Here is a 72,089-nt window from a genome sequence, read left to right on the forward strand (position 1 = left end):
TTTGAATTATTCTTTTTATGATATTCTTTTTATGATGAACCAGCACAAACTTATCTTTACATGTGGTGGGTAGCTGACTGTGACCTCTTAAGTATCTAGTCCAACAACTTCAAAAAGGAGTGACAAATGTTCAATTGCATCTACAGTAGGTCAAAAGAAAGGTGATCAGTAAATATTCAAACACCTTTTAATGAGGGATTGAGATGACCTTTCCTATCACTAGTTCAAATTTTTTGTTGCAATAGCATTTTTGGAAGGAAGGGGTAATAAGGAGACAGGATTGGTTTTATGGGTGGTATTTTGCTGAATTTTTTCATCATCTCACACAGCATTGTTCCAGTTGAGTATGGCTTTTTTGAAGAATTGCTTTATATGTATAAAATGAGTTAACTGAGTTTGTGTCTCCTCCTTTTGTGTCTAGAGGTCTAGTCATGTTTTTCACATTTATAGTGGTTTCCCATTGTTTCTGATCCACAGTCCCTGTTGGGGGGGGGAGGGTCATGGCTCTAGTGAGGACTTTTCAGGGAATATTTTTCATGGTAAATCTGGAAATTGCTTCCTATAAGAGGTGTGTCCCTGTGAATGACCCCATGATCTTAACTCCAGAAATTTCTGATAGGTAAGCTCATCCATCAGATGGATCAGAGAGACTAATACTGCAGACATAAACTTCCTACACATGCTTTAACACTTAATGGGCTCATAGCCTGGACAGACGAGGATTTTATTTTTTTTTTTAAATTTCTCTTTGTCCCAGGTATGCACAGTATTGTCATTAATATGTATATGCGCTTCTATAAAAGGACATTCCTGTGTGCAAATTACACCTTTATTGATATAAACGCAAAAGGCTGATAGAGGATATTTTTTCCCTCATTGAAGTGCTAATGAAAAATTTACAAAGTGTTTCTGTAAAAAGAGGTGTTTTGGAATTTGGAGTGGTGCTTCATGCCCTTCTGTCCCCTAAAGGGACTTCAGTTAAAGGACATCTTTTTAATTGCAGTTTGAGATAACACTCTCCAAGTGCTAGGTACAGGGCAGCCGGGCTAACACAGAGCTATTAGCAGGTGGCTGGACCAGCTGGAGTAGAATTGCCACCTGCTACAACATCCACCATTAATTAACTAACTCATCATTAATTGCATGGCCTTCTAACTAAGATCATGTGCAATATCTGTATACTATCTAACAAAATCTTTGCCTCTGAATGATAAATCTGAACTCTTGGGGAGACTGGTTGTGGCCTAATGTTGCAAGATGTTGGATGCATGTTCAGAAAGAAGCAAACATCCCAGAAATGCTGAGTTCATAGAGCCAGATCTCAAGCTGTTTTTTTGGGGCGCAGCACCAAGTCAACTGCCCTTTGGAGTCAGTGGGCCAACATCAGTTTTTACTTGCTGAGAATCCCAATCTGGAGGTCTGTGTTGAATGCGGCTTCATCACACCACGTATGATCTACTTCTCTTGAGACAGAAGGTGATTATCAACGAGAGAAGGACCTCTGTGCTCTGTAGTTCTGCACTGTAAATACTAATCAAAAGCAGCTTTGTTGTTAGCAGCCCAGGAGCTTCTGCTCTTTTGGCTTCTGTCAGATGGTCAGGTTTTTATGTTTGTTTTTTCTCCTGTGACCCATAGGCCAGATACTTAGGGTTGTCCTCCTTTTGTAAAGAGTGTCAGTCATTTTGCAAAGCAACACGACTCAAAGAAGAAAGGGTTGAAGTATGAACAACAGGCATGGCTTTGAACCCGCAAAATAACTTTTGTAAGTTGGTTTGGGAGATCTTACTGATTTCTAATACAGCCGCCTAAATTCCATCTGAAAAATAGGCTGGCTACTTCTTAAATATTTGTTGGTGGAAGGACTGGGGAGATCTTCAGAAATCCAGCTGCTGAAGCAGTACTGGTAGTGTTTGAAGATAGAATGTGTAATGCTTTTATGTTGCCAGAGAGGAACATTTTTTGCACGTCAGCCCCGATGAGAAAGTCCAGTCAGTGCTCAGCTACCGTACGAGTAGCTGAAACTGCTTCTGTGCAGCGCCCCTGAAAGAGAAAACCAGGGGAAAGGAATTTTGTCCTTTGTGCCTATTTACGTATTGAAATCTTTACTCCAGATAGTGCTAAAGGTGCGAATCTCTGCTAAAGTGAACCATTGGTGTAGCCCAGTATGTTTGGATGTTTTAAGATTATTTTTTTTTATTATTTATTTTTTTACATTGGGCCTGTGTGATGTTAAGTCAGCATTTTCAGGTCCAGTTCCACTGCCTATGTAAATCAAGTTCAACTGCAAGTGGGAAGTTACTGGTGGGGACACTTTATGTGTGTTTCCTGCTTGGCACTTTCTATGACCTTCTTTGGCTCACCATCAGAAGGAGACATTGCTGTTTCACTAGAATAAATAATATAACAATCCTGACAAGCTCTGAGAAATGGTAGGTTCTTGCATCTCAAATTAATCTAAGGCCAGTACTCCATTCTGATTCTTAACTGCTGCTCTTGCTATGATGCCAAATATCAGTTCTTAAGCTGATATACTCAAATTTCTAATTTTCCAGTAGTTAGTGTCCTCCTGAAAACAGGTTCTTTTTTCTTTTTTTTCAATCACAATATTAAATTAAAATTCAGAAGGCAAACGCTACATGTTATTTATGGATTGGAGAGTATGTGATTGCCAATTATTATGATTTTAAAATATTTCTTAGTTAGAAATAAAAAATTTATACATGCTCTGAGTTTGAATGATTTATTCTTTGGTTTTGGAATGGAAACTATTATAGATATGCTAATAATTTGAGAATGCAATGAACTTAGTTTTCCATTTTTTGTCATAATAAAATGAAACCAAAAACCAGTAAAAAAAAGGAACCACAGACATTAAATAAAATGATTAAAAAAAAAAAAAAAGAAAGTACCAAGCAACTATAAAAAGCACAAGTTGAGTAGGAAACCCTCACAAATCTAGGACAGTGAGAGAAATCCTACATGAAAAAAAGAAACTTTATTTTTATGTTTACTGAAATGGTCTTTAAATCTACAGAGTAAAGGACAGTGTTGCTCATTGCAGGACCACTTTAAAGAGAACAGAAAAACAATTATTTTGACCAGCAGTATTTTAATGTATATTTCTACATCTTTTGGTTCTGATCTCAGTTAAGTTGATAAGCTTTGTCTTGCAAGCTACTGAGGTGATTCAAAGTCCCTGAGCACAGGGGCAAAGGATCAAGATAATTATTCTGATTTGGAATGGGAACAGCTGTTCAGACAAAAAGTGGTGTTTCATAAACATTAGCCCTTTTTCACGAAAAATGAGAGGGTTTTTCTGTCTCAGGGATGTGCAGCTTTCTTTGGAACAGTAGCAGTAGCAATACAGATAACATGTTTAACAGACAAGGAACCCTGGCAGCTGGTGTATTTGTGTGGGTTTGGGGTATTTTTGTTTGTGTTGTTTTAAAATCAGTGCACTTCTCATGAAAGGAAAAAAAAAAAAAGAAAAAAGGTGGAGTGTGTGGAATGGCATTAGGTTGTTTTCTCTGGTCAAGCTTGAATGACATGACTTGGTTGTAAATAGGAGGGTAGTGGAGATATCACCCAGAGAGAGGATTTTTATTTTTATATTACAATGCACTGGTGTTTCCAGAGTGAAATCATAGCAGCTTTGTATTATTTTAAAAATTCATGGAAAAAATAATTTTAATTCCAATTCAGAATTTTTTTCTGAATGTCAGAATAATTACAGAACAGCCAATCCCTTTTGCTAATCAACACTTACAAGTCTGATCTCACCAAGAAATATCTGTTACTCTCAGGAAAAAAAAAAAAGGAGGGGGGAGCTTTAATTATTTGACTTTGTGGATCTTTGACTTCACATGGACTCTGGTTAGGTCCAAGACTGCGTTGCATTCCCACCGTGGCCAAATCTTGCTATTGTGTTATAAGGTTTCCACATATTATGCCTTTTTCCATAGCTGTAATTCATGATCTAGCTATGGATTCCTGCCATGTTATGGCATCTCCCACCTTTTACAGGGAAAGGATTTATTTCACTGAAAATGAAGTATTATTAAGTAGGGCCATGAAAATGATCAGAGGGCTGGTGCACCTCTCCTGTGAAGACAGGCTGAGAGAGCTGGGGTTGTTCACCTGGAGAAGAGAAGACTCCAGGGAGACCTTATAGCAGCCTTCCAGTACCCAAAGGGACCCTACAAGAAAGCTGGAAGAGGGACTTTTTACAAGGGCATGTAGTGACAGAACAAGGGGTAATGGCTTTAAACTGAAAGAGGGTAGATTTAGATTAGATGTAAGGGAGAAGTTCTTCCCTGTGAGGGTGGTGAGGCACTGGAAGAGGTTGCCCAGGGAGGCTGTGGATGCCCCATCCCTGGAAGTGTTCAAGGCCAGGTTGGATGGGGCTTTGAGCAACCTGGTCTGGTGGAAGGTGTCCCTGCCCATGGCAGGGGAGTTGGAACTAGATGATCTTTAAGGTCCCTTCCAACCCAAACCATTCTGTTCTGTTCCATGATTTTCAGCTTTCCTGGTGATGCAACTTTCACTCTAACACTTTTTTTAAAATTGAGGAGTAAATATTCTAGGAAATGATTTGAAGATCTTTATGGATGAGGTTTCCCCCATCCATAAGAAACCTCCCTCTTCTCTCCCCCAAGATCCACATAGCACCTGGGAGTTAGTACTCTTAGAGCAAATTGTGTTTTATTGTAAAGATATAGCACTGCACCCGTCTGTGCAAAGGGCTTCCTTGTATCATCAGTCAGACTGGATGATTCCTCCTCTCCATTAACACACTTTCAGCTTTTTACTTCTCAGCAAAATGATTAAGCATATAAAATTAGAAGACAAAATATTAATGGAAAAATAAAGGTTGTATAGACAACATAGGACTAATTTATGCCATTAGAGTGATATTTTATGCAGTTATTCAAAATAAGTAGACATGCAAGTTATTCTATCACCTAACAAATTACCATAAAGTCTACCCTAAATCTAATATCTTTCAATTCCTCTAAGATGATGAATATTCTGATATCAATGACTTAATCCTCTAATAACTTCTACACAGCAAACTTCACTTTGACATAAACACAAACAGTAATAGAGTTAATAGGAGGTGTTTTTCTATACCAATTAAATTTCACCTTGAGGACCAGTCAACTGCTATGAGGCAGTGTATACTCTTGTAGGATATTGTATAAGATTAAATCCTATGATGATGTAAATGGAGTCCAAGGAGAAATAACATTTTTATCCTTCTGAAGGCAGGCTGATATATGCTTATTTCCATGAACACTTCCCAAAATTAGTTTAAGAATTTTCATTCAAGACCTTTGTTTTGACAGAAAAGGACATTGCAAGGTACCTTGGTTAGATACTGTTTCTCAAATTATTTTCCACTATTATGGAAATTTCATTTTTAAGTCTTTTCAAAAAATCTTCATTATCACGGTATTTTTCAGAAAAATAAAGAATTTATTTCATTTCCACAGAAATTACTTATTTTGATCTATAAATTAGAAAAAGATATTTCATTTTGTTCTATGTCAGAGCTTCCTTTAATAGTTTTATATACAATAATAGAGGGCTTTGACTATTGTAGTCATTAAACATCTATTACTGTATCATGTCTTGAAATGATATGTCAGTAATATATAAGTTATGGAATAAAGGGAAAAGTAATTCTACATAGGAGGTATTCTAAAATTAATTCCTTTTTGAAACGCCACATTTTAGCAGACAGCTTTTATCAAAACACATTTTCCCTCAGATTCCTGAAAAGTTATTTGCTTTCTTGCCAATTTGGCATGAAAATAAAACTTTGAAACATTGAGATTTTCAGGAGGAGGCAGGCTTTGTTGTTGTTGTTGTTTCAGTTTTTGATCATCTGATCTTTCTGCAAAGCTGTATAACCTCACAAACCCAGTTTGGTGGTCAGTGTGAAAAAAGCATGTAAAGGTCAAATGCAGAGTTTTACGCTGTTTAAATCTTGTGTGTGGGTAGTAGGATGGCTGCTGTTTCTTGTAAGAATGCTCCCTATTTATTTTATGCCCAAAGAGCAAGTCTTGGTTAGCACAGAGGTTGGCCTTATCCAGCCTACAGAAGCAATGAATGAGTGGGTCTTTTCAGGTCCTCCTGCGCTCAGGTTTTCTCAGCATCCTCCCTCTCCTGGATAGCCACAAGCACCAGCCTGAGCTCTGCTGACTGAGTCTGAGATTTGAGCATCTGGCTCAGAAGGAATGGAAAAAAAGTGTTTAATGTTTTACTGAAACATAAATAAATGAACACGTGACTCAACAACACTGTCTGGTGTCAAATGTTGGCCCAGCTATTAAGTAATTCAAAGTACTTCAAACCTTGTCATCTTATTAGTGTCAGCTGATTGCTTTTTTGATTTAAAACCCATAACCATCCAATCAGGCAAGCTAGGACGGCAGCAATGATTGGATTTAAACCCAGATGCTGCAGACTAGACATTATTTTTATGCTGCATGCCTTCATAGCAGTATGAAGATAGTCAGCAATAGTGGTAGTTAATACACGTGCTTCTCAAAGTCCTGAAATACATTTTAATAATCAATAGTATCTCAATATTTTCACACAATATTTTTTGTAATAACAGCATCATCTTTTTTCCTTGCTTGTCAAACTGAGTTGTCCTTATGTGATTTATGAATGTGGCGTCATATTTAAGATGAATAAATATTTAGAAATACTTTCATATAGTACTTTCTCTTGTGCTAGTTTAATCAGGAAAACTGATTCTGACTAAATCTGAGCTCTTCAGAGAAAATAACGTTTCTTGAAAAAATTGGATTCAGCAACTGGTATCACCTGTATCATTATTAATGTTTCACTGGACTAATATTACCTGTAAAATGGTGAGGATTTGTCTGTGAAGCAATACTGAGGACAGGTTTTGAAATCGACTAAACCTGTTAATTTTAAAGTGGATAACTAACCTGATTTAAGACTGAATAACACTATCAAAGGAGGATTAAAGCCATTTTAAGTTGATTTAACGTAATTCACTTTGGAAGTCAATGGAATTAAATTTAGTCGAATTTGGATTTATTTTTTTTTTAACCTGAATGGGCCTGTAAAGACCACGTCTCCAGGCACAATGCCTGATTAGATGCTCTATAATTTAAACGGGCAATATAAATAGAAAGCAAAATGCAGAGGTAGGGCAACCTGTCCTGCCATTCCTAGAACTCAGGGTCCTCTTGTGTCCTCCCTGTCTGCTGACAGAGATATTACCCTCCACTGTGGTACCAGCTATGGAAAACATACAGAGGGAGGAGACCTTCCCAGCAAGACTGTAAAGCTTTCCCTTTGCTGTGAGCTTGGATGACAGCTGTGTACATAACTCTTCCCATAAGTTGTGAAAGCAGTGGATTTAGGTACTCCCCCTAATTCACTTAATAAATCAATGAAACAAGCTTTCTGAGACACGAGCTTCCTTCTCTAAAACCAGGTTGAACACTGGCAGAGCAGTTAAGTGAAGATGCTCTGTATGAAAGGGGAGAAGGGAACAAAATGTATATGACGGGGGAAGATGGCGAGTGGGGTCTGAGTCTGCTATAAGGGTGATGGATAAGGGATAGAGACAGATATACAGCAGAGCTGTGACTGTTCTTCCTGGCCAGGAGAAGTAGCTGGGAGTTGTGTATTGAAGGCAGCCAAAGGAGATTCAGTAATAGGAGTACTGAGTGATATATAGCTGCACCACCACCAACACTGAAATGGCAGTAGAAATTTCACAAGATTTCAGAGCTAAAGCCAAAAAAATTTTTGAGTTTGGTTTTGTTTTTTTTTTCCTTAGGAAGGAGAATTTTTCAAGTCTGTGTGTGTATGTATATATATACATGTGTATGTATATGTATACATGTGTATATATATGTATACATGTAAAAATATATATATGTGTGTGTATATATATATAAAAAAAACCCCATATATTTTCTTCTGGAAATGTGAAGTTGATCTCAAACAGGAATATCATAGCTCAAGTTTTCTTTTTTTCTGTTTTTTGTATTTCCCCTCAGCTTTCCTTCTGCACTTTTTTTTTCCACAGGAAAGGGAGGAGGAAGATACTGAGACTATGAGGGGTGAGGGGAGTCCTTTTTTTCCCAACAAAATTTTTTAAAAACCAAAAAAATGCTAATAGACTTGGAGTTTGATATTTATTCTAGGAGAGAAAAGCCTACAAACTAATAAGAACAGCAGGGAATTGATTCTAGTCCAATTCAAATAAAAATGGAGAAAGAAATAAGTCACAATGACAGAGATTTAGCTATTGGAAGAAACTACGAGACGAAATTATGGATTTTGCAGATTTGTCTGCAGACAAAGTTTGTTAACAGGGTTTTTTATTATCTGTCCTATAAGCCTTTATTGTTTTAAAGTAATTGAATGTTGCATTGTTCTGAAAGTAGAAAGTTTTGGAAAGGAACCTGTTAGGTGCAATCAAAACCACCCTGGCAGTAGGAGGCAAGTGGTCAGGCAGCAAACAGGAATGCTGCTTTTGCAGCCCCTTCCTTACCAGCCCAGGTACTGTCATACCCCAGCCTCCACTCATACATTTCTTGGACAGAAAAGTAAATGGGTGGAGGTGGACGAGGGTAGATGCAGGACAGGGATAGAGGGATGGCGGTTAGGAGTGGCAGGTTGGGCTTATCTGCAGGGCAGGAGGGGTTCAGGGGGAAAAGTTGGTGTGCACGTACCTGCAGAAACTGAGCACGGAAACGGAGCCTGGTGATGATACAGGAGGCCTGGAGCGTTGTGCAGCATGTGCCAAAACTTCATTTTTTGTTGTCCTTTTTTTTTTTTTTTTTTAGCAAAGCTAGTAACCTTCCTTCAAGTAAAGACTAGATGTCTCTTGGTAAAAAATGAGTTTTAGTTAAACATGAGGGTTCTTTTTCTCCTTTTTGGCTCAGCGTAGCATTAAAAGGTAACATTCTCTGGTATGTTGGATGGGAAGGAAAACTTGATTAACTAATGATCCCTCCTAGCCTCAACTTTATGAATCTACTGGCTTGACTTCTCAAGATTAAATGTTTGTTTGTCTTCCTCTTCTCTTGCACAGTGAGAATAGCAAGGGGAATATGCATTGTGTTCAGGCTGCTGGGGAAAAAGTGATATAGAACTGCAATCTTAATTATCTTTTAATTTCCTTTATCCTAGCTTTTCTGGGGCAGTGTCTTACTATTATTACAGTTAATACTGTTCTGTGTAAAAGATGCATAGCTGCAACTAGAATTCAGGAAACTAACAGCAAAAGCTTGCCAAGTGATTAATGCATGTGTGGCATTTAGGCTGGCACATTTTTATAACCTAAGTGGCACTGACACTAGTGGATAGCAAGCTCTCAAAGAGTCATAGAAGATGATTATAGATAGGGTCGCTATTGGTTACGATGATGGAAGTAACTGATTAATGACTTGCAACAGTAGAGAAAGACCAGAGATTAAAGTTGGCAAGGCAGTCAGCCTGTGCTGATGGAAGATGGATGGTTTCAAAAGAGGAGATGATTTTTGTAACCTGAAGAAATATGTGAGTGAATATGTGCAATAGCAAAACAGATAGAATTAGGTTTTCAGTGTTATCAAATGGTCTGTATCACCACTATAGATCTAATGAAAGATCAATGAAGATAATAAAAACAAATGTTTCTTATTTAAGAAATTGCACTTTCTGAAAGTTCAGCTGGTCCCCTGTATGAATCAAATGCTCACTTGGTGGAAATCAGTATAGTTCAGTGGGATAATGTTAGCTCGTAGCACTGCAGAATCTATGTCTGAAACTTCAAGACTTTTTTTTCATTGACATCTTGTTTTGTTACCCTCCAGCTGAAATCAGCATCCACTCAGTAACAGGAGCTGCTCTCTGAGGGAAGTGTAAAACATGAATAATGTAATACCACAGCATCAGTTACTTAGTTTGTGATTTTATCATCAAAGACTGCAATATTCACCATATTTACTTAGCACCTACTGTAAGCAAGTGAACTTCCCTCTGCTTGTTGCTCATTCAAAAAGGCTCAAGTTTTGTCTTCCTGCCAGTAGATGTTTATATGCTTCCCTGGCTAAGACCAAAAAGAGAGTTTCAAGAACTTCCCTGCCCTGAGGAGTTTCTGATCTGTTATGGATAACAACTTTCTTAAACTAATCATGTTTATTATTTCCATTATATCTGGCTGGAAACTTATGCCTGTAGAAAGAAAATGTGCAAATCCTGCTCTGTTTCCAGGCTGCTTATGGTATTCTTTGTTATTGCTACAAATTTAGGGGAGGTGATTGTTAAGCTACATTCATCTTTGGAAAGGTAGCTTTTGTGTGTTTCAGTGGAAGTGCTGCAATGAAATGATTGCTTTTGTTAGGAAAGTAATGCGTCAGGGCCAATGTTGTCAATTATCATACAGTCTTTAGTCTCTCAATATCAAAAGAAATTATTGAGAAAGTGATGAAAGTCAAGCACCCCAGGAGTCCTTTGGCTTCCCTAGATCTGATTTTAGCCAAGGTCAGTTATTGACCATGTGCTAGACTTGCCTTCTGGTAATGGCAGAAAATAAAAGTCAAAACTGTGATTGCCCCTTGTGCCTTCAACCCTTTGCAGTGGTACCAAAGCTCTCTACGTCACTGGGAGATGTAAAACAATTCAGTTTTGTCTATGGATCTTGAAATCCCTAGAAACCCATTTAGTTAGGAAACAAAGATCAGCATGATTAAAAAGTTTTCTGGAATTCAAAACGAGCATGACTTTTGATATATATTTTTTTCTTTCTCTTTTCTAAAATATTACCACTTGCTCTGCAGGATCATTATTATTTTGGTCTGCCTAAGGAGTTTGATATATCAGACTGTAATATTAACTCTGGTCATCTCCTGCTGAATGTGTACATGCTTAATATCTGTTTGTAACCTCTGGTATTTGAATAAGGGTTATTTGGTTTTCATATGACCTAAGAATTTATTGCTTTTCCAAATGCCTTTCACTCATATAGACAGAAATAGTTAACTAATAAAACTTACGTTGGCATTTTAATAACGGAGGTCTTTAGAGGAGGAAAAACAAAACATAGGCCTGATTGTAAAAGCAGTGACAACTCTAAATCCAGGAGTTCACATCTGAAGGATGGTATCAAACCATCTGTTTTCTGTATGCTCCAGAGACTGGAATGCACACCAGTACACGATTTTTCCATTTACCAGAGCCCATGTACCATCTTGACAACAAAACTGTGGCTAAGTGGGTTAAAAGATGGGAGAATAGCTACAAGTACGAAGAGTTTTACTTGTCTCCAAGTGATAGACCCCAAATTACAGTAGGTGCACACCTATGACTGATTTTCTTTTGAGGATCAAGAAGAGGATGCATTGCAGGAGACAGTGGTGAAAGTAATATAATTTTTCAGTGTTAAATTGTGTGGATTCAGCTGATCCAGAGAAGAAGTTGAAGAAGAAATACATTGACCCATGTTAAAAGAAGCAGTTGCATTCTGCTGCTGAAGATGCACTGATTTGCCTGTGCTTTGGAGCAAAACCAGGGATGTGCTTTTAGCACTTCCTGTGAAATTGGTTCACATATGCTCCATAATTCTCTAGGTTTTTAGCAAATAAATCCCACAAAGACACCGTGTTCCAGTCCAAGCAGCACAAGGGCTGCAGCCCTCAGGGATGTTGCAGACCGTGGTGGACGTGGGCTTGGGCACACTGAATGAAGTGCACAGTCTCTCCAGTAGCCTGTGGTGCATGTTTCAGTGGGTGAGGAAACAGGCAGGAGGATTTTGGTGCAGAGGAAGAAGGTAGTGAGATCACGATTTGGGGTTTAGAGGATGGGTTTGAAGAGGGATGTCTGAGGTTCATTATCATCACTGTCTGTTTTCCACTTTGAAGCTTCATCCAAGATTTAGTTTTCCATTTGTCCAAAGTGCCTGCATACCTAGCAATGCGTCATCTGCCTCCAGTACTTCTGTCTGACAATTCATGGAAATGCGGGAGGTTGCCTTCATGTGAACTCTTCTGTTGATTTACATAGGTGTAATCAATCTGGTATTTCCCAAAGGCACTAGCATTATTGTGTTTGTGTATGTGTGTAGATCGTATTTCTATCCAGGAAATTCAGAGAAGGCACCACTTCTGAAGAAGAGAGCATTTCACAGTTCATCTGGTCCTAACCTTTGTAAGAGTGTTCAGGCTCTAACAAACATCTTGCTCAAAAATCCCAACCAATCCGTAGATGACGGTTCTAGCACGCCATAAATCACAAAAGCAATGAAGCCACTAGTTTCTGATGGAGCAGACCTTACATGATCTGCCAGCAGAAAGGATTCTCTGCAGGTATCTGCATGGAATTGTGCTTCAGATAGGAATGATTTATTTGATTCAATTCTGACCTCCTCCTAGTAGGTGATTTTACAGGGCTCTTCCAACCTAAATATGAACTAAAGTTTAAATGAGATGTCAAAGGAGGTGGTTGCATAAAAAGCTGCCCTAAGGCACCAGTTGCTTGAAGTACAGATTATAATGTAAATCAGAACCTGCAGATTTTTGCTTTTAGAGGTTTGCTTGCCCGGAGGTCTGGGGTGGGCTGTATATACTATCCCAGGTCAGGTAGTAGCTTCATCGGCTTTTCATAGTGGTAGCTACTTCATCAGCAGATTTTGTGCTAAAGCTTTTGGGAATCTTTCTTCCTTGTTCAGACTCCTTTCTTTCTTGTCTCTCAGACGAGGGAATGATACATGGGTTTGTTTGGGGTTCAGTTTTTTGTTTTGGTTTGGTTTTGTTTTTTTGGTTTGGTTTGGTGTTTTGGGGGTTTTCGTTTTGTTTTGGTTTGTTTTTCTTTTTTTTTAAAAACAGCCACCTTACGCATCAAGCAGTTACTTATCGAAATAAGAATAATGCCAAACAATTAGTGGATAAAAACAGGTCCAGAGCACTTACAGATATATCCTTTGAAACCTGTCTGCATATTTGTCTCCTTTTAACTCTTCTTTCTCATTTGAATGATTTACAAGATCGTACTGTAAAATATATAACAAAGAAAACAATTTTATTCTGATTAGAATAGCAGGCAGAGGTGAAAGGTACTCTCTGTCTTACCAAGTTACCAAATTGAAAGAATGTGGCCAGTCTAACCCCTCTTTTTTTCTTTTCTAATGATGTCAGTCGATGTCTGCAAGATCACCGTACTCATTGATGCTAGTGCCTACCTCTGAAAATTTCAACAAGCAGAATTTACAGTCATCCAGACAGCGATAAGACCAGCCATCACTGCAATCTTTAGATGTATGGTTTTAGCTGTTACAAACTCAAGGTTGTTGGTCCTTTGCCAGCCAAGATATTAGCACAAACTTTATGCATTAGGTGTTGGTAGCAAAACAATTCAAACTTGAAATGTATAGATCTTCCAAGAGGAAGTTTGTTATTTATGTAACTAACCTTTGCAATTTTGCTTTGTTGTTTGAGAGAGCATAGTCTCCATAAATAACAGAGGTAAAGTTCTAGGCTTGTAATCAGTCAGCTGTTATTTAAAGGAATTGAAAAGTGCTTGTTTCAAATTCAGACCCAAAATAAGTATAGGTGTCTGACAGAGCTTCAAGATCTCCTTCAAAGCAGGATTTACTGTCTTTATTTAAGACAGTAAGTTCTGGAAAACTCTAGGCACAACTGAACTTAAAAGACCACAATGAATTTGTCGATGAGTTGCAATATTCTCAAGGGCCTGTTTCTCTTCTGACTATGAGTCTATCGGGGCATATCTACAGCAACTTTAAAATAACATCATTGACAGGGATTAAGTGCTAATTTGACCTTTTATTTTATTAAGAAGTATTTCTGACATGTGAGGGAAAATTGAATAAGCTTTTTCAGGTTGACACAGGCAGACTCATACAGCTGGGATCCTAGCTGAGGCCGGAGCAAAGCATTTGCGGATAGCTTATCAGAGAAGACCCTAGCATCAGAATCACTTCTGGTGATTAAATCAGACTTGATCAAAGTAACTTTTTCTTCTTTTTTTCCATGAATGAAACAGAAGAAACGATAAACAGAGTTTCTATGGAGGTTTTCTTTTCTTCCTTCCTAAACTAAATGCTTAAGTATGGCCTCAGAAGAGGATTTTCTATATGTAGTAACTGCTGCATCATTCTTATCAGTGGTATTCTTTCCAATCAAAAGAAACTCCTTTTTTGAAGCAGCAAGAGACAGAAACAGATAAATCAGCCAACTAGGTGTCTCTGACACCCTGTCACTCTCTGCTTTCCTTCCTTTGGGTTCTTTCTAGCTACTCTCCCTGCCTCTGGCTCACGCTGTTCTACCAGAGCTTTAGTTAATGTTCCTGAGAGCTAGCTGCAGTGATAGTTCCCCCAAAGCTGGCTGGGTTTGAGCATATTTATCAGGCACCATTCTGACCCTCAGCAGAATGACTGAAGTAAACTCTACTTTTGCCACAAATTTGCCATGGTTCTGGCCAGAAATGCTTTGTCTCTAACTGTCGCTTTTGATCTCAGGTGAACCAGAGAAACATGTTTTCGTGGGGATATGGGGATATGTGGTATGCATCTACTGGGGAACATCCATTATGTTCCTGATAGAACTTTTTTTAAAAAGCAGATTGCTGGAAATTTAGACTTTCTGTCTCCACATTAATAACATTCAGGACAAAACGTAGATGCTCATTTAATTACCATGGAATAATTTAGATAGGGGGGTACCTGTGGAGTTTGTGTTGTTCACCCTGATTCAGCTCAAAGCAGATCCAACTACATCAGGTTGCTCAGGGGTTTGTCCATTCGAGTTTTGAATATATCTCAGAGAATAGAGAGTCTTCAAAATGTGTTTAATGACAGACATTGCGTGTGATTCTCCCTGGCCTTTTACTTCCTGTAATTCTTATCACCTGTGCAAAAGTGGCTATGAAATGCTTCAGGGCTGAAAGGCATTTTGTACTTGTACTTTGCAGAGGCATAAAAAACTGCACTTAATCAAATCCTCAAATCTTCCTTCAGCCTTACAGTTTAGACACATCTACAGCATTTGACCACTGTAAGCTCCTCAGGGGAAGCATGGACTGAGGACTTCCTGTATCCATCTTGAAAAATTTCTCTTCTCTTTTTTTCTAAAATTCTTCTCTGAGGAGTTGGTGGTGGCCTCCTGACCTGAACATATCTTCCACTTCCATTTTAAGACCTATAATCTTTCTTCTAAGAAGCCCAGCTGTAAGGCATCTGCTTTCTCTGACAAAGAATCTGCCATTTATTTTATTACACTGCTTCTCTGTCCTGAAGGTTTCTAATCATCCTGGTGATGTCAATGCAAATTCCCTCTGAAAGTCTCAAATTTTAGAGATTTGTGGTAAGCAGAGACAAGATGAAATAGGGATCACACTAAAACAGGGTATATCGTGCCATGGTTGAAGCTTATTGGAAAGTATTTTTGCAATTTTTAGAGCGATACTGTAAGACAGTGTAGTAGGTTGACCCTGGCTGGGTGCCAGCTGCCCACCAAAGCCGCTCTGTCGCTCCTCTCCTGAGCTGGACAGGGGAGAGAAAATGGAACAAAAGGCTCGTGGGTCGAGATAAGGACAGGGAGAGATCACTCAGCAATTACTGTCATGGGCAAAACAGACTCAACTTGGGGAAAATTAATTTAATTTATTATCAATCAAATCAGAGTAGAATAATGAGAAATAAAATAAAATCTTAAAACACTTTCCCACCACCCCTCCCTTCTTCCTGGGCTTAACTTTACTCCTGATTTTCTCTACCTCCTCCCCACCAGTGGTGCAGGGGGATGGGGAATGGGGGTTGCGGTCGGTTCATCACACGTTGTCTCTGCTGCTCCTTCCTCCTCAGGGGGAGGACTTATCACTCTTCCCCTGCTCCAGCGTGGGTCCCTTCCACAGGGTGCAGTCCTTCAGGCACAGACTGCTCCAGTGTGTGTCCCCCGCGGGGTCACAAGTCCTGCCAGCAAACCTGCTCCAGCGTGGGCTCCTCTCTCCACGGATCCGCAGGTCCTGCCAGGAACCTGCTCCAGCGTGGGCTTCCCACGGGGTGATAGTCTCCTTCAGGCACCCACCTGCTCTGGCGTGGGGTCCTCCCTGGGCTGCAGGTGGATATCTGCTCCACCGTGGACCTCCCTGGGCTGCAGGGGGACAGCCTGCCTCACCATGGTCTTCATCACGGGCTGCAGGGGAATCTCTGCTCCGGCGCCTGGAGCACCTCCTCCCCCTCCTTTTTCACTGACCTTGGTGTCTGCAGGGTTGTTTCTCTCACATATTCTCACTCCTTTCTCCAGCTGAAGTTGCTGTTATGTGGGTTTTTTTCCCCTTTTTAAGCATATTATCCCAGAGGCGTTACCACTGTCGCTGATGGGCTCAGTCTTGGCCAGCGGTGGGTCCGTCTTGGAGCCGGCTGGCATTGGCTCTGTCAGACACAGGGGAAGCTTCTGGCAGCTTCTCACAGAAGCCACCCCTGTAGCCCCCCCGCTACCAAAACCTTGCCACACAAACCCAATACAGATAGTTAATCCATTGGGAAGCTGTTAGTTTTCTCTTTGATACTAATAAGAATTAAAGGTGCTAAGCACCTTCCAGGATGAATTCTTTACAAAATTACCTCTCGGTTTGCTCTTATAACGAGTCACCATTGTTAACTTTAAAAGAAAGCTCTTGGGTTTTGTACGTTATGCATATAAAGAGTTGTGATGGTTGGTTTCAGGGATGTCTGTATAATACAACAGTATTTCCACTTAGATTTAAATTAAGATACCTAAAACCAAAATTAATCATCTATAAAAAGATGCATTGAGAAAACCTATTCTCACCTTTTGAATGACAAATACTTTGCTCATGTTTCCTTCTTTGAACTAAAATCAACATTTCACATGCTATATCTGAAGATATGATTCAGCAGCAGCACAGTTTCCCCTCTGTCAGCTATCTGCATGAATCTTTTCCTTAACTCTTCCTGCTCGTCCAGAAGAAGTGTGTGGTCTAAAGCAGTGGATTGTGAGGGACAGGGGATCCTACAGGCTGCTCCCTGCAGCGCCTCTTCCCTCCTGCTGCTCCTGTCTGCTCCTTCATGCCCCTTCCCAAAACTGGGCTGTTTATGTTTAGGGATGGAGTAGGTTCTTGTAGCTGTGCTATAAATAAATATTTCAGTTTCACCTACAATACTGATCCTCAAAGGAATGTCAGGGAGGTGGAATGTGCATTTTGGAGCAATTGGAGCTGGAGGGGGAGTCCAAGCTTTCAGAGGAAGAGGGGGACAATGTTTACTGCGTACCTTTCATTTGTTTCAGTTGATTACATGCATCCAGGCAAGAGGGAAAGTCGGCCACAGCATGAATATCTCCTGCTGAGGGAACCCTGGAGGTTTTAAGACCCAGGTTTCCTCTTTTACCTTCAACTGGAAGTCCACCCCCTCCGACAGCACAACTGCTGTAAGAGATTGGCTCAGTTTAGCCCTGGAGGGGAGAGCGCTACAGACTGCTCCCACTGTCAGTGCAACCTTATGTTCCCAGGTTGTCTCTTCTCCAGGTATTCAGACATGCTTGACCTTACTTAGTAAACATAGTATGGTAAAAGTCATGAGGATAACATTGCAGGCTGAAAAATGAATATGTGCAGTACCTCATGCTGCCATTTTTAATTATCTCAAATGTCAGGTCAGTCTTCATTAGATATAAGACCAAATGCATCCTTTCTTCCCTCCCTTAGTGGTAATTTCTCCTAGTCCCTCTTTGTTCTATATTTCTATCTCTTTCTTATCTCATGCTTCTCAGCAGATTTCAGCCCGGTTAGTGCAGTGATATCCTCCTATTTTGTGTAGTTTAGCAGGGCAAATGCATGATCCGCAATTCCCAGCTCTATTGTGCTTAAACATGTGTCTGTATTGCAGCAAAGACTCTAGAAGTTCTGTCATATTATTTCTAGTAAGATGAATCAAACCGAAATTTTCTTTGCAGTTTTTCCAATTTGCTACTTCCCTGATGACTCATCCTAAAAAGGTACAAGGGATGCATCTTCCACTTCAACAGTTTCTCTACATTGCTTTTTCCAAGTTATTGGATCCTGTATTTCAGTAATTATTTCTCCTGGTTTATTCTCCTATACTTTATTGGTATCTCCAGTCTTCTAAGCGCTTTGGGATGCATAAAGTAAATTACAAATGCAATTAGATAGAGATAAAATATGCACAATGAAATAAAGACATCATAAAACATTAAAGAAAATCTCAGTGGTCTAGTGACTGGAGGCATGGGACAACAGTAGGAGCTCGTTTCTTCTTCAAAAACTAGCCTGGGCAGATTGCTACAAAACCATTCCATTGAAGATGAATGCTTCTGTGCTGAAATGCTGAACTGAAACTCACGACAACGGGGTTCACTTTCCAGCTTTACCAAGAATTAGGGATACGACATTGCACAAATCCCTTGATTTCCTCTCTTCCTTAGTCTCCCATCTGAACAACGGGAAGAACACCCTTTTTTCTGAAAGCCTCTGTATTTAGATCAAGATTTATTGGGCACAGGGATTTTTTCTTAATTACCAACAAAAAGGGAAAGGTGTGAGTAGCTGGGGTCCCCAAGTGAAGTTCTATATCTGGTGGACTATGGACAGCTGAGAAAAATAGGTCAGGACATGTTCTTTGTTAAGAAGGTGTCCTACAAGGTCCTGGGATGATGAAAATGACCCATCCTGCTGTCTCTGTGGTCACACCATAGATTCTGTGGCTTGAAGCTATGCTGCTTTTTAATAAACTGGGGGGTGAGAAGTGTTTCTGTTGGCTACATCTGCATAAGGGCGTCTTATTTTGCCAGTTCCTCATGAGGGATTTCTGTTTCTGGTACACATACGGAAAACCTGAGAGAACAATTTACCCAGCTGTCCTGCCCGACACCTGCCTCCTGCAAGCCTCTCCATCCCTCTTCTGTCACTTAACAGGAAGCCTGTCCAGTTAAATACAGGAGATGACTATATTCTTGTTGCATGCTGATTAAACTTCAGTTTCCAAGACAAAGGAGTACTGTTCTCCCAGACCTCAGTGTAAAAGAATCTTGCCCTAATAAATGGATTTAGTGAAATTCCTTACCTGAACGATATGACCGATCTAATTCTCTTAATTAGTTGTTATTTTGTATTTATCCTAAATGCTTGAGTATTCAAAGCAATCATTCTCAATATCACAGCATATTGCCAGTTACTGTTTGGGTAGAGGAAATTCTTATGATTTCCTAGTGGGGAATATGGACTTGACTCCTTTCATAGAGCTGCATAATTAGAATCATGCCCTTCAGTTAATGTGCTCAATTCATGTTTCTCATGCTACACTATGCAAGGAAGCAGAGCAGCAAGGGAAATAAAAAATAGCCTGGTCAATAAAAGATCTATCTTCATGTTTAAACCTTTTTGAGGAGCAGGGAGGCTAGTTATTTTCTTATCCTTACTCATTCTTTCTGCAGTCCAGTCCAACTAGATACTATCTTAAAATGGATTATATCCACAATGATAAATGGAGGAGTTTGTATTGATTTACTGAAATCACACTATAATGACGTAATTAGTATACTTATGAATTGTCTCTACTGTGAAGTTAAAAAAAAAAAAAAGCAGTAGAAAAAAAATTCCTGCTTGCTCATTGAATACTTAAGGAAAAAACAAAACCTAGGAGACAGTTCTACATAACACTATGACAGAGGCCTTAAAAATGTTCACTTTCACATTCTCCTTGGTTATTGATTCAGATTTCCATTGTGCATCCTCTTTCCATGTGTAGAGTTCTCTGACCTTCATCCAAGAAAGCACTTAAATATTTACTGAGCATTTGTGGTGGTTGTCTTTTTGACACCTAGTTCTCACATTCTGTTTGGGTTATTAGACCACCTCCTTATCACAGCATGGTGTTAATGCATCTATTGGCATATTCTGTTTTGCTGGGACAAAACATTCATCCAGCTTTACAGTAAGATTTAGCAATTGCTATGGGGTCCAGCATCCCAAAGAACTGAGAACCAGGCACAGACATTGACACTGAAAATCTGGAAGCAGCGCAACTGCTTACTTTCTTCTCTTGTGCTACACCAGCTCTAATTCACTTGCAAGCTGCGTGTTAGTAAGGTGAATCCTGACTCAAGTGCCAATAATAAGCGATAGGAAAGAAAAGAGGAATGCTTAAAAAAAAAATAAAAAAAAATACTGAGAGAAAGAGAAGGGAACAAAAGACTGTTTGATCAATTGGGGAAAAGCAGGAAATTGAAGTAATGAGGGAAGCTTTTATTTTAAAGTCTTGAAAATGAGTCTTCAGAGTATCCCTTTTGCCTTTTTCATTTATTAAAATAATGCTTACCTGGGAGGTGATAAAGATAACCCTGAAGTTTTTGGAATGAAAAACTGAAGTTCAAGCAAGCCCTTAGGATATGCCTTATTAAAATGTATTCGTGAACCTTATGTTTTTATTCTGAGCAAAAGATGGTGATATTTTAACCCTTGTCATCATAGTTTTATAATACAATTTTCTAGCTAAAAAACCTCAGTGGAAAGTGTAGAAGAAAGGTACAATCGATCTCCATATGTAAATTCTGTCAATTTTTATCTTTTTTCTAATAAATATGTTTGACAGGTCTGAGAATATATCTCTTCTGTTTATGGCACCGACTGTCATTAGCTGATTTAGGTGATTAATCTGAGCTCTAAAAATATACAAGAAAATTCACCCAATGCAGAATTCAGGTATGCCAAGAAATTAAAAAGCTTAGTAGTCAGAAGCTGGAATTAAGACACTAGTGTCTACTGATCACCCGATTACTGTCAAATTGTGCCACAAAATATAATCTCACAGTACTCCTGAATTAGTCCTTGAAATCCGGTGTCCTTCACAGGTCTGAGTCAAGGAGGAGAGATTCTATTAAGTATAGAAAGCTAAAAGCAATCCACATATAGATAGGCCTATAAGGAAAAGCATGTTTCAGAGATGAGAACCTCTGGAGAATTCATTCTTCTCCTTTTCAATGAAAAGACCTTAGACTTGTACACTTTTTCTGATGTCCATGGTAATGACTACTGTTTCATAAATATAATGAATGTTGTGTCCTGTATACCCTAAGACATCCTTATGGTGTGGTTTTCAGCACTATTAAACAGCTGGAGCCTGTACTTAGTGTTTGTAAATCATGGGGCTTTTTACCTAAGGATGCCAGTAATTAGTTGCTGCTCCCTAAAGGATGGTATCAGAAGGTAAGCACTTTTCAGGTGGAATAAAACTGAAGTAAAGGTGCTGGGAAAAGCCGAGGTACGGCTCTGCTCAGCCTGCTGCAGGAGGGTTTTGGAGGTGCCACCAAATTAAATTGACCAGTGTAACCTGGGCTAGGGAGGAACCCTCTCTGACTGAACTGTTTTTCACCCCCCTCTGTGTTCTGTCCTCACCCTTTAATATTGCAAACCAAAAGACAACTCTGAGTTTTGACTCTCTTCTTTGGAGCACAATATGCATCATGATTAAATTCCTGATTCCAGTGGGACTGTAGTCTTCATGGGGGTGAATAATTTGGGTCACTGTCACCCTATTTCAGAGGTACCTGACCTCTTTAATCTCTGGCCTGCCTCTGGGCAAGAGAATGCACACAGTGTGAGATGTATCTGGGGATACGTTCAGAGTGAGGACTCTGGGGCTCTTACAGTGTGCAATATGGCTTTTCTTAGAAATGTTATAAAAAGTACAATGATTTGGAAGTGGGAATTATTTGGTTGGTTTTGGATTGTCATTGACCTGTGTGAAAAGGTTACCATCTGCCACTAGTGTAAAAGACCTGAGGACATCATGAGGACTCTTGTTCCTCTGCTCTTTATCTGCATAAAAAATGAAGCTGGCCCTAAAAAAACACCCCGTCACTTCCCTGGGATTCAGAAAGAAACCTATGTTTAAAGTAAGCAATTGCCACCCTGTGTTTTAGGGTTGTGGAGACATGTATTGGGTTTGCGTGGCAAGGTGTCGGTAGCGGGAGGGCTACAAGGGGTGTCTTCTGTGAGAAGCTGCTAGAAGTTTTCCCCATGTCCCCCATGAGCCAATGCCAGCCGGCTCCAAGATGGACCTGCCACTGGCCAAGGCTGAGCCCATCAGCAATGGTGGTAGTGCCTCTGGGATAACAGATTTAAGAAGGGGGAAAAGTTGCTCCATGACAGCAATTGCACACCAGAGAGAGGAGTGAGAGTATGTGAGAGAAACAGCCCTGCAGACCCCCAGGTTGGTGAAGAAGGAGGGGCAGGAGATGCTCCAGGCACCGGAGCAGAGATTCCCCTGCAGCCCGTGGGGAAGACCACGGTGAGGCAGGCTGTCCCCCTGCAGCCCAGGGAGGTCCACGGTGGAGCAGATATCCACCTGCAGTCCGTGGAGGACGCCATGCCAGAGCAGGTGGGTGCCCGAAGGAGGTTGTGACTCCGTGGGAAGCCCATGTTGGAGCAGGCTCCTGGCAGGACCTGTGGACCCATGGAATGGACCCACACTGGAGCAGTTCATGAAGAACTGTAGCCCATGGGAAGGACTCATGTTGGGGAAGTTTGTGGCAAACTCTCTCCCGTGGGAGGGACTCCACACTGGAGCAGGAGAAGAATGTGAGGAGTCCTCCCCCTGAGGAGGAAGGAGCAGCAGAGACAACGTGTGATGAACTGATCGTAACCCCCATTCCCCATCCCCCTGCACCGCTCAGGGAGAGGAGGTAGAGAAAATCGGGAATAAAGCCCGGGAAGAAGGGAGTGGTAGGTGGACGGTGTTTTAAGATTAGGGTTTTTTTTTATCATTACCCTACTTTGATTTGATTGGCAATAAATTAAATTAATTTTCCCCAAGTCAAGTCTGTTTTGCCTGTGACGGTAATTGGCGAGGGATCTCTCCCTGTCCTTATCTTGACCCATGAGCTTTTTTTTATATTTTCTCTCCCCTGTTCAGCTGAGGAGGGGGAGTGATAGAGCAGCTTTGGTGGGCAGCTGGCATCCAGCCAGGGTCGACCCACCACAAGACTGGAGGCCAGAGAGATAGACTGGAAGTTGAGGTTGGTGCCTCAGTGTGGTCAGGGAGTGGTGGGAACAGAAGAGAGAGCTGCAGGGGGTGCGTGGGGCAAAAGGGGCACACAGAGAGGAGTGTCGAGGATCAGTGGAAGGTAATGTGCTGCAAAGAACTGCAGTAAAAGAGAAAGAAGCCAAGAAATCAGTGAGTAGTACATGTCACTAGAGATTTAAGGTTGGATTTTGTTTCTTTATGAGGGTGGAGAGACATGGGACAGGTTTAGGTAGTTGCTCTCTAAAGCTTCAAATACCAAACAGTAAATATGATGCCCTTTTTGTCTCTGCTCAGGGGTGTAAGGCTTAAGCCACTACTAAATCTGGAAGCAAGAAGCTCTGAAGATAGAGATTCTGATTCCTGATTTTTATAGGCATATGGTTGGCAACAAAGTATTTCCAAAGACCTCATGGGGAGGTGATGTTCCTGAGACACCATTCGGCCCAGTTGGTGGCTTCTGGAATTTTGTACTGGTCTCGCAAAGTTTCTGAGTTGATGTCTCTCTACTATGAACCTTGAAACCTTCTGAGATTTGCCCATAATGAGAGTAATTTCTTTGCTGTTGTGCACAATTGTTAGGAAGCATACTGAGAAGTGTTTTAATAAAGACATCACTTTAAAGTAAGCTACTACCATCTGTTCTGCCCTCTAATTACAAATAGGGAAAAAAGGGAGAGAGAATAATTTGCAATTGCATCATAGAGACAGCAAGGATAAAGAAGTGACATAAAGGTACGCAAGTCTCCAAATATGGCCTGCATCACTTACGTTTCTTTCATGATTCATATATGAAAGGAAGATGAAACTGTTCCCTTCTGAGAGGAAAAGTTCCCTATCATAGTGATTTGTTTTCAAGATACCAGAAACTTAATCTGAAATGGCATGACTGTAACAATATATACCAGTGCCTTCTCTTTTGGTGTCGGTTACTGAGTCCTGGAGAAAGCTATAGATGTGAGCTGTGTGTGTTTGAGATAAAATAAAAGATATGTTAAAAAAGATGATCTGGTAGGCAGCGGATTGAGACTCAGAAGAATTGAGTTCAGTTCCAGTTTCCATTCATTTCAACCAAAATAAACAACAATTGGGTGTCTAATTTCAAGCGTAACTCTGGATTTGATGTTCTGTGAGGCTTACATAGTACTTGCTTGTACTCATAAAACAGGAATAACAGCCCCATATTGCATAGGAGTGTTGCCAGGATTCAGTCAATTTATTGTTTGTGAGACATGAAGGCTCTTGCCTGACAGGAAGCATATACGATGCACTGAGATATGAGGGCTTTGATTTGATTCCCTGCAGCCTTTTCTGCCATGCTTATTGCACCAGTATATGCCACCTTCCCTGTAGTACTTATACCTTTGCAACAAATATGGAGGAGGCCGATACTGAAAGATGCTCTGCAATTCTTCTGTGGCAGTGAAACCACATATCCTTGTTCCCAAAGGTACTGCCCAGTGTGGTTCACGCTGCTGCAGTGGAAACTGCAAAATCTCCTGTGGTTGTAAAGTTCATTATAATCCCCAGCCATGGGAGGATTGGCTAAGCAAGGAAACGACAGCTGCTTGAAGACGCTTTCTTCACCCTGATTATCTCAGAGGCATGCAGGCTCTGAGCCTTTCTCTCTCAAGGCAGCTATGTTGCTCCTTCTGGTTGGCAATTATGCACTGCCTTAAGCTGGGGAAACGCTGACCTCCTGAAGCAAATTCCTGCAGGTCCTGCAATATGATTATGCATTTACTTAATCAAATTATTAGAGGATTTACCTGAAAGCATCTGAGCACACTGCATAAACTGAGCAAGAACAAATTCCCATTTGATACAGGAAAAAATATTCAAAAGCATGTGGAAAAAAGGAAACTTCTATGATAATGAATCCTAGTCAGGGAGGAGCAGCTGGTACCTGGGCAGTGTGGACGATCAAATCATTGTATATTCATGGACATTGTCTTAAATATCCATCAGTGATTAAGTGTTATGAAACATGATGTTCAAAGGGAGAAGAAGCTGTCATATAGCTCTTCCTTTTTTTCCCATCTCTCCAGTTTGAGCCTGAAGATCTGGGAATGTATGTCTTGTTTCCTAGCTGTGAATGGGTCCATTACATCCTTTTCTTTATCAAAATATTGACAATGAAAAATGTAGCAGAATTCTCTCTTTCCCTCTTCCATTCCCCCACAAACAGTAAAAATGAACAAGACAAGTTATTCCAAGACAGGGCCATCCACCGGTGTGCAACTGTAATTAAGGTATTTGCCACGCTGAGGACTCCACCAATATCACTAAAATGTTTTTGAATAAAGGAAGGAATGAAACCGAGACCTGCCCTAACCAGCAATAATTTTCTGCAATCATATGGTGCAAAGGGATTTTAGCCATGCCGAATGCTTTCACATGCTTGTTTCAGTTAACGTCTCAGGCTCAGAAGGGATTGCAAGCCTGCATTTAATCTTGCCTCTAAAACTAGTTGAATCTTTAGGCACTACAGGAATGCAAATTACCATTAAGTTTGAATCCCAGACATAAAGCCCAGAGGGCTGTGTGCTCTTTCGATGAATATCTCTGTATGTAACTGTTGCAGATAAAAGATGGTGCATAAAACCTTCTCAGCCAGCACACAAATATATATCTTTCAGCTTTTCCTTTAAGTATGAAAAAAACAATTTCCAGGCCCAACCTTCCCAAAATATACTTACCAGGAAGCACTGGAAATCTACCTCCATTTGTAAATATGATTTCAGTTTTTGATGACTAAAAGCCACCCTAGGACAGGGCTGCCCAGGAGACAGTGTGAGACAGGCTGGGTGGCAGATGATGTCCTCCACGTTCCTGCAGAACATGACAAAAGATACTTGCATGGCTATGAACCCTCTTCCCCCTCTGTTAGATCACTGCTGCTTGGAGAAAAACAGTGGACATGGTTTATTCTCAGAGGTTAGAGTAAGTCTTCAGTACCACAGAATGGATGAAGCTGGAAGGGACCTCTGGAGTGCATCTGGTCCAACACCCGTGGGTAGCTACACCAAGCTCCCTAGCTTTACATTCAGTGGAAGTGCTCAAAATTTTGGCATGCATTGGGATTAAGAAAAAGGAGAGGCATGGTTTCACAGCATTTCTGAGACCCTCCTGGAGACATGTGCTCTAATTCTGCCTTGTAGCTCCCCTGAGACAATGTGCTGCCCCTCAGAAGGGAATGCCTAGTCTGAATATTGACATCACTTTGTGACAAAGGTTCTTGATTGAGCTGTGTGAGAAATATTCCCTTATATAGCTGAGAAACCTCCTCAGTCATCTAATTCCCCCAAATGGAGACTACAAGGTCAACCTGCTTCAAATAGAAGATGAAACTAGTATTGAAAAGAAATGTAAATGATAAATGATCTTTCTATTTCTGTGTTGTTATATGTTTCTGCACTCAGCAGACCATAGTGAAGAAATCACCTTGGATTTAGTCTCTGGTTCTCTACAAATATAGAAATTAGTTTGTGAGACAAATAATTCCAGGAGTCTCTATTGTACAGATAGTATGTGTTCTAATCTAAAATAATGGCACTAATATTATAAAACTGCTTCAACAGTCCAGGTAGTAGTATTAACAGCTTTGTTAGTTCTAAGTGGTACATTAAATAGAATGGAAAAATACTTCTTAAAATGCTCAAGAATCACACTTTTGGATGAATTGTTTGGATCTATAAATTATGTAAAAGAATTTAGGTTCCACAGTTGACAGGACAGCATTATTATTATTATTATTATTATTATTATAGCTGCTCTTTGTCAATATACTTGCAGAATCATAAGAATTATTTCCAATAAATTATTTCAAGATTGCTTTGTGTATTGTTGAGTTTGCTTACAGAATACCTGGAATTTTGAGGTGGCCTGTGGCAATAAAAATATTTCTATTCCTTTATTAAGGAATGAAAGTCCTGTGGGTTTGGGGGTTTTTTTGATGCATATTGGTTGCTGAACATATCTTATCATTGGAGAAAAATTATTTCAAGGACAAAAGGTAAATAATCTTTATTTTTGTTGAATAAGCATAAATGTTAATATAATCAACATGTTTACTTGTGGATTGGGTATTCAAACTGAGATTATTAGCTTGAAAATTATTGCAGGGAAGAATGACACCTTATTACTTAACAGAGCAGAGCCATATGTATATTCAAAGTCATAATATATTTTCACTAGGGAGAGAGAAATAACATTTCATTTATTATTTATTTTTCTATTAGCTTTGTGTACTAGCTTATTTTGTATAAACTAAGTTGTCTTCTAGTTCTCTGTGCAACAACAAAATAATCCCTCAAATATCATCTACGTTACGTCTTTGCTTTCTATGCCTCTTTAAGGCTCCGAGGAAACCACACGGACAGACTCCACACACAGATAGTTTAATATAAAACATTTTTGTAAATATAAATTTCTATGCCTTATGCAGTCACTTTTGACTCTTATGTGTGGGGGTTTGAATCATTCACTGTCATGAATTTGTGCTTGCTTTCCTCATTATACAGCAGTCATAAATGTAAAAAGAAGATAGAATATGGAGAAAGGACAAAGGAAAATGGAGAAGTGAAGGCAGGAAAACTTTAGATGTATGCAAGAGTATATGCTAGGGATGGGCATATTTATAAGAATAGCAAAACGAGTTTCTCCTCAAATATTTCTGCAAATACTTAATAGAAAGTAATAGCAGTTGAAAGAATATAATTGCAATGAAAATAAAGTAAAATCAGAAGCATTTTAAGAAAAAAATCCTGACTTTTTGAAAAGAAAAGCCCTTTTCCTTCCCAACTCTACAGCTGCTTGGCAAATAGAAGGTTGTTAATATTTGTATTTCAGCTTTTCTTGGTATTTTTCTAACCCTCAGAATTTGACATAAATAATTGCTTTCTAAATGTGGAAAGGCTAATGGTTTTAGTTCAGTTACTTCACCTGTAATGAGAAAAAATCAAACTTTTGAAGCAAGGAAAGAACCATAACTGATGGGTATTGCCCAGTCTGACCAGCTGCATAGCACAGCCTCAACATTTCATCAAGGTCTGGGAGGGAATGAAATGTGGTGATCCTGCTCTCAGGTGCTCTGACACCTGAATTATTATCTTAAAAATTGGTGGTCCCAATACTATTCCTTCTCCTCCTCTGTTTGTTCAGTTCAGGAAGAAAGGAATAATTTTGTTCTCAGATCCTGTTTCCTTTTTAATTAAGGGCTCTGCACTCTCAAGAAAGATCCATGATTATTAATCACAGATGGAAAGAGGCTTGCAGGCTTTGAACAGCAGGCATAGCTCAATATTTAGAGAACTTGCTCTGGGGAAAATCACCAGGTCCCTCTCCCAGATTCCTAACTCTTCCTATGCATCTGTGAACACCACCACAAATCAGGCCCTTGGGTACTTTCATGGGCCAATCCCTCTGTTTAGCCACTCAGCATTTTTTCATAAAGCCCAAGAGCCTTTTTCTCAGAGCTGGTATCTCAACATGATAATGAAACCCTCTTCTATTTCATCTGAGAAAGTCCAACAAGAAACTGAGACATCAAACAAACAGGAGAAGCTTTCATGTTTGGAAAGTTGACTGTTCTTCTAACGCACACCTTCACTGTTTGTTTTTTTTTTCCTACGGAAAAAAAGAAGTATTTGTCTTTACAAGAGGGTCAATTATATAAATGAAGCACTTTCCATTCTAAGATACAGGATTAATGAAATGAAATCTTGGGAACTCTTGAAATCTGATCCAAGGGGAAATAAAACCAAACATGACATAGGCCAATTGGCTGAATGTGTTAAGTAAAGGAGGAAAAGAGAGAGAAAATTTGACCATGCACAGAAGTTTGAATAGAGAGTTAAAAAAAAAAAGAAAAAAAGAAGTTGATGACAACTGAACATTTGTATTGCCAGGGTGGTCCCAAAACAGAATACAGCTATTATTTGGAGTGGAAACAGTTTGTGAAGATTTGACAGGCTGTATTGTATTAAGGGGCTCGGAACAAAATAATTATTTAGCAAAAAAAAAAAGTATAAAGATGGGTAAAGGTTTTCTAAAGTCTTGAACAAAAACCAACACAATCTCTTTCCTGAGGAGCGGTAAATGCTTTTTCTCAAACTAATCTTCAGTGTTGCAGGGAAGAGGGATACAGAGTTCAGTATCAGGCATCTTGTGTACAAACACTTCCATTACATCCTTCATTGCCATTTGAAGGCTGTATAGTGGCAATCGCTCTGAACCAGTGTTTATATGGATCTTTCCTCCTAGGTGAGGAAGGGATGAAGAGGGAACAGTGATTTTTTCTATTAGAGAAAACTATGACCATAGCAAAGTCATTCTGAGTAAAAAAAAAATAAACCTGCAAATTCATCCTGGGTCCTATTGGATCTGCCTTAAAAACCCATAAAGAAATCCTCATTCAAATTCATGACCGCTTCACATAGCTTCAGTTGTGAAATTATATGTGTACCCTGAACCTCTGCTGTCATTTAAAAAAAGATAGCTTGTGAGTATTGCACTTGTGGAGATGTGCTAGAAAACATGAATCCTAAAGGTGCATAAACCAGGCAGGGGATATAAAAAGAATGTTAAATATATTTTATATCTTTCGAGGTCTAACCGATGCTTTTCAAGTCGTCATGTTACGTTTCACGAGGGCCTGATCCTGTTGGTGTGCATTAAACTTGCTGATGAGATCAGAGCAGAGCATGCCTCCACCTACATGACTGAAATCCAGGGGGATTTAGGCTGAGAAATTTCTGGATCCCTTTGGTGGTTCGGACTGCTCTGCTGTGGTCTGTAAAAGCTGCCGGTGTCCGTGGCTGTGCCAAGGGAGAAGATGTACCCAGGGAGGTAACTCTTGTGACCAAGGGAGGTCACAAGCTGCAGCCGTGAGAGGATTAAATTCCTCTGGGATCAGGAGTGTTCTGGATTTTAACTTTCAATTGGAAGACTTTGTGTGCAGCTTACTCCCCTTTTGGATCCAGTCCAAGATCTCCAGTATGAAATCAAGCAAAATTTCCATTTCTGGACTCTTTGGATGCTGACTCCTGCCATTTTTTTAATTCCCACTGATCTTTCCCTCCATTGTAGGAGTGGCCTAAGTAAATTGGGCATTTCTTCCATGTCTTCCTCATTTTTTTGGTTCTTTTTTTTTTTTTTTAGGAGTAAGGAATAGAATAATGAAACCAGGTGAGTTGTTTAGTGTGCTTAATTGCATAGTCGACATAGTGACTAAACCGAGAACACTTTTCAACGTGTGATTTTTATTTGGAGTTAATTTTTTGCTAAGTTTGGCTGGTAACACTACATTTACCAATTCTTTACCTAAAAAAAAGCCCTTTTTACATTCTGAAGCCTATCTTTAAGCCTCTTGAAATCACTGGAACAAAACCAGGAGTCAGCATCCTCTCCCTTCCCACAGGGATGGATCCAGTGCCTCTGAGAGCAGGTCAGGATAAGCGTCTCCAGCTGGCTTAATGCTGCAGAGGATTTTTTGCTCTCTGTTATGATTGGCAGCACATTTCAGCCTGGTTTATGTGAACAAAGCCAGCGAGCAAGAAGCAATAGGGCACGGATCCTCTGAGGCTTCAAAGCCAAGCTTTTCCCACTTAAATGTCAGTCGACTACTGTTTGTCAGCAGCATGGAAAGCCCTGACAGAAGGAAATTGAGTCTTTTCTGCTTGTTTAATACTCGTATGGCAGTGGGCTGTGTGCAGTGCCACCCTGGGAAATGAAGTGTGCCCAGGAAGAGCATGGCAAGGTGAGGCTTCTGCCTCACGAGCATCCCAGACGCAGGCACTGCAGCAGGCTCAGGGTGCCCGACTCCCTCTGTCGAAGACCCACTTCAGGGACAGGGGGAGTTTCCCAATCTGCTTGCTTTTTGCCTAGAAGAGGATGTCCCAGGCAGCCTTTCCATACCTTACCAACCAGTTCTGGCTGGTTTGATGCTTTCCAGAGTGGATAATCATGCATATGGATCCAGGGGCACATGGGCTTTTCTAGGGCAGACTCTGGCCCCATTTATGAGTTTGTCCTCTGGCCCAGCACTGAGTTTGGCAATGGGGGAAACACCAGCAAGGCTCTGTCTGGGCTCTGGGGGATGAGGCGGGGGGTATTCCCATATGTGAGGGCAGTGGGGTTAGGGTTTTAAGAACAGGAGTCTGCAGTCCTTGCTTGCATCACTGACTTTTGAGGGGATTCTTTGGAAATCAAGGATGCTGTTTGTGTAAGGTGTTTGGGAGGAAAAGGACCCTGACTCTGCTTGTCTATGGCTGTGCTGAAATCAAGAATAGCGCCTCTATCATAAAAACCTAGATTATAGTCAAAAGGGTTACTCTGATGAAAATTAATATTTCATTTATTTGATAAGCCAAATGCTGTAGATGACTCACCATTGGGTGAAGTTCATACCACAGGTATCACTGCCTGAGTAAATAATGCTATTAATTGTTTGCATTTAGTTCTGTTTGTTAATCTCTCTTGGACATGTTATTTGCAGTTGTCATCAAGATAAATTTGCACCCTGCCAAACTGCAAACAAGGACTGCCATCCCCACCAGTTTATTCACGCCAGTGGTTTCAATTAGCTGAACTCTGAAATACATCTGTCTTAGAAAGAGAAGTACCATACCTAACAAGTCATTTTTTCTCTGTGTCAAAATAGCAATATCACAATGAGACTCTGATCTCAGTGACTGGAATAGAACTATGAATAATAGTATCTAATCAAGATATTAATTAAAACTTGTAATATCATCTTAACAGGAACATGTTGCAAAGTTAAATTGGATTTTTTTCCCTTTCAAATTAGCACAGTCGATTAACAGGTGTTCTCCATATGTAATTATTTTCAGTGGAATGAAAAGCTGAGTTGAACATTACAGCTGTATAGGGTAGATTACGGTCAGGCACCTTGAGAGGATGAAGGCAGACAGGAGTGAAAATGTGGACCAGGATGCTCTGGCTAAATTCCAGTTTGTTAATCACATCCTACTTAGTCAAAGCTGCCTGATAGATTCAATTAGTTGCTGTGTTCTCCTCATATTTCCTTGGAGGGCTGGGTGCTTTGCAATATAAAATTGAAAAGCTGCTTCTCCCCATGTGTGCCTGCCTTTAACTCTCAAGTGACACAAATTTCAAATAACAGATCTATTTCAACTTCATTTTTGTGTGCAGGAAAGGTTTTTCACTTTATCTATCTCTCTGTACACGCATATATGTATGAACATACATATGTATGTTTTTCTTTAAAGGCTGCCTACAAACTGAGTCTTTCTGTAGGTAAAATAGTGATTTTGCTTTTCTCATGGAACATTCCTGGCTGAAAATTTGTCACATTGTTTTTGCTGAAAAATCTGGTTGCATGTTTTCTAGCTTTCTAGTTGTACAGCTGATGACCTCACAGGCTAATTCAGCTCACCACCCAAACTCATTTTGAATGTTTGACAGTGGTGCTCTAGTATTGAGCTTCCACAGCAAGAAGACTTTAGAATCAGTCCCTTTTGACAGACTGGTGATGACAGGGGTTAAAACAGGGATATCTGGGTCTGAAGGCATGGGATAAAGGACAAAGCTGTGTTTGTCCAGACAAAAGCAGATTTTTTGTTATTTTGGTATTTGTCAAGTGGACTACTGAGCATCTGTGGTTACCCACACATAGAGTTCATCAGTGTGACTTGATCATGGGATTTATGTCCTGTAATGCTGAAGGGATGGATCTACTCTTCAAGTAAGACTGAAGGGGCACTTAAGAATTAACTTTATTTACCCTCTTGTAAAATGAATATTCAACATTTAAGTGAAAAAAATCTTATTTCATTCAAAATCCAAAGCCTGCCAAAATCAATGGAAGACTTTCCAGGAACTTCAGTGAGCTTTGGTTATAAGTTAAAAGAACTAATTTTGCAGGAATAAGAACATCTGAGCAGCCTTTACAAGTGAATAGGAAATCATAGGAACAGTTTGCATTTATACAGAACTCTTCCCCTAAGGTTTTCATTCTACTTTGAAAATGGACTCCTTGAACAAGCTTTAACTCCAGTTAAATACACATACGTATAGAAAGAGATTGTTTTATTTAAGAAAGTTTTTCTTTTCCCCCATCAAGCATAACTTCTTAATCATGCATTTTTCCCCTCTTTCTGGTTTCTCAGTATTTTTCACCACCTCTAGCCAGACATTAGATTTCTTAAGACAGCCAGATCCCTGTCTTGACAGGTTATTAATTATCACAGCTGGAGGTGGGGTGTTGTGGCTGTTCCTTGCTGTTTGTCATTTGACAGTAAAACTGGAAGAATACTAAGGCTTTGGAAGAAAATAGGAATAAACCCCAACATTTGTATACAGCGCACATTGGCTGAACAGCTGCTGGGTTGTTTTTCAGACCATTTCCAGTATCTCTTATCCTTCTTTCTTAAACTTCTCTTTTCTAAACTCGGAGATCTTAAACCAGAGAATAATGTGGTAGCAGACCAGTACAGAAGGTAGCAAATTGTTGCTGAAAATATCTTGCCTTACTTAAAGATATTTCCCAGAAATCTGTAGACCGAGATTGAAGTAGGGTGGTGATGAGAGAACACATTCAAAACAAAGAGAAGACCCCTTCCAGCAACAAGGCCATTTACCGAGAATCATTGGGGGATCCTAAATTCCCTACATCTAGCTGTTGTCTGAAATCACTTATGCTGGGGGGATTCATTTGGTTTGGGATGATGACTTGGTCATTGATTTCATGAATGCTTGCAGTGGTGAGTGTGACTGGCTGGGTAAGGTGGGCGTTTGCAGAAGGATGTGTTTGGGGTGCCAGGACGCTTTCTGCGAGCCTATGTGCCACTTGCACACTAAGGCGAAGCAAGGCTTTCCCAGGGACATGCATGGGCCATGAGGAAATTCAGCCCAGGGAAGGACAATTCTGGCATATCAGGGCCAGGAGGTGCAAAAGCAGCTAAGGGGCACCACCTGAAGCACAGAGCCTACATAAATTGTCCTTTCCTTAGCTTCTAGGCACCTCTGGGACTGACGGTGAGCAGGGGCATAGGGAAGGAGTTGGGGGAGTCTGTGCAGCCCACGCCAGGACAAAGCATCTCCTCAGAAAGATGAATGCATGTTTGTGTGAAGCTTATCTTCCCCCCCGCGATGCTCCTCAGGTTTAGCTGCTCTTGTAAGGCTCTGAAGAGCAGACAGTATCCGGGAGAGGGCAGTGCTGTATTCACACATCAGCTGGAAAGCCAGGACTGTTTCCATGTGGAAATACCGTGAGTGAGTGACGAGAAATTGTTCTTCTCACGTAATCAGTTCATTTAATTAGCAACAGATTCTTCTGCCACATTTACATTCATTTTATTTTTGTATCTGGTCAGTCTCTATCATGGAAGTCACTAGATGTCGTCAAGGTAAATTGTGACAGCAACACTGCCTTGCGGTTTCATTTTTCTTCCTAGTTAGAATGAGATCTGGGAGGAAGAAAAGGGAGGGATGGTCATCCTAAGTTGGAATTTAATAATATTGCTAAAAAGGGAAGACTTTATCACCCAAGGAACACTTTGCAATGTTTCCTGAAAGTGAACAAACCCTGTCTCCTTTCCCCTTTCTCCAGAAGTTTTGTTGTGCCCAGATCCTTCAGCCTGGGTATCCATCACCTGTAACTCACTCCCACACCGTGCCAGGCTTCCTCATCCATTCCATCCCAAAGGACCCCAGCAGTCTCAGCTACACTCAAATGTAGCTAAATCAGTTGAGAACAGATCCTTTCATTGTTTTGCAGCATGGTACCAAGGCCTTAAATCATGGAAGGAGGCAGGGAGTGAGCTGATAGCAAAACTCCTAAAATATGGGAGAGGTAGACTGTGAGTCTGAACTAACCGGAGCCAAATGGTGAACTGCAGTGATCCACACTGGATGTGATAAATGCATAGCTCATCTTGGCCTCTGTCTGGGAAGAAGGGGAGAATGAGAGATGCACTTTGGCTCCCAGGGAAAGATGTATGAGGATCTGTGAACTGAAGTGCCCTGGAGCCACAAGAAGTGTCTGGCACTCCATGCTGGCAAAGAGGGTGTTTTATGCCCAGCAAGCTGAAAGACGGGGACATCAGCCTGTGTCCGTATAAAGGCTTCTGGCAGTATCTGCCATTTATGTCTTCTGTACTTGTTTCCAGGAACAGCTACTTCTTTCCTGTCTGAGTTTCTCTTGCCAAGCGTGCAGTCCTACAGTTGCTCCTCTGCCAAAACGGAGACCTGCATGTTTGGCTCCTGCCTTCCACCTTGCTGCAGCTCAGTCTGCATCCCAGAGGTGCCCACCACACAAAAGCCTCTCTCCTGCTCCCAAACTGGTCACAGCTGTAAGCATCACCACCATTGCTCTGGGCATGCACATCTCCTGCATGACTCTCACTCATCCTACTCCACGAATCTTAAGTTTCAGGGTTCAAGTAACTTGAGAGGGCTGGAGAAGGCAAATTTCCCATTTCTAGCATTTTAAGGGCTCTCCTCTGCTACCAAACCCCCAAATTAATCTCCCTCTTGCATAGTTGTGTCTCATATCAGAGACAGATTTCTCCGAGGAACAAGTACAGGGAAGAAAAGGAGCAATGAGTGACAAAACCAGAAAAGGCCATGTTCAAAGTAAACAGGGTGTGATTCTTCACACAAGGTGTAGTTAAGTTGTGAAAAATGCTTGATGAATGATATCGTGCAAATCATTCATCTATCTGGCTTTGGCGGAAAACTGGACAAATTCTTGAAAAAGAATCTCTCTCTCTCTCATCCCTGTAAATAGGGAGGTGATGCTCTAAGCAGTCTCCATTTACCAGCCTTTGAAAGTCTACTATTATATAGGAAAAAAAGAATGAAAAAGTTGCCAACTAGATCTTTACATCACTCAAATCTCTTAGTGCTAGTCGGTCATGTTGCATATTAACATCAACATTCAAAGAAAACTTGTTTGCAAATTTGTCTTGAGGACAACCTAGAGAAGATGTTCAGTGAATGACCTTTTTTCAGTTCACCTCCTCCCTGCAGACATTTTAGAGTCACAACAAGCCTGAAGCCATGCTACTTGAATAATGATCTCAGACTTTGCAAACTAAGCAGGGTCAGGACTGGGACATACTTGACTGGAGAAACCTCCAGGACAAATCCAGCAACCCTCAGGACGTGACATGAGAATTTCAGGGCTGAACCAATGTCACTGGATGATGGGTGTTACTGATCTGCTGCTTTTCTACAGAACTTCTCCCTTAGGTAATGCACTTACCTACATATGAGGATATTCGATGATGTATTTGTAATTGGGACTCGCTCCACCTAATGGAAAGCTTTCAGACTTCTCTTTGGTTATTAGTCAGAAAGATCCCATCAAACCCAGTGAGGGGACCAGATTATTTAAATGTTAATGTGGGGAGAGGTGAACATAAAAGAACTATTCACAGCCAATACATTCTATTTGCTTGACATCTGCTGCAGGGTCTGAAGTGAAATTATACCCAAACATATCTAGAGCGCAACTAGCTGGGATAGAAAATGGCAAAGTATTTCTTATGCCAGTGACAGACCCTTTTAAAGGAAAGGACTTACTGGGGGCCTTATCATCATCCTGGTTCATGCTTTCTGAGAGAGACAGTCATCTGGGAATTGCTGAATTGTTGCTGTTTTGAAAATTTCAGCAGGGGGAAAGCTGAAATCTGAGCAGTCATCCTCTGATTACACCAGTTCCTCCTGAAATGTTAAGTGTATATAATAATGCCTTTTCCTTATGGAGCCTGAACTGATAATAGTCTTTCTGTTGAAATGCCATATTTGCAAGGGAAGAAGCAGGTGCTTTCTGCCGGGTAGTGTAATTTTTGTCAGTGAAATTTCTGTAAAGGTGATCGGCTCTTTACAATGTTATATCCAGGAGGTTCTGTCCCTAGTTTGAATATTTGCCCTTCGGATCCAAGTACAGACAGGTGCTTCTGCAGTGGGGAATAAAAATCCCTCCTCCCACCTTACTGCCTTATTGGACTGGTTATCTCAGAGGGAACCACGTCGCTGCTAGCCTCCTATTTACCATGAGCGAAGGTCAGTCAGTACCTTACCAGTTTCCATTCTCCCTCCATAATTGCTTCTCACATTGAAAGAAACATTTTTTATTACTCTCTGCCGGTATGTGTTCACCACATAGCTCATGTCATAGATTTATTTTCTTTTCTAGCTTGCTGGCATGTCCACTTCTTAGTTCATCATCTTTTTCTTTCTACAAGGAAAGGCTTCCTGAATGAGTGTGTGTGTGTATAGGGATGCAGACTTCAGTTTGCCAGTCATTCCTTCCTGCTAGTCCCACAAGTTCAGCTGCTTACATCTCAAAAGTACACTGCAGTTGGGTTAATATGAAAGAAATAAAGCAAATTAACTTGGATTGTATTGCAAGTTTTGGAGATAGTTTATTGAGCTGCAGTGTTCCAGTCATTTGTATTTACTATTTCATACTGTCTTGTATGAATAAAATATGCATGTGAAAATTCCCTCAGAAAGGAATAATCTGGGAAAAGTGATTGAAATTTTGTTACTCTGTTCATGTTGTAAAGTTGAAAAGCTGCCTTCAGCCAGAAATCAACTTTTTGTCATAAAAACTAGATTTTCTCTAGGAAAGCAGCAAGATTTTCTGGGAGAATACTGAAGAAAATATTGCTTGTGTGTAAGCCGAAAATCCAGTAGTGTATTATATGAGAAATAACATGTGTTCACATGATTAAAACCTGGGGATAGTATTCTCAGTGAACATTGCACAACGCATGATCTAATATACACCAAATTTTCTTGCAGTCCCAGTGTGCTTGGAAACCAAGTCAAGGTAGCTACATATGCTGCCAGAATAGGTGCAGAGTCAAATTAGACTTAAAAAACGTACTCAAATTTTTGCATAAAGCTGGACCATCTTGCTCATCAAAAAATGTGGCCCTTGCAGCTCTGGTTTCTGGGCAGTGAAGCAAACTGGTGCAGCACTGACTTTCCTGTGCTCAGTGCCCTCCCTGCCTGCCCATCTCCATTTGTGGAGGCAGGAAGAATGAACATGTGGCCAACACATTTTGAAAGCTTCATTTTGGCATGCTAATGTAAGCCCAGGTTCAAGGGTGGCTTAAGCTAATATGCTGTCTCCTGAATTCAGTGACCAACCCATAAGCACACATTCCTTTACAGTGTCCAGGGGTGTTAAATGCTGACAAAAAGCTGAGGGGAATAACATGTTACACTCCCGAGTTGGGTTTCCAAAGCCTTCAGTCTCTCTGAACCTGTCTTCCACCTGTAAAAGGAGTTAGGAAGATAAATGTCTAAAGGCTTCCACAGTGTGCCATTTCAAGGATCACAAAGGTAACAAAACCAGGCTGAATAGATGAAATAGAAATCCAAGCCAGCCTGGTTCTCAGCATTGAAAACTGGTAGGATAATCTGGGTCTGCTGTATTTTTCCTGGTTGTCCTTCTACAGCTAGTGTACCAGATATACAAGTTAGTTAAAGCATCAGTAATTTATTCCAATATTCCCAGTGCTGAAATCCCTTGCTGACATGTTGATGAAACTCTGCTCAGCTGGAGAGTCAAATTAAGTGCATAGCAATTTATAAAGCTGGCTAAATTCAGACACAATCTGCTGCAAAGCAGAGAAGTCTGACCAATATAAAAAGCCAGGCTTTCTTTAAGACATTCAAAAAATGAAAAAAAGGATTAGAAAATGAAAAAAAAAGTAAAAAAGGACCAGTTAAGTGTATATTATTTATGTGTATGTGTGTGTATATAGGTACATATACATACACACATATATGTATGTATGTGTATATATGTATATATAGAACAGGAACAAAACTGGAGTGGTGTGATTGTCAAATTGAGTGATAACAAATCCCTTGGCTTTTGCTTAAATAATAAAGATTAAACAGAACAGTGGTTTTCCAGAACGTCCTCTCTTGTTTGGCAAACTTCTAAACCACAAAAGAATAGTTTTGAGCCTTAGCCAAATCCTTTCTCTGCTGAGTTTACAGAGATCCCTTTTCCTGAATCAGTGCGTAACATTACCATGCATGTTTATGGTAACAGCTCCCCATCCCCTTTTGGCTGAAAAATTAGTGAAACTGCCCATGTTTTTGATTAATTGATGAGTAATCAAATATCATCTAATATCCAGTTGCTTCAGACAGACTGCTAATTAGGACTGAATTATAGAGCTGAGAGATACAGTTTTCTTTTCTTAGCTATCACTGAGCTGATATTTTACTGGTGGCCTTTTTTATTTTCCTGCTGCCTTTGCCTGTATTGTTTGTTTTGTTTATTTGGTGGGCGGATACAATAGCTGCAGTTTTGCAGTGGATTTAACACAGTTAAAATACTGGCTATTCTTGAAAAGGATGCTGCCGCTTCTCCTATCATCCCAGGCTATTCATTCCCTCATCCTCTTTTTGCCACACCTAAAGCTGGTGTAGGTCTCTGATGAGTCAGACCAAGGAGCTGCTCTAGCTGAAAACTAACTTAAAATAAAAATCTGCACTCTCCAGAGTGACAATCTCAGGGCATACCAAGGACTGGACCAAGGAAAGGGCAGGAATTCACAACCAGGTGCAGTGAAATGATCTTCAGCAGCTCTGCTGATTTAGATTAGGCTTCATAGTGATTTTAAGCCATCCTATTGCTTACTGGAAAAATATGCTTTTTTTTCCAGTAAAGACAGGTTTAGGCCAGCCTTAAATACACTGTCATAACATAAACAGGAAAGATGAAGTATTCCCTGCTGCACAGAGCATAGTTTTGAAGAGTCCTTCGGTATCCAAAACTCATGCTGATACAGAAATGACTCACTTTCGTAGTCTCTATATAAAGATGCTCAGTGTTAGACGTAGCTTTAATGGGAAGCAGTGCTCAGAAATACTTTATGGACAGAATAAGTTGTCCAAGCTGGAAATGGCTTTGGTCCTTCCCAGAAAATCTTGGTTCTGCATAATTAAATCTCACCTGTTAGTTTTGCAAATCCTCCAGAGATGAGCAAAATTATTTGCTATTATATCTTACTAAATTAATTAGGTTATTTTGATGGACTAAATTTGGTTCATCTCAGAAGCAGCACTCAAGTTTCTGTAAAGTCATATCATCGTTTTGAGGCCATAATAATATCTTTGATAACATATGCTCCTTTCATGCAGATTTTTCTAGCCTAAAACCCGAGCTAAGAAAAAGCAGGTTTTTTATTTAGAAGTGAAGTTTTTTAGTGTTTTTTTTTTTAGCATAAACCATTTCTAATTCTTGTATTATGCTTTCTGTAAGCAAGCTGTAGTGAATGATTGACAACATAATAATTTGGTCATAGTTATTATAGAACAATAAAGATTTTGCCTTCTTTTTAGTTTTCCATCTGCAAAGTGGGGATACAGTTTCTGTCTCAGAGACTTATGAAGATTTGTTGGTTAATGCTTGGACTGCATTTTGTCTGTGCTAAGTACCATATAATTATTTAATGTCCCAGTTACAGACGGTTGACACTGTGTCACATCCTTGGAGTATTTCTCACTTATTTTATTTTTTAAGACTGAAAATCTGAATGATATACCTGTTCTGAGTGTAATGCATCAAATGTCAAAGCACAAATGTGGGGTTTTTTTGTAATACTAAGAATAATATTCAAAGGCATGCAATTTTTTATTTGTTTTCTCCTAATACACAACATGGTTCTCTCATTTTATACAAAATGGACAAAAAAAATCCTGCTATAGTTCTTTGTAATCTCAGGAAGACTCTTGGATGTTTCCTTCTTCTTATGGTCTAGATTGTGACATCATGTTATTGCAAAATGCACCTTTAGAGGATAGAGCTATTTATATGATTAAATTCCAGGTGTGCTCAAAACCACAATTGCAGTGTTGAGGAGTCTAATAAAAGCTCATCACTTATTAATTAGAAACCAGTTTTAGTATGTGCACCCGAGCACAAAAAATATCAAAACTGAGTCATTGAAAGTTCTTGTAGAAGAAAGTCTGTCTGCTTTTTATAACTATTCGATGGCTTCAGGCCTCAACACTCCACACTCTCTGGTTGTAGCAACCACTTGTAATGAGCCCTGTCATTTTGAGTGGGTTGTATTTATTTGACTTCACTTGCTGGGGTCTCTAAGCAGAATAGGCACCAGCCCAACACCAAACAGCCTAGTTGCCAGTGGATGGAGAGCAAAGCGAGCAAGAGCATGACTCAGTGGTCTAGAAATTGTGAATGTACTTGACATGGAGTTTTGTTGGATTTATAAAAGACATATAAACAAACAGAAACAATTAAAAAAATGCCTGTGTGACTCAGTTGCCTTCAATATCCCCTCTTACATGTTGTGCTCTGACTATTGCACTACAGAGTCATGTCCTTCCTTCAGTACGCTGCCACTTTGATCTCATATGTCCTCCTGAATTTGTCCCTGCGTGTTAGATGTGTTTCTCTCCTTCCCTCAGAGCATAGTGGTGGGACACCCTCCAGGTGAAGGGGCCTGACTTCTTGCTGTGGCAGATGGTTTTGTGGTAAAGTTGATGCTTACCTTGTACTTTAAGGGTACTCCAGTCTCTGACCCTGCAAGGTCTTAAATGTCACTCTGTGAAGCAGCGTCTGATGGGGTTCACCTGGAGGCCCCCAAAGGGTAGACTTGCACATGTTCCCTTTGCTTTCCTTGCACACAGAGTCGACAGCATGCAAACAGCCTCTATGGTCATGGCTTGTTAAAAACCTGTCCTGGGAATTTTTGGATCAAAAATACAAATGCCTAATGAGATCAGATGCTGCTAAACTAGATTGCTAACTAGTGTTACGTTATGGCATAAGACTTAGAAATTAAGAAAACTTTGAAGTCCAGTTTTAGATGCCCAAATCTTTTTGTTAGACCTGGTCTATGTGCTTTGAAGAGATCTGCCTCCTTCAACAGCTCAGTTCTGGTTGTGTCTGCATTATCATGGCTTTCTGTAGTCAGTCCTTGGGCTTCCTGTTTCCAAAGCTAAATCACAGGTGACTGTCAGAAATACAGCCTGCAGACATTGATCCAATAGGTCACTAAAAGACATGCTCAAAACATGAGTCTTAAGATGTGAGAGATACTTGTCATGTATTTACCTAGATGCTTTGGAAGAAAGAGTCTCAGTTTCATGGAGGGCCGCACTTCACAACCCACCACTTAGGGAAATCTCCACTTGGCTGAGACTTACCAAACACTTCACTTTCACATCCTACATCCCCCAAAACCAACACCCCAAACTTTTAACTCCCCCACTATATACCCACATCTTTCCAAATCAGGGCTATCACTGCATTTTTCTTTCTCGCTTTCTCGCTCTTCTGCGATACACCTTCACCTCTCCAAAACATATCCCTACCTAGCCTTGCCTCTATCTTTTTTTATTCTCTTGGAGTGTATGATTGCTTCTGGATGTATTCAGTCTTATGTCTGTGACCTCATCCAGCTTCTCAATTCTCTGCTGCCCACCTTGGAGGGCTGCCCAGCTTTCTAGTCTTCGGTCACTGGCTCGGCCGAGTTCCTTTGCAAGATGCTGCACATCACACAGTAGGAAAGCTGCAAGAGACAGAAGTTTTGCCTCCCATGGGAGCAAATTACCAGAGATCGGCTGCCACGCAGTGTCTTGTTCCTGCTTGAGGCAGCAACTCCCAGCTCCCGAACTTTTCACTTCATTTCCATACATATTGCTGTCCAAAATTAATGCCTTTCACATTTCAGCATGCTAAAATATGCAGTCAGAAAATCCGCACATTTGATAAGCAAGCAGATCATGAACTGCTCATGAGACACTTCTTGGCTGTGACTTTTATAGTCAATAAAGAGAAGCTACAGAAAAAATGCCCATAGTATCTAAATATGAAAGATTTGAGAAAGGTATTAATGTTTTCTTTATCTCTTGAAGACACAAAGGGATGTCTTTGTCTCTCCTGAAGTTCTACCAGAGGTACAGCAGGGACGAATCTGCTCCATAAAAACAAAATTACACCAAAGAAAATTAAACTAATAAAAAGAGAGAAAGAGAGATTACAATAACAATAAAAAACAATAGGCAAAAGAGAAAACAACTCTCCCTCCTTATTGTTATGCATCCAGAATCAGTGTCTTACTCATTTGTTAAACTTTTATGGCACTGGGAATCTCAAATACTAATTTTCTTCAGCATGAAAGTGCCCTTTTTATCGGGATGAGTATGATGCTCCCAGTGCAGGCAAAAGCAGGCATCTGGGGTATGCTAATGTTATATTCTAGTCTGCTGGAGGTTTGTGAGCAAGACACCTTTGCCTTATTGTTTCTCCCACTCTTTTTCTGCCCTAACCTGCTGATGCTGCAAGAACATCTGGTCAAACCCCATCTGTTAAACCAGCTGTAACAGAATTTTGATGATGCCATGTTACAATTTTCATTGGCAGTGAGGCTAAAAAATCACTTTCCCAGAAAGTAAAATCTTTTGCCTCAAAAATGAAATGGTGTCCATGTGGAAACAAAGCATGCATACCTCATGGGAAGGGCAGTCAGGTGGTGTGCTGTCATGGCTGTCCATGAGCCACCAGACTTCACTTCCAAGGGGACATTGTGGTGGGGACATCCCTTGCATCTTGCTAAGTGAGGGTCTGATGAATCGTAAGAGGGGTTATCCTAGGGACAAGGAGAGAAAGCAACAGTGCAGCAGCATTATTTATTTGCAATAATGGGAATTCCTGTTGGAAAAAGAAAGTCTTTCATCCTTCTGTGAAAAATGGAGAATTCAAGTTTTACAAGTGACAAATTGAAAAACCTGTGTACAGTGATGAAAGGCTTTGCTTCAAGGTCTTCATATGGGTAAGCACACAGCTGAGCCCAATATGACTGGAGTTTCAGCACCCATAATAGAAATAATTAACCATACCAGTTTGTTTGCAGAAGTTTTCATTATTTGCTGAGCTTTATTTAGTTCCACTGTGTGTATACTAACAACACACACAGCTCGGCAGGACTTCTGAAAAAGTAGGCCATTTAAACAGGCGAACATCACAGGGTAACCTTAACTATTGGTAAGAAGATGGACCAGAAATTATGTTCATGGCCATACTTGCAAGACTCTGATGATGATAATAATAATAATAATAAAAGAAGATATCATGCCATTGACAAATAGAAACAATTTTATATCTAATAGGATTTAAGTAATAAAGGCTGAAGGGCTGCAACAGCTGCAAAGAGATTAGATACGTTATGTTTTCTCAGTGTAATAAAACTTGTCAAATAAAGCTGAATAAAATCTTCTTATCTGTGTCTTTGGCTTATTTTTCCTGCAGCCTCTTTCCTTTCAGCTGATTGTGGGAATCACCATTTCTCTAGAATGGTTACACACACGACAGTTCAATTAGAGTCAAGTTAGTGAAAGTTATTGCTGGATTTGCTTTTGGTCGCGCCTTTTTTTCAAAGCAAAGGACATCTGCAGCATTTGGAAAGTATGAAGCAGATCAAAAAACCCACTCTGCCAATCTGTTACTAATCTCTGCTGATTTTTACTGGATGACTGGGCTGGACTGTGTGTATCACTGTAGTGCCATTAAATTTAGCACTGGTTTACACCAGATCTGGATCTGATTTAAAAACAAACATCAAAATAACAAGGCAGCCTTCCCCAATCACACTTGATGCTACCTTGGCTACTCCAACACATTCCTTTGTGAGGTCTCCCTTTTCTTACCCGTCTGCTCCCACCTCTGGACACTGTCTGGAGTCCTTCTCCATTATTTCTGCTCCTCCTGCCTTGGTTTCTCTCTCTTTATAAAGGAAAGCATTGTCTTTCTAGGGTTGGTGTGCTAATGTTTGCTGAGAGCTTTAGGATACGCAGATGGTATTTGCGTTCAGAGGTGTGAGTTGTTATTATTACTGTTAATAAGATGTGACAGGCTGATATTTTGCTAACCTTTCCATGAAATCCAAGGCCAAACCTTTGTCTGGGTTACAAACATGCTTGGATTTGCCATGTGGTCCACCCTTCCATCCAGGTCAGTATTTCTGAACTTGTGTCCATGTCTGATTTAAATTACACAAGCATCTAAAACAGAGGTATTGTTTTAAATACTGAGTGGGAAGAGTGAATGACAATGCATGTTTGAGCAACTTTGCTGTTGCCTTCAGCACATATTTGAACAAAGTATATTACCTTCCAAGGCAAACCAGTGAACCTAGTAAGAAAAGCCAAGGGATCAGTCCAAGCTGATGTAATACATAAAGACACAAACATAATCCATAAATCAATAGGCATTGATTTAGGTAAATGAGAGCTTTGCCCTTAGCTAAGAAAAATTTTACTCATTTATATGTCTGTATTTAAAATGTTTCACGCGAGATTTCTGGGGACACATATCCGATATTAATTAAAATTTAAGTGTGTTGTGTCAGTGCCCACAGACCCATTATTTAAGATTTTTTTTTCCAATTAAAGCTTTTCTCCTACATTTCTTCTCCTCCAGATGGAAAGCTCAGGAAACCAATGCATGATGACAATATGATAACCAATTAGGGGAAAAAAGCTGAAACCAGTTGCTGGTGCTGAAACTACTGTCAAAATCTACAGTGTATCTGTGTCTGAAACAATTTCTGGCCACTGTTTTAAAAATGTCTGTTCTTTGGGGTAGAGGGGGAAAAGAAATTTCTATATAAATTTAATCTAATAATTTAATTTAGTCTCAGTCCTAATTGCTTGGAACTCTGAAGACACTGGGAAGATACAGGTGAGTGTAAAGCCTATGTCAACCTGCCGAGAAGTGCTGCAGTCAGCTCTGAGTGAGCCAGCGTGAGTCCTCAGGGAAGTAACTGCATTAACCAGAGTGCTCCCAGCCTCTAAGCTGGCATCGCAGAGGCTGTATGTGCAAGTTTATTGAAAGGAAGGGGGGGGGGGGGAATTAAGATGCTTCTTTTAATAGCACAGGAAATCTGATGACTGGAAGGATGCATTACACTGGATTTGGAGACTCTAAAGCACGAGGCCAACACAGCTGTCGCAGGTGGTATACATACACCACTCTCGGCATCTTGCTTGTCTGATCACAACTGCAGCCCTGGTCTCCAACATGGCCAGGCTTTCTACGGAGCAGGCTGAAGTGTGAGTGTGCACCACCTCAGTCCAGTGATCAGCATCTTTGGGGGTCTTGGGCTCTCTTCCCCAACTCTCCACTTCTCCACCTGTATGTTTCTATTATTGCTACTACTACAACATTAGTATTCCTTCCTTACAAAGTAAGGGGAGAATTGTATTGCGAAAAACTCTTCACAGGTTTAATTCAAGAATGACTCAACTGATTTTAATGAAGGATGTTCAGTTTGTTTACAGCTGAAGTTGTCATCCATTTGTTGAGATCGCTGTCGTGGTTTAACCCCAGCCAGCAACTAAGCACCACGCAGCCGCTCACTCACTCCCCCCCATCCAGTGGGATGGGGGAGAAAATCAGGAAAAGAAGTAAAACTCCTGGGTTGAGATAAGAACGGTTTAATAGAACAGAAAAGAAGAAACTAATAATGATAATGATAACACTAATAAAATGACAACAGTGGTAATAAAAGGATCGGAATGTACAAATGATGCGCAGGGCAATTGCTCACCACCCGCCGACCGACACCCAGCCAGTCCCCGAGTGGCCAATCCCTGCCCCCCACTTCCCAGTTCCTAAACTAGATGGGACGTCCCATGGTCTGGAATATACTGTTGGCCAGTTTGGGTCAGGTGCCCTGGCTGGGCATGAGAAGCTGAAAAATCCTTGACTCCAGTCTAAACACTACTGAGCAACAACTGAAAACATCAGTGTTATCAACACTCTTCACATACTGAACTCAAAACACAGCACTGTACCAGCTACTAGGGAGACAGTTAACTCTATCCCAGCTGAAACCAGGACAAGCGCCTTGGGTATAGCTTCTGGTAAAAGGTATTATGTTAGTAGTTGGACGGGTAAAATAACATTTTAGAACATGCACTTCTTTTCCACTTGCCTCCCTTTCCTGTGAAGTCAAGTTGTTCCTAGTGGCTCAGCTATAAATAAATGTAGGGAAGAGCCTACATAAAGTTATTCCTTTCCCTGGCCTGGCCAAAGGGTTTTTCTAAAAATCCCTTCCCACTGAGGTGCAGTTTTGCCAGTGTGACAGGAGATTTTAAAAGGCACCTGCATGGCTCAGCCCTCTGAATGCAAAACTCTTCATGTAGGCACAGAGCCAGCTTGTTTTTCTAGGAATACAAACAGGAGTCAAGAGAGCATAGAAAATGGAGAATTACATCCTCTGCTTAAATTTCTCCACCTTCCTCTCTCCCTGCAAGATTATGAAGAAATCCTGTGTGCAAGTAGAGACTTGCTTTAGCTCTTGTCAGAAGTTCACATTTTAATATTAGTTTCTTTCTATTTTGTTTGTGTTCTCTCCTTTTCTTTTGCTGGTAAAGACTTAATGAAAGTTAGCCTGACAGGAAATGCTGAGATCCAAGCTGTGGATCGTTTGCTGCCACCAAAGTCCTTTGAGTCTTAAAGTTCATCCTTATCACTACTATTGAATATAACAGCGTCGTCAGATTACTTTCTGGCATCGGTTTTCACACATGATTGACAGATGTAACAAGCAAGTAGGCAAGAAACTTAACTTGTTGCAGGACAATGGATGTGCACATTAGAAGCTTTCTGAAATGCAGAATGTTACTAAAGGCCATAACCTGATATCAGCAGTGGAGATGGCTGCAAATGACTCAGCGCGCTTCAGTTCTTAATATTTTGTTTTGTTTTGTTGGTTACCTCTTGTAATAGATCAGTACTCATGTCCTCAAGGTATTTCTTGCATACCAGGAGCCCCCAGGACATGGGAACCAATTAAAGACATTGATATTCTTGCTTCAACATTAAGGCAGTGAAAGAATTGACAGGAGTTTCAAGCTCACTGTGCATGCAGGAGGTGGTTCCCATTTCCGCATGGCTTTCAGGCCGTCTTCACTCCCAGTGAAAATCCATGTCTGAGGAAGACCCATCAGGGGCTGAGGCATGATGCGCTTCAAACAGCTTTTGATTCCCACCAGCATAATTTATTGGAAACGTTCTGCTTTGTTGGAAACATTCACAGCCAGTCTGGGAGCTACTGAAACATGTCCCTAACATGTAGAATATATTTTGAATGACAAAGCTCAAAGTAGCCATGGCCAGTGGTTGGACAAAAAGTGCCTTGTGACCATTCTTGCAGCAGGTCCCAGATCATATATACACTCATGCTTTCAGTCACTTGCTGGTTTTTTTTTCTTGCATTGGACAATTTGAAGTCCCACTGCCAGGCCAAACTGGAGTCCCAGTATCCCAGCCTTGCACAAGCAGTGTTGTCCTTTTGGATTTCGCTAAACCGAACAGGTGCTGCTCATGTTCCCCAGCTGGTACTGTATGGAATGCTGTGTGATGGTGGATGGGGAGGAGAAGGGGAATGAAGGAGATCCTTAAGGTCTAAAGAGGTGATGATCCATATGATCTGCTCTTAGCTCATGCTCAATATGCTTTGTAGCCCGGCCATCTTCTTGGTCTCTGCTCAGGAGCATGAGGACAGCTCCAGTGCGGTGGTGTGAACAGCTTTTTCCTGCCTGAAGGAGGCATAGTGCTATAGACCTGAGGGATTTCTGGGGCTTAGCCTAGCATTTTGAATTTTGGCCTGCCTCTTCTGCCCTCACCAGTAGCTCATTGCTTCTTAAGCACACAAAGCATACATAAATATAAGCACTGTATACCTCAGGAGTAGCCCCATGAATTACTGGAACAAAAATGATTTATAAACATCTCAACCTTCATTTGCTATGTGTGGAAGGTCCAATAACTGTATTATAGATGACAACCTTGTGTAATTACACTGCTGTTTTACCCAGTGACAAATCTCATTCCCAACCAATTTTGACTAAACAATGGTGGTTGCTCAGATGACTTACAAGATGAGTTTTTACTTTGAGCCACCCTCTTCCTGTGTTGTTTCACTCCCCATCTCTTTCTATTTCAGCCTTAGGCAAGTGAAGACTTCTGACTTGCTACCGTTTCATCAGCAGTTCCCATGTATGGTTAAATGGCTGCAGCATTTCTCTGCAAAAGTCATTGTGTTTCAGAGAGAGGTGAAATGGTGCTGGTTATACTGCCGTTTGTATTTCTCAGTTGCCCAGATACATGTCTGAGATAAGGGACTAGGGATGCTTCTGATTACTATTACTAATGTTTGCTGTCTGTGCAGCAGTAGAGACAGACCTCCGCTACTCTAAGTGCAACGGGTGCATCTAATGAGAATCCATGTCTATAAAGAGTGAATAGGCAAGCATTCATCTCTCTGACCTTGGCTATCTACAAGATATGTGTCTAATCTGACCCCCTTGTCCAAGCTCCCTCTGTACTTGCTGGGGAGGGTGATAAATCCCTCCAGTTTCAGACACCTCTCTCAGGCTGGGATTAATCATCTCAGAAGATAATCTTTCCCTGTTGGCTCTAGTGGAAGCTGATGTGACTAACACGGATTAGATAGCTGCATTTCAGATTACTGATTTCCTTATTCCGTTATGTTTGGTAGACTGAAGCCTCTCTTCTGTACAGGTGGGAAAGAAATGGACAAAGCCATCATTTTGTGATGCATAGTGCCAGGTAGTATGACTGTGAAATATCAGCACTTATCTTCATTTCTTGTACACCCAGCTTCGGAACAGGAATAAGAAATTGGATTATGATTCTTGCTCTCCTGTTATTTCCTCAAGTAACAGATTGATAAATCAGCACAAAATAATATATAATATATTATTTTATATATAAAGAATAAATTTAAATAAATAAATAAATAAAATTCTATATATAATAAATGCATTATATAACAAACTCTAATGAATGGATTCTTTTGATTGGAGTTTTCTTATGCTTACATAGCAAATAAATATATTGTGTCTGGTTGTAATTGTCAAGGCTAAAGAAATACATAGTTGCTGATTTGCCTCTTAATGGGACTGAAAATCTTCTAACAGCGCTGTAATATTACCACTTTCTTCTGACCCTGTGGAAGAATAATCAGAAAAGCAACAATACTCAGAGGCTCAAGGTGAGATTATCTGTCTTTCTCCTCGGCAGCAGGAGCTGCTCAGAATGTTAATCAATGCTGTTTCCAAGCTTGAAGCCATCTACTTCCAGCAGCAAACACTTAAACTATTCAGTCCTTAATTAAGTTGTCCCAATGGCACATCTTCCCTTCACACTCCACTTCTTGTACCCCTACACTGCCCAGATGTAATTGTCAAGGGCTTTATAGCCCCTCTTCGCTCTTATCCTTTTCGTGAGCAGTAATCCTACTCAAAAGTGACAAAATTGAAATGAAAAATTAGGAAGGGTCATTGCTCCGTTCTGGCTGGGAAGATGCTACTGTGTGTAGATATTGGGTTGGATGCCTCCATGCTGCAAAGTCCAGGTACTTGGTATTAAAGATTCTGCCACATTAAAGATGATGTTAGTCCCTATTCCCCGTAAATAACCAGAAGAAAGACTGAGATCTGCTGCCTGCAGACAGGATGTGCTGGTTTTGCCTGGGATAGAGTCAGTTTTCTTCACAGTAGCTAGGATGGGGCAGTGTTTTGGATTTGTGCTGGAAAGAGTATTGATAATACAGGGAAGTTTTTGTTACCGCTGAGCAGTGCTTACACACAGTCAAGGCCCTTTCTGCTTCTCACCCCACCCCACCAGCGAGCAGGCTGGGGGGCACAAGGAGTTGGGAGGGGACACAGCTGGGACAGCTGACCCCCACTGACCAAAGGGATATTCCAGACCATAGGATGTCATGCTCAGCATATACAGCTGGGGGAAGAAGGAGGAAGAGGGGGATTTTCAGAGTGACGGCATTTGTCTTCCCACGTAACAGTTATGTGTGAGGGAGCCCTGCTTTCCTGGAGATGGCTGAACACCTGCCTGCCCATGGGAAGTGGTGAGTGAATTCCTTGTTTTGCTTTGCTTGCATGCACGGCTTTTACTTTACTTATTAACCTGTCTTTATCTCAACCCACAAGTTTTCTCATATTTACTCTTCTGATTCTCCCCCCCATCCCACCAGCGGGGAGTGAGCTGTGTGGGGCTTAGCTGCTGGCTGGGGTTAAACCACGACAGTCCTGGGGCTTGGAAGGTTTGAGATAATGACAGATTTGGTTGGATCAAATTTATAGCTGTTATTGCTGTTTAGCTATTAATCAGCAGCCTCCTGTGCTGGCCAGGGGGCTTGCTTGCTTTACCATATATAAGAGTCTAGTGCTCGTTAGTGGCCGCTTTTTGCTTTCACTGCTTGCTGTACTGCTGTACTGCTTATCATCTTACTCTGCTGTGCCTGGGAACGTTTTGATAATGGCAATGGCCTTGCACCTGGGCTGACAGAAGGCCAGGACATTGCTGCTGTTTGTGCTGCTGTACCGGCCAGGTTAGAACTCTGCTGCGAACTCGAGTCAAAGGGACTGTGACCTATGGATGGGTCCACGTGGGAGCGGCACATCCCGAAGCACACGTGTCCGTGGATAAGCCCACGCCAGAGCAGGTACGTCTCCAAGCGTCTGTGGCCATGGTTATGTCTGCGCTGCAGCAGGTATACCTCTGAAGGGATTGTGGCCCAAGGATAAGTCCATGCTGGAGAAGGTACACCTTGAAGCACGTGTGGCTGTGGGTAAGTCCATGCTACAGCAGGTACATCTCGCAGCATCAGTGTGCATGAGGTCACGCTAGAGCACCTCAAAGCGTGTGGCTGTGCATAAGCCCACGACACCCGAAAAGCTTGTCAAATTTGGCATCGTCCTGTGGATTTGATTTTGACCAGCGTTTGAGTTGGGCCTTTCCCACACGGTGTGTTCAGAGACACCAGCAGCTATAAAGCTTCAGATACCTCTGTTGTGAGATTTTCTCATTCCTGTCATAGTGTCTGCTGCACTACTGCACCGAAAGAGCACAGCGTGGCTTCCCCTTCCCTAAAAGCTCCCTCTGAATTGGGAAGAGCATGGCAGGAGACCAGGAACTATCTATCTGCTCCATGCAAGGAGCAAGAGTTTGAAACCAGGAGCTGCCATTTGCTGTCAGACTGATTTATTTTCGTAGCACAGCATTTAAAGGAGGGATTTGACTATGAAGCACTTCACTTGCAGGAAAGGGCCAACATATAACTTTTTTCTTAGCTTTTAGATTTAAAGCCTGGTTTAAAGAACTTTAAAGAGGATTAAATTAGTGACACTTCTCTGACATGAAACGGTACAGCTTCTCAGTGACTGATGGAAACAAATCTGTTTCCGTCACCTATGGATGAAGCCAAGCAGCAGGACCATGGAAAACCAGCATGAGAAAACCCCCAAACAGAGCATTTTCCAATTTAATTATGTATTTTATGAAAAGATAACTGATTATTTTGGGGGACTGCCATAAGAATGTGCATATTCTGCTTATAAACAGTCCTCTGGGCACCTTATCTCTGTTTACAAATGATAGTTTCCTTCTAAGTATTGGTTGTGTTTGTTAAATACATGATAAACAGAGGTTGGAGGGCACCAAAACTCTAACATTGCATGTGTTATTTTCCTTTTTTCCCCTCCCCCTTGTTTTCTTCAGTTTGGGTTTTTTGACCTCCTAATGCCTTTGCTCCCTGACCCCCAACATCAAGAAACAAATCAAATCTCCACAGGGGAAAGGTGCTTGTTAAAACTTGTTTTGGTTTTCAATGCAGCAGCAGCACAAAGTCAGAGCATTTTTGACACAAATAACCTCAGTCTTTAACCTGCAGCATTGCTTTACGTAACATTCAGTAGTCTTGCTAACACATCAGGGAAAAAATATATTCCTAGATTTTTCTTCTTTGAGGCAAATAAGAAAGCACTTGTCAAGGAAAAGTATTTTAATGTCAGAGTTATGGGTTTTCTTTTTCTTTTTCATCTCTTCTAGTTCAGTTACTTTAGGAAGATGCTTATTTCTAAGTGTTGGAGTTTGAAAACAGAGTATTTTTAAATATATATTTTATTATTTTTTTTTAATTGGATATCAATAGCTGGAAGAGAGTTCCTGGGACACATTTACAATGTGAATGAGTCTTATTGATCCTCCTATTGAAGATGCATTCATGAATATCATCTTTTGGCATCTGCCATAATAACTCTTTCCATCAAGACAAACAGAAGCTGCTCTTGGAGCAACCTGGGATCAGGGGCTGGGAAGCACCAGCACTGTGCTGAGTCTGGGGGATGCTGCCTGCCTGTCATACATCCCCTGTATGGCCTTAGACAAGTCATTTGAGAATGGTCCAAAGCCATGGAATTTCACAGGCTTGTGAATCTGCAGACTGTGCTGATCAGTTAGTGTTTCCTGCTCCTCTAGGATTTCCATGATTGAATTTCTGTTTAAGCTTAGCTATGTCTTTAAGTAAAAATCATGTAAACCTGTCTTAACTTTAACATGCCTAGTAACACTACAGCTCTTGGTAATCATTCCTCTGGTTAATTACTATTCTTATCAAAGGAACCTTGGTGTTCTTGAGGAAGCACAAAGCCTGGAGTTTACATATTTATTCTCCCTCTATAGTGTCATCACATAAAGAATGCAGCAGAGGAAACAGGATTTAATTTCTGACTCACAGTTGTATCTGCCTCAGCAATACAGAAGTACCTGAGCTAGTTGTATGTGAGAGAGTCCAGATCCCAATGCAGTTTAATTGGATATGCTGATTATTATCTCAGGCACAGTTCTAGGTTGAGGCAGTTCAGTTTTGTGCCGCCTGAGTGATAAGTCAGAGCAGAGCTGTGCTGAACCAGTGGCACTGACCAGCTTGCAGCTTCTCCGTCCCAGAAGCCAAGGCACAGCTTCACAATTCCTGTTAGCTCATGCCATGCTCACAAGGCAAGACTCTTTGGGCAGGACAAGGTTTTAGGTAGGGCTCCAGGTTTGTTTACAGAGGTCTGGAAGCCCTGAGAAATAACAATGCTGTACTGACTCTCAGACCAGGCTTCCAGTGTCTGACCAGGACCAGCATGTGCTGAGCTCGCATTTAGCCTGTGCGAGAAAGACTCTTGCAAAGGCACACTCACCTCAGAGATGCTGCAACATGATCAGATAAACAGTATTGTGACAGATTCGTTCTCTGCACAGTTTGAGCAGGATTAAGGTGCCCAAACATAAGCATCTAGGGGATCCCACCCAGTCTCCAACTGCTGTTTTAAAAGAGTGCTTCTGTTTGGCAGTGCTGCTTGGAAGTGCCAGACCTCCAAGGGCATTCGAAATGGCACTAGACTCCAATGTATGGATATTTCAATCACAGCACCACTAACAGAGGAAAAACTCCTAAATCTACTTGTGTTTGATCAAGAAGTGTAGTTCACAAACCTCAGTGATCCATTAAAGCATCTGCTTCACAAAGTTAGGCTCCTTAAGCCCAAACTAATCCACCCTAAACTCGGGCATTTAAGACAGTGTTAAGAACCTGTGTACCATGAATTCCCTCTGTAGTCAGTAAAAAGAGAGATATCTAAGAGTTTATCTAAAATCTAGCAGTTTGTATGTGGGATTATTCCAGGGTTTGCCAGCCATCTAATTGTTGGCCAGGGACTTTCTTCCCACATGCTTATTTTGATCCACATGGCATGTATTTGAGCTTTGCGGCAGCAGTTTGCCGAAAGTAGAAGGTCTGGATGAGTCCAAGCTTGTGGATGAGTCCTAGCTTGTAATAATTCCCCTGCAGTCAGTGGAGCTACATCTGCCTTTGAAAATGTGTGAGAGTAGAAGCAGGTTCCCCCATTGCATTCAGAGAAACAATCTGGGTATCAGATAACATCCAGCATTTGCCTACCTGAAAGTCCCTGCTGCAGCTGATGAAATGTACACTCTAGTTAAGTCTTGTTACCCTTTTGTCATATAGATCAGAATTATCCAGATTCAAAACAGCTCTGTTAGTGAAAGGGAGAGGGTGAGGGAGAAGAGGAAACTCAACAATGAGTGAAATGACATTTCAATGAGAAGCTTGCCATTCAGCTGACAGCTGAAATCTAAATTTCAGTAAGATGAGGAGCGTGGAGTCATGTGGGCAGACCTTACATACTGCAAGGGCTTGAATTTTTGAGGGATGAACTGATGTGGACATTTGAAAATGACAATTTACAGGGCATCTTACCCAAGTGGTGGGAGGAATGGCCCAGCTAGGGGAATACCCATAGGTTGTTGCCATGCATTGTTTTATGATATGAAGACTTTTGAATGCATTCATGTAATTAATAAATAAATAAATAAATAAATACATAAATTAAGTGCATCACTGTCACCAAGGGCCTTTTCTGATATTTATCAGGGAGACATGCTGTGTTTTCCTTTTGAATAGCAATGCTTTTCACTGCTGACAGATTCATGTAGGAGAATCTCAAAATCTTAAAGGAGAATTGAATAGGTTTTCCAGCAGAATTATAACGTACTGAATGAAATATTACAATGTTTTTGCTGACTTAGCAGCTTCAATAGCTGAGAAAGTTGGATATAGAAAGATCCAATGTGTGTCTGAAAGTCTTGGAGCAAGTTTCATTTTCATAACATAAGAATCAAGACATATTACATTGTCACTTCTATTTTAATTAGAAAGGTGTCTTTTATGCCATTGAAGAACTACTGAAATTGGTCTGGTATTTACACCACTTTCTGTAACATTCTATTGGGTCTTACTACTGATGACTTTAAATTGCAGAGAATATTCATATGTCATCATGTTTTTTCATCTGGAGCATGGTCTGATCTCTAGCTTCAGATGATATTGTTTTAAGAACCAGAACCTCAACAATTGCAAATTTCCTCTGACATGTTATGCTAAAATGACAATACCCTGCTTTGCCTATAGATATGTAAATAGAGAGGCAGTGAATGGGTGCTCAGCACTGAGTAGCATTGTTTAAGAACTTGGTAGGCACAGTAAGTTAGTTCCTGCTAGTTACTTCATGTAGCTCTTCAGCACAACTCTACACCAGCTTTCCACCAACAATCAGTGTCTTTATTCCTCAGCTTTGTCTGTAGACTTTCCCGCCCCTTGTTAGTGCCAAAAAATTGTTGCTTTTGTTCTGCAAGGTTGTGCTTTCTGCCATACAATAGCACTTCCATCTCAAAGAAACATTGCTCAGCCATTCAAGTGGCTTAGGGTTTGTGGGTTTGGTTTTTTTTTTCTTTTTTCCCCCCACTATTTCCATTCTTCACTTTCCAATGTGGACTTAACCTGTGACAAGATATTTGAATAGGAAAATCATGCTGAGGACTTCATAACTGAAACTGAAGTGTAATGTAGGGAAAAGAAAAAGAAGAGGTGAGAGAGTTGAGCTGTTCAAGCATGAGTAAAAGGATAGAAGTTAAAAGATGGGACTTGTATTGAGCATTTTCAGATCAGCCAGAAATTTTTCCTTAAAGGAGGCAGAATGAAAACTGATGAGAATATTCAACATTAAAGAATTTGGAGAATAGATCCTTAACCTGCTTCATCACTACTTTGGAAACTGATGTACAACTCCGGGCAAGTTGCTCCTTCTTTCCTTTGTCTCTCTTTAGTCTCACTTGCCCTGTTTCATCTCTGTGTTTTGCAGGCTCTTACAGAAGATTTTAAATAGTAGAGCTTTCCACAGCATGGTTATAACAACTGTTAAATACATTTTCTGATCTGAACCAAGCCAAGGATCTATGACATGAAAACCTCAGAGACTCACATCTAGCCTCATGGCTCTGAGTGCCCACCGTCCAAAGGTGATAGAATGAGGTGTCATGCTCCATCAGCTGCTTCCAGCATACATATATGATAGGAGATGAAGTTAAGTATGTGTTTCTGAATTGAGTTTCAGGAGATGAGGTTTCATTTCCCAGGCACTGGAACAGGTTGCTCAGTGAAGTGGTTGAGTCACCATCCCTGGGGACATTTAAAAGACGTGTAGACGTGGCGCTTAGGGACATGGTTTAGTGGTGGATTTGGCAGTGTAAGGTTTACGGTTGGACTTGATGATCTTAAGGGTCTTTTCTAACCTAAATGATTCTATGATTCCGTGATTAATCACAGAATTTTGCAGGACTAGGAAAGCAATTTAATATAATGAAGCCTCAGTTGACCAATATTAATCTATGTGATGATGCTGTCCTGTGTTCCAGGAATGTTATTGTGGCCAGAATCTATCACTGTTTATAGGTAGTTTAAATAATATGGGTTTTATTCATCCTGTAGACTTGAATCAAGTTAGGATGGGTTGAACCCTGAGCCTGGTAAGGCTCTTGCTTCAGAGAACAGTTTACTGGCCATAACATCAAGTGAAAACCTGAAACATTGTTTTGAATTGAAATCCAAATAATTCTGAAAAGTAAAAAAAGTTTAATCTGCTTTTTTCTTCCTCATGTTTTCCATAGAAATACTGCATTTTTCAAAAAAAAAAAATCTTTATTCAGAAGATAATGTGTGTATTAGCTAAAATCATTGCTCATCATGAAGTAAACTTCTTTGCAGTTGCTAAGCTCCTGGTTTCTCTCTTCCTTCCCAGTTCCATATGTATAGTCATTTGCACTGAGCGTGTATGATGCAGAGAGATCATGTCAACATTGCAACTGTTTTAGGGCTTCATTTAGGTCATTCTCTTCCTTGTCAATATTATTATTTGTTATCAAAATTTACAGTACTAACAGAAAGTGCGGATTTCCCCCCCTCCCTCTTTCAGGTAAACAAAGGAGAACTTGAACCTGCTATTTATTCCTGCTTCCCAGGGCTAAGCTTTAGGTTCAAGCAGGTGGCATTTTTTACATTTGGAGAGGCTCAACCTCTGCAAGCAGTGGTTCCAGACAGACTGGGAGGGGGTAAGGGCAGAAAACAGAACTGTGTTGGAAGACCTGTTTTCTATCCTTGGCTGGAATGGTATCAGGCTGTTATTTATCCTCGCTGTGTCTCAGTTTTCAGAACTATAAGATTCAGTAAGAAGCTGTGATCAGCTCTTCTTTACTTCCTTCAGTCAGAACCTTTTTCCTCGTCACTCTTTCTTTTAAATGATCTGGATTAAAAGAGGTCAGGCAGAACTTTTCTGCTTTGCACTGCCTTAGGACAGGAGAAGGCTTCAAGCAGTGTCCCTGGGACTCATTTCTGGTGGGTTGGTGTGGTCAAATCCACCAGTCTCCTGCTGTGATAAACACACTGGTCATTTACATGCAAGCACCAGTTTGGTTCTCATTTCGAATTCTTTGAAAAAGTTTCTAAGCTTCATTTGTTATAAAACAGAAACTTTCTTCTCTCGCTGCCCCTTCTGCCTCTAGCTGGCTGGTGGATTACCAATTACTTGTCTTTAACCATGACGTGAACTATGCCAGCAAGAATATAAATACATATTACTTAAATCCTGTTTGCATTAAGCTAACAGCCAAGTGTGGACAACATTAAGGAGGGAGAGAAACAGAGAGAGAGAACTTAAAAAATAAAATCTCCCATCAGAAATCAATTAACCTGCTACTCACCTTCTCCTTTATGGACTGTCAGAAGGAAACTTTTGTGTATTTATGCCATGACAACATAACTCTTTTTTCCTTCTTCCTTGTCATAAATCGAGATCCAAGCAGATTCCTGGTGATATTCAGCTGTTGAGTTCACTCTTGTTTTAAAAAATACCTGGCCTGCAGTTCACTGGAAATTGGGAGAGTATTCCAAGGAAATGAATGTCACAATAGGTTTGTGCTAATTCTATATTTGCCCCTTGAGGTTTGCTGTTGGGGGAGGATACTGTGGTAGACAGACTGTTAGGTTGACATTGCCCAGCTGCTGCTACATTCCTGTGGATGAGGGGAGTTTTCACTGGAAGGGCAGGAGCACACTGATTTTGCTTTACATGAGTGTCTGCATCTCCTGGCAGTGGCTGGCTGCAGGACTGGGCCCATATGAGTTTTGATTTCTAATAGAGGTGGCACATTATGGTTAGCTGTCAAGTAAATGGTTCTGCAGGATCAAGATCCCATTTTTCCTACCTAGTAGTGTGGAAGGACTGCTAAATATGGACACATGTTCTCTTTTTAGTTCAATGTTGAGACTGCAGAAAGGTAGCTGAAGAGAGCAAAGCAGATGAAAGCTGGTCTTTATACTGAGGAATCATTTTGGATATATAACTCAATTTTTCTTATTCCACTGTTTCTGATCCCTGCCAGGTTTTTAAAAGTATAAAGAGTCAAAACAGTTAAAAAAGGAAATACGCCAAAATAAACTAAGGCTTCTTTGGGTTTTGTACGACATTATTTCCTGGGTCCAGGTGAAGTCAATCACAGAACAGAAAGGTTGCCTCTTTTCCTGAGGACCTCCAATGTAAATATAAGAAGAAACAAATGCAATAATAGGAAAATACAGAGGAAAAGCATGACAGAATTGAGTAGTGGGTTCAGGAACTCAGCATTGCAACATCTTCACACCCCCATATATTTTATTTATTTATTATTTTGCAAAGCAATTTTCTCTAAAAATGTGCACACACAGAGGAAAAGTAATTTTCAAGATCCTTTTTTTATAATAAAGCTGCCACATATCAGCTCACAAAACCTCAGAGAGCTCAGCTGGCTCCACTATTGATGAGCCTATGAGGCTGAGCAAATCACTTGGCTTCTTTTGGCTCCATTTCAGCTTGCACCAGTGGTCTGTTCCAGATAATTCTAGTATTTGCCTCTTGGTCAAAGTGTATCTCATCTATCTTCTGCTACACTACATGTCTGCGCAGCACATAGGATGACTGTGTCCTAGTCCTTTGCTGTCATTGTAATGCAATAATAAAAATAATAAATCATATTAAGAACAACTGGCAACAAAAGTAATATGGAATTTTTTGAAACCACGATACCACTTTCTGGGCTACTGATACTAAACTGGATTTTGACAGACAGAAATCAAAACAATGCTATTGGTTCCAACAAAGCTGTACCAGTTTACATTACATAATATGTAAGTTTACTTGCTTAAAAAGTCTTGAGCACATAGCTTTTGCAACTATGAATTTTTTTCTCATTTTTCCCCCAAAGAACTGGAAGAAAACTTACTGTCTACCAAGAGGAGATCTAACATATTAAATTAGATCATGGACCAAATATATTAGATCAACATCTGTTCTCCCAGAAGAGGCTTGCTTACTGGCAATAATCCAACCTGACAGCTTTAGGATCAATCATCTTATTAAAACTTTCTTCTCTTTTCCCTCTCTCTCTCTCATTCCTTGAAGGAGCTTGGCAAAGTTTATTTGTTTGTCTGTTTGTTTGTTTTTTCTACTTCAGAATTTCTCTCACTAATACTTCCATAAGAAATAGATTTGCCTCAAGTAGCTTACATTAATCTGGGACACAATAATGAATAAATATTTGGAATAAATAATGCATAATGTCTAAGTCTGATAATTATACTAATGATGACTGACATCCTCTTAGCACCTTCCCACCCCAAATCCCAAGGCACTTAATTGAATGACTACAGATTTAGGGACTGGGGGAGGAGATGGGGAAAGATCCTGAGCTGCAGTAAGCTGTCAAAGCTTCTCTGATGTTGCTTGGGCCTCTTTACCATGTATAAAGTCTGCTTTTCTTTACAGGACCCTCACTATGAGCTGTAAAATAGGATGGTTTTTATTATAAAATGGCTCCCTAAAAAGATTTTTTGTGTTTGTGGCTTAGTGGGCAAAGAGATGTAAAAGGCCAATACTTGGGAGAACTAGCAGGGTGGTAGGAGGGTGCACCGCCTCTTGGAGCGGTCCGTGCCGCGGTGATTCCTGTCTACTCCAAGGACAGAGGCAGGGAGGGCACTAAGAGACAGCAGCCCAGGGAAGGCAGTAGCTGTTGCTGCGGCATGGGACAGTGTCCCATTGCATCCATGCCGCTCTGCTTCTGAGCTGAAGAATAAGGGGTGGCCAACAAAGAGCAGACGTCTTGGATGAGGACCAGCAAATGACACTTATAGGATGCGGCTGAGCTCTCAGGGTTGGGTGGAAAGGACAGCACAGTCCTGGAAAGCCTGCCAGATCTGGCACATGAATCAAGAGGTGTTGCACGGTTCAACTTCGTGCTCCTTCACAAATAGGGAGCAGTTCTTGCCATTGATGTCAATGGTCATGGGAGGCAGGATTCAAACCTGGGTCTTTTCTAATCAGCTTCCCCTGGGCTTGATGTTCTCCAAATCCAAAATGAACATGAGCGATAAAGAGATGAAGGAGTTGCAAATCGGGGCGTGACCCAGAGGATGCAATTTCATAAAAACCAGCATTGGAAAGAAGCTGCTAGCTTTTGGTCAGTATGCTTAGGGTGATTTGGAGGACATTTCCAAAAGCAGTGGTCCATCTTTCTGCCAGAGCATCACTTTGAGCTCTGGCAGAGAGCAAAAAGCTACTTCATTTTTCCCTTTGAGGAACGACTGCCTCCAGGCCACTTTTTGCTTCAAAACTCATTCCCCACACACCCCAAGAATTCAGGGTACCAGAACCTCTGGGCTCGACCTCTTGATGTAAAACTCCTTCACTGTGGGTTGTTTTTTTTTTCTTTCTGCTGGCAGCCCTCACAAGTAAACACATTCTATATAAAGCTGGCAGGTGTTATAGCAGCTAGTGGTCAGAGTAACACCTGGACATCCTTTTCGCAGTGGCCTGTTCAGTATTGTAAAGTTTGCGGACCTTCTACAAGTACCATGGAAAGGATTGTGCCTTAGGTGTCAGGGTCATGAAAACAATTTTAAAAGTCTGCTTTGTCCCCAGTTGAATTTAAATGGAAGTAGGAAAGCTTCCAGATATTCTAGGGCTGACTCTGAACCTGTGTGTTCTGGAGCACACCTATACAAGAGGAACACAGCAGGGACCTCATCAGGGAAGTATACAGATTTATCTGCGGGGTCATAGCCTTTGAAGAGCCATATACATCCTCCATTTCATAAATGGTTCAGTGGGACTATTCACAAGAGGAAAGATAATACAATGATTTGCCTATATAAGCATGGCAGACAGAAACACAATGTGCAGCTGGAGAGCGATAAGGGAAATTGATTTCTTTTTCCTGTTCCTTTTCACTTTATTTCTCCTGGATGGCAGCAGCAGCTCTGTTCATCGATATATTGCCTCCTTCTCCTATGTGGGGGCAAATTTTCCAACAAGCTAGAGCCTGCTGCAGGTAGATGTATTGAATAATCTGCCTCTTTAAAAAATAACTGAGTTTTCATGAAAATCTGCTCTATGTTGGCCAAGTTATTGGAATATTTTCCCTTTTTCTTTATACTCGTCACCAAGTTATAGGACTAAGAACACCGCTCTAAGTGTCATGCAACCATCCTAATCAGCTGGTGATTTGGAGACATACATGTCACCTAAACCATAGTTTTTTCACTGGCTCTTATTGCTGTGCTAGACACAGTAATAAACACTTAACCACCCGTAAGATTTCTGTGCAGTCTCTGCTTGTGTTTAGGCTGCAGATGAAGCAATGTCAACACAAGCAAGATAAATTGGAGGTTTCTTCCGTGGAGCGCTTGCACACACACAAACAAACTCTTCATTAGCGAGAAGATAAACAAAACAAAACCCACAGCAGTCCCCACGAATGTGTCAGTAAATTGCTTCAGGGTGAGAAAACACCCTCTGCATCAACTTCAGGATATCAGGGAGCCTGGGGAAGCTGCTGCCAGGCTGGAAGCATCTCCTGGGCTGCTTGTTGCCTCTGTGAGAGGAGGCTGCAGAGTGGAAATCCTCCCCTCGCCCAACGGGCAGGTCCCCCTGGTTCCCACAGCTCTCCAGGATTTGGTGCTTTGCCTGAAAAAAACAATCCTGTGAAATTACTCAAGACGAAGCAGCTGGAGTTAATGTGTTCTGCCTCATGTGGGCTCACTCTGAGGACTGCCTGGGCCCCCCTCTAATTTAACAGCAAGTTTTGAAATTCTGCTACAGGGACCAATGTCCCATAGGGAGAAGGGAAATATTTGGGTTCTCTTGGGTGTGAGAAACAGTTGCAAATAATGGTGTCAATGCTGTTTATCATTCTGCAATCAATTTGGAAAGAAGAGCTTAGGAAATACACACCGACAAGTTCCATTAGGAAATATGGGGTTTCCCTATGATTTTTTTCTACTAATATTTTACTATAATTGAAAATGTTAACTTATTTAGTATTTTGTACCTGTCGCACAATTTTTTTATTCAGCACAACAGGAAGAGTGATACCTATGGGATTCAGCTGTTTTCTTTTTGTTTCCTCTACTTCTGTATTTATTCAGCTGCCTTAACTTTGTAAAAGGTAAGGCAAAGTAATTTTTTCTTTGTTGCCAAGGTGGGCTAAGATGCATCCTGATTTTTTTGAATATGTATTTTTACATTAGCTTTGTCTGAGAGTATAACTCTATTGATTTCAAAGGTTGTAAATCTAAAGAAAATGAAATACAAGAAAAGAGAAGAAAAAAACAGCTATGAGGCTCATTCATAAAGCAGAATTTGGAGGCTCAATGTGGTAGAGGGAAAAATATGGAGAAGCACACATTTAAAAAAGGAAAGGAAAAGAGGAAAAGCAAATGATATGTTAAACCTTATGAGGTAAAAATAACACGGTATTGGTAGGTTGTAAGCATATTTCTTTTAGAGGGGTTTTGGAAGGATTGAGGCTGGATTGTTTGATGAATAATTTTCTCTGTGACTTATCAAATAACTGTTTCATATGCTAACTTTAGACAGTGTAATGTTCACATCCTCTAGAATCAAGGAAGTCTAGGATGTCTTCAGTCATCCTTATCACTTGCTGATTCAGATTACTTTATTAGGAGAACTCAATGAAACTAAAAAAAAAAGTACACTTCTTTCGAAAGAAAATTTTTCTTCATAAGAACTTGAATAAATTTGCCACTGCTAACAAGTTTAAATGTTTGATGTTACACATTATTTCTGAACCAATATAGCAAGGTAGGAACACTACATTTTCTGGAAACATCATCTACATACATTTGTCTTCTTACAGAAACTTTTTTCTCCCCCCTGCTGTTGCTGGGGGTGAGGCTGGCACTTTAAATTGGTAAAGACTTACAGCTGTGGGGTTTTTTTTCTTGGTAGTAGCTGTGTCATGGTGACCTGTTGCTGTCTGCCTGCTTCTACCTAGTGAGTATTCTGTTTTATTTTATGTTTGGGGTTTTTTTTCTACATGGTGCCTGGGTGTTCCTTAGCATATTGTCCAAGAATATACGCATATCTGACTGAGTTTGTTGTTGGATGAAATAAGTAACTGTTTGACGTATACTAGTCTACATAAGAAGCCTAAACCTTTCATCAAGAGTGAAAAAACTTTTTTTTTAACTTTAAAGGTAGCTAGTACTTAAATATATTGTGTAGTATGGTTTCTTTAAACAAGGCACTGAAATAAAAGGCATGGATTCAGGAAAATGTATGTTGGACTTGTAAAACAATCCTGCAAAAACACAGCTTAATTGTTTGCCTTGATAGGTATGTTTCAGACATACCTGGGTCTCTTAGGCAGTATTTTATATGGAGGTAAATGGTTTCAAAGACTTCCTCTGTATTTTTAAGCTTGAAACGCTTTGAAGTTGTTTTCTATACTATGTAGTCCTACACTTGTGGTACTGCTCCTTCAGCCTTTTCTGAACTAGATCTTTTTCTTTCTTTTTCCACTTCTTTTTGACTCTTTAATTCAGATTCACAAAAGTTCATGCTGCTTATTGCTCAAGTCCCTTTTTCTCTCTTTGTACTTTTTTTTTTTAAGTTTGTATATATATAATCCTGTGTCATGGGTGGGACTCAACTAAAAAGCAGCCTGAAAATCTGAGTTCTTAGTTATAAATTTTGTTTCTTTTTGGGTACTTTTTCTTTCTGTCATTCTTCTTTTCTAAACGGGATCCAGTATGACTGGGAAGCGATCTCACTTTTCTTTCCTATAAAAATATTTGGGAGGGCCACGTGGGCTTCTCAGAGGTTAATAAATTTCATAACTGGAATGAACTGCAAAAAGCAAAGAAGTGAGCACATCAAAAGTGTCTACAGTTATTACCCTCTACTGGAGATGTTCAGTACTTTGTACCACTTAGCTTCTTATTTACTATATCATATATATTAAATCTAATTATTTTCAGGCATATAATTAGTCTCTGCACATAAGAAAAATAACTGTTCCTTTGATTCTATGTTTTAAAATAAATACAACTAAGACTCATTGTTGTCTCAGAACTAGCTCTGTTCACAGAAGTTTGATACTTTCTGACTCTTACTGCTGTTAGTGTATTTACATCACAAATAAAGAATAATAAAATGAGAATTTAGACAGAGCTATCTATGCCAGATGAATCAATTCCACAATGTTTTATGTTCCCTGTGTGGGTAACATTTAAGTGCCATTCTCCTTCAGTTTTTGTCAAGCATTACGTTTCATGTTTGCATTTGGTATGGTGTCAGATGTTCACACCATCACACTCTTCTTCCCACTCCCTTCCCAAAAATATGGTAGGATTTTTACAGTGATTTATTTAGTAGTTCACTGGGAATCTGACTCTTCAATTTTATCACTTGCTTTTCTTTTAGTTTTGTAAAGTTAGCATTGCCTGAATACAGAGAAGGTTTTTGGCATTTAACATACAGAAAACTGTGCTTAAAATACCATTACCGTTGTAACAAACCAATAAACCCTGAAGAATTCGTTTGAAAGGCTGAAATTATGTCCTTAATTTACATGCTTTTCCTTCTCCTTGTTAAGAACAGTGGTGATGAAGTGTCATCCTTAACTTTGAATTGCCCAGCATCTGTTGGTTTGTGGCGCAGCCCAAACCTAACATTATTTAAATGTATTTTTGTGCATCTGAATTTTAAATGGTGCCCTGAGGATTCAGTCCAGCAGCCAGGACTATGATAGTTACAAGGTTATAATTTCTCTTGTGCTCGTTTTTTGTTCAAACATCTATCTAACTAATTCAGTTTAAAAAAAAAAAAGCCAAACACAAAACAAAAAAATAGGGGGGAGGGAAACCAGATTATATTTGTGGAAATATTATGGAGGTAGGGTTACCAATCTGTTTCTTTCCTTAAATTTTCAAGTTAATTCCCCAGAGCAAGGATACTTCAAATTTTTCACAGCACTTCATGTCAGGTTTGCAAATCGCGGTGTTCATCTGTTCTTAGGTTTGTTTTGCTTTTCCTTACAAAATGAACAACAGAAACATATGCAAATATAATATATACATAACATGCCAGCTGAAGGAACACTGAAAGCTGAAATCAGTTTCTATCAGAAGAAAAGGTGGAACTAATTTGAGAAGAAGCCCACTACAAATTATCTAAGCCTGCAAATGGTGGCAGACTGCCTCTGTGTTAAGATTCTCTGTTCTCAACCACTGCCATGACTTTGTATGGTGTTTACACAGGTTTCAATATTCAGTAACTCTGTTTTAAATGGACAGAATGGATTGCTAAAATTTGGATTAAAAGTAGTATTAAAAAACAAGGCCTTTGAGAACGTGGATTTTGGTTTGTTTTTCAGGATTCACACAGACAGCTTATTTAGGTGCTTTTTTTTTTTTTTGAGAAAAAAATCTTTTGTTTTTAGCTATATGAGCTGCTTTAATAAAGTGTAAGTAAACTCTGTAGATCTTAATGTTTTGTTTTACCCTTGGATTTCATATCTGTGACACTATGTAAGATTTTTTGATTTTAAAAAGATTTAGAATCACAGGTGTTTTGAAAATATTGTTTAGTTTTCCACTCCTGGGATTTTTTAATTTTTTTTTTCTTTAAGAGACAGATAAATTTCTTATAACACTTCAGGCATTTGGGCTTAGGAAAAAATACTAATACAATGTTGAAAGTAGTAAAATAATTGGAGTTTTTCACTGCAAGTATTGCTTCTTTTGAATGCTTTTTCCTTCTTGCTCACCAGTTAACATCGGCCAGCTTCTTCTCAGGGCAACTTTTAGTTTTGTCAAGGGGAAGAATATGCCTTGCTGAGGCAAAGAAATAAGAGCAATCACATTCCTTCTTCACATTCTCTGCACTTATTCATGTCTCTTCCTCCTAATTTTTCATCTTTCATATGTGGCCTGGAGCAGAATCTCATCTATTTACAATAATGGGAAAAATATTGAAAAATAGGAGATCCTTTCCAAGCTCCATTAGCTAAGCAATATGATGCATGTTGATGAAAGGTGCTGACAGCCTCTCGTAACTCAGGTCTGGAGAATGGTTCTATGATCAGTGTCAGCTCCATTGCTCAAAGCTCACCCTTAGTGCTACCGCTGAAGAAGGGCACATGAGGGACACCATTCTTTGGCTGGGCTAACATTGGCATGAAATCTGCAAGGAGCTTGATTCCACACCTCTTGTGCTGATTTCTTGTCAGAGTGATGGCAGTGTCTTTGCAGGCTGAGAGTGCCTCAGGACCCACAAGTACCATTAGGCTTCTTTGATGTTTCTAAGCAGCAAGAACATATGAGCAAACCATAGTAAATGGTGGAACTGCTTCAGAATGACACCTGTAGTCTCTTGAATCATCATTGGTGTACTCTCGTTTACAGATACTTTTGGCTCACCCCGCATTGCTTTGTTAGACTCAATTTCTTTGCCAAAGTGTTTTGCTGATCTTGAGGAACCTCTTTGTGAGACCCATCTGAGGCCTGTTGATTGCTGGTGGTGTCCAAGGCTGTATCACTGCATATAAACATGTGCTTGGCTAAAAAATGTAAATCACTTTGGAGATGAAGTAGAAGAGCCGCAAGTGGAACCTATTTACCTAGAATTATGTATGGCCAAACCAATGAGGGCCAGTATGACACAAAAGTACTTACACAAAAGCAAATGTGAAAATAACCTCCGGTTTCTGACATATCTTCATGTGGAAGAAACAGACTTGAACAACAGTGGTTTTCATCCCATATATGTTGTTGCTTTCCAATGTGTTATTCTATTCTATTACGTGAGAATCATGTACATAGCATAGCTGTCAAAACATCAAGGAACTACATCCAGGCAGTTGCTGAACACCTGCAAATCTCACTGAAGTTGTTGGAAGATGCAGCTGCCTTGAAGGGACTGACTACAGTGAGTAATAAAAAACCCCCAATAACAAAAGCAATTAAAAGTCACAACTACATTGCAATGTGCATTTTAGGGAGATAGGTTGTATGTCGTAGAAAATCAAACTCCATTTCTTTACTGGAAATAAAATGAGAATAATTAACTGTTGCACAGCAGTGACGATTCTGGTTGGTGTCCAAAGCCTATATAAGTTTTCTGCTTTGTTTGATTTATGGAACTTTTGGTGTTGTTACCTCAGTAGCAGTTATGCTGAGTTTTAAGAGCTTGACAGAAAATCTAATAAACACTTTTTTTTTTTTAAGGGTTCAGAAGGATGTGCATAGCTGTTAAATAAAAACCAGGATCATTGAAATAAATTAAATTGCCATAGCTGATGCCAAGAGGGGGCTGTAGTCAATGTTGATTCTGAAAACTTGGGTCCTAAATTTAGACCACTGCTTCTGCAGGAGGTTAACAAGTAGGTGCCAAGTTGAGATAATGAGTTTACAATTAAAAAAAAAAAAAAATCATCTTCCCTCAAGAAGGAGTTGAACGTGGTACTTGAAGAACCCAATGAAAGGCAAGCTTTGTGTAGCCTCTTAAGGTATCACTGATGATCTCTACCTCTGTTTGCCTCGGCGCATTACAGATAGGTGTCTATTTGCAATATTTTGCATTCTGTCTGCAGTGAGCTGCTCTTTCTCCAAGACCAAGTAGAGAAAATGACTCTGCAGGCTTCCATTTCTTATTCATTAAAATATTTTCTTAGAGGAAGATGCTGCTGCCTGATTCTTCCATAATTGCTTTATGTACAGATATGTTGACCAATTGATAGATTATGTTCACTTCAGATCCCATTTGTTTCCATTTTGTTAAGTAAATCCCATGTTGTTTTAGCTAGTTTTGTCTTTTGGAAAGATGTAAGCGGTGATTTTGAAGAAAACGTAGATGTTTGTGCCTCTGGTCACTTTGCAAGTGGGACTTCTGCTTTTCATTCACACTCATTTCACACGTGAAATACCTGTATGGGATGCTCTTTTGGACTTCTCCTGTGGGGCAGAGGAGGACTGCCTGAGTTATCTAGCTTCATTCATGAAGTTCTCCAGAGAATTTCAATTTTACAGGGGCTTTGCATGACTTTTCATGTGATTTCTTATAATATTGTATTCTACTACTTTTAAGACCACACTGCATAGAACAAAAAACACTGCATCAGTTATTTTATTGATGGATGCTGTAGGCCTGCTGGGAACTTGGAGAATAGAATTGATCTTTTGACTAACTTTCCCTTTGTATCTGTCTTTAAGACAGACCTCATAAAGTAGGCAACTTCAATACCAGTACATGAGCTTCAAACAGATTGAATCATCTTTGTGTTACATTTTCTTTGAACCGTCATCATGTCTTTGTCTCCTTTGTGGTGGTTTTGTTGTTGTTTTTTGTTTTCTTTTTTCCTTCTCCTTGATTCTCTTTTCTGTCTTGGGCCTTTCATATTTTTCAACTTTGTGTTAAAATGACCTCTGTGTTGTTTGCAATGCGAACACAGAATTTCATTTATATTTGGCACTTAATCAACGGGGAGCAAAGCCCAATGTCAAATTAACACTACTTGTTGTAGAACAGCACAGGAAAAGACAAAGTGTATTTTCTTTAAGTTTGTGTGTGAATCTTCTGCCCAGATGTGTCTGAAACTGTATATAAGTGTGCGTTTGGAGGGCAGGTTGCCTTTATTTTGTTAGACATATGTTTTTTTTTCTTTTTTTTTTTTTCCTTTTTTTCAGTAAGATTAAGGGCTAGAAGCATCGCTCTCAGAACAAATGAAACAGTCGGTGGTTGGTTTAGCATCCCTTTTCCATTACAGCCTGATCCTATCCTACACAAGATACCTGGTCTGGGTGTTGCCTTGTATTGAGGGTAGACATGACACTAGGAGAGCTGCTGCTGTTAGTGGACTGCAGTCTAGCTGTTTTCTCTTGTCTTTAACTGGCTTTGGACCCCAGACTAAAGGTTGGAAGCATATGCCCATCCTTGTGTTCAAAATACAGCCTATACGCACTCACACACACAAACACAGCATGAGTGTGACAATTATGCTGTTCTGATCGTTACCATGGGGATACGGCAGTTTCCCACGGCTTCTCTATATGGAGCCTTTGGATGCAACAGTCTGGCAGCTCAGTAGCTCTGTAAAAGTAGAGTTTCTTGCCCTGTCAGGTATTTTGTCACATTTGTCTGGAGGAGGGCTTTGGGTTTGGACTTGTAAAATATGTGGAAATCAGCACCATCTCTGTAGTTATCTGTGCCTATGTGTTGAATCCCCTGGAGCAGGCAGGGCCCATGAGTAAGGTTTGTGTGTAAGAAAACACTTTACTGCAAACCTGCACGCTCACCGCAGATGACAGCTGGGGGAAGCTTGCTTTATATCCTGGAAACTTACACTGTAAGAAAACAAGGAAAAGACTAAGGGCAGTAGGAGACAACAGAGTGCATTCAGTTATTAAAAATCTATGGGCATCATGGGTGGTGATTTTGCCTTTTAAAAAGGAGTGGAGTTATGCAACTAAATTTCATATATACTCTGGGAAAATATGAATGTTGATATTCATAAGGGATTGTTTATCTGGTGACACAGATCTTGCTGTTCTTATCCAATTCCTTTCCTAGAGCTTTGGTGTATCACAAAGTTGAAGCATTGATTAAACAAGATATTAACCATTTAAAGGCTAAAGAGTGTTCTTTTCCTAAAGACAAACTATTCAGAACAAGTAAGATACTTATAAGAATAAGTTTAAGAAAATGATTGTTTTTTCAATTGCTTTCAAGGTTGGCAGAGAAACTTTATTACTGCTTAATTTGATCTCTGGTTTAACGCATCCTGTGGGGTTTTTTGCTCTATAACTTCTACTTGAGTTATGCCATATATTTTAGACAGCTTTTAGCCTTGATTCAAGTCACAGGTAATGAAGACCTTACCACATCTATTAGTAGTTTCTCCTAATGGCTAATTACTTTGATGTTAACAGTGTGTTTTGTAACTTTACTGTGATGATTTGTTTCTTTTGTCTGTTTTAAGCTGCCAGCCATTGGCTCTCATTATCTTAAAAACTTGACCTGCCAGTTGTGGGCAAGTTGCTTTATAACTCTATATTGGTTAAATGTTATTGAGAGGCTTTCTTTGTTTCTGCTGCTTTACACAAGTGTTAGCTCGACCTCTAATAGCTCTCACAGCTCTTCTGTGATTCTGTTCCACCCTTGAGACCCAGCATGGTTCCACAATAGCCCTAGGCAGGACCACAGGCCCTTCTTCTGCTCCCCAGTGTACTTGTAATGATATTGTGCCAAGCCATTTACGCAGAGCATTATGCTGTGGGGTTGTTAGTTTTTTGTTGCATTGGGTTTTTTTGTTTTGTTTTATTTTTCTCTCACCAAACCTTACTCAGATAACTAGTTGCCTCTGGGATTCTGATAAGTGTTGTGTTATTTTGGGGTTCACCCAGACACTTTTATAAATCATGTGAAAATACGTGTTTGAAGAAGCAAAAAAAATTGTGACGAGAGTCCCCTTCTCTCTAAATGTAAAATAAGAATTAGTGGAGTTGGTGAAACACTCAGACTTCTGCATAAATGCTATGTTATCCAAGGCTCTGTAACTCTCTTCCTCTCTTTTGAGTCTCCCACCACAAGCAACTTTTTTCAGATATGATTCTTTAAAAACGTAATTATCCAAACACTCAGCTTAGGGTAAGCTGACCCAGTGGTTCTGTGCATTTAAAACTATTAAATCTCTGCTAACACATCCATTAGAAAGGAATGAAATAATGATATAGACGAAGCTGAACCAAAGCACACAATTAATTAAATTTCATTTTCTATTGTGATGGATTCCTGGAGCTCTGTGGGCACTGACCAAAGATACATTTGCTTTTCTCATGTAGGATAATTGGATTACCAGGTAGTATGAGTCTTTAATCTTTGCTGATAGAGTGAGATAAATGTCTGCTAAATACACTGAGCAAATAAGAGTAGC

The sequence above is a fragment of the Haliaeetus leucocephalus genome, unplaced genomic scaffold (assembly GCF_000737465.1).
Source record: "Haliaeetus leucocephalus isolate CR32 unplaced genomic scaffold, Haliaeetus_leucocephalus-4.0 Scaffold1, whole genome shotgun sequence".
Lineage (NCBI taxonomy): Eukaryota > Metazoa > Chordata > Aves > Accipitriformes > Accipitridae > Haliaeetus > Haliaeetus leucocephalus.